Source organism: Ambystoma mexicanum, chromosome 3p (assembly GCF_040938575.1).
Source record: "Ambystoma mexicanum isolate Mex_15411 chromosome 3p, UKY_AmexF1_1, whole genome shotgun sequence".
Taxonomy (NCBI): domain Eukaryota; kingdom Metazoa; phylum Chordata; class Amphibia; order Caudata; family Ambystomatidae; genus Ambystoma; species Ambystoma mexicanum.
This window is the reverse complement of record NC_090925.1, coordinates 866,418,039-866,489,957: the sequence shown is the minus strand read 5'-3', so window position 1 is coordinate 866,489,957 and position 71,919 is coordinate 866,418,039. Positions and strand designations below refer to the sequence as shown.

Sequence of the window (71,919 nt, the reverse complement as noted above, 5' to 3'; positions counted from 1 at the left end):
CCTCTGCAGGCTGTCAATCCTGTGATGCAATGCATCATGCGCTGCCGTCATGTCCGTACTGAGTTCGGACACCAAGCGAACCAAAGCGGTCAGAGGGTCCGTTTCTTCCATGGCTTCTGATTTTGTTACTCACCGGCCGACAAGTAAACAGGGCAAGCGATCAGGATGGTTATACTGGATGGTTGCTTGAAGAGCTCGAGATGGAGTCTCCACCTGAGCCTCCTCTCTGTTGAGGGAAATAAGCTCTTTTTGATGATATGACTCTTTGCTGTGCTTAATCACAGACAAAGAGACCGATCACCCAAAAGAGCGGGGAGAACACACCGGCACGGACCCAGCTGAAAGAAAAAGACAAATGGTAAGTTCTTGGTGACAGTAAAGACCACCACAAGAAAACCCTCACAAAAGCAGGAAGTACCTGGGTCGCCCACTCCCCTTGTAATTGAAAGGAACAAGAATGGAAATTCCCCTGTAAGTATAGAAAGGATATTAGATTCTATTCCGATGGTTTCAGATAGGGTACATTAAATAAGAGTTAAGGAGGTCTTACCAGAACAGGATTTGAAATAACCTAATCAATCCAAGCTATAATACAACGGAAGTACAAAACAATAAACAGGGAGGTTCGTAGGGATGGTATACCAGGCGGCACGAGGAGCGCACTAGATACGGGTAGGTGCACTTTTCAGCAAGGTGTCTCTGTGTGCACTTTCAGCAATGAGTCCTTGTGTACAATCAGCAAAGCGTCCCTGTGTACACTTGAGGAAATAGTTCCAAAACAACTGAATGGAGTCAGAATCCGCAAAAAGGCACTTTGAAATGAAGAAGGGTACAGTTCAGAATATGCCTAAGGGGGAGGGGTTGCAGAAGGCTACACAATAAATTTCACAATGTTTTAGTAGCTCAAATGTCCAAAAGAGGCTTACGACAGCGGAGTACAGAGGACAGCAAAGGAAAGTAATCAATTAAGGACACAACGGCGTGGAAAAAATAATAAAAAGGTAGTTAGTACAGTGAACTATCCCGAACGGCACGAGGGTCGCACTAGAGCCGTGTTGGTGCATTTTAAACTGCAGAGCGTTCAACAGTGCACGGTAGGAACAATGTTCAGTCTTTGTCAGAATTGAATGAATAAAAATGTACTTGGCTGTGTTCTTGAATCTGTATGCTGGTGGGTGAAATACTTGGTGATTTGAGCAGGGATTGGTAATGGTGTTATGCACGTGAATACCCACAATGAACGGTAAGTACAGAAACCCAGGAGGATGCAGGCAGAGCAAAGAAAACACATTTCCCAGAGTACCTTACCATACACACAGGCCCAGGAGTGATGCAGAACATAATCTGCTTCACTGCCAGTGCACGCAAGGTAGAAAGCAGGGAACTGTGGGTAGGAAGATCCGTAAGCAATCCTTAAGGGTTATCCGAGTCAGCAACAGGAAGCAAACAGGATTGATGGACAAAATCCAAAAGCAGTCTGTGTAGAGTTCCAGATGAGCAGCAGGAATCAGAATGGGTTGGAGGGAGGAGCCGTAGTCAGTCTGGGTAGCGTTCTGAGTTGGTAACAGGATAATTGCACAAGACGTAAGGGAGAACGGACTGTAGAAGTAGGTCAGTTCAGGAACAGAAGTAGTAACGCTTAATCAACAACAACGTGGGAATACCCACCGGGAATTGTATGCTCACCTGCTGCTGCCATGTGTAACATATCTATTTCGTTGGTGAGTGCCTGGCAAAGGAGTATATCAGGAAATCCAATCTTGTGCAAAGAGATACTTTGTCATGTTAAACCTTTTTGGAAATGGAACATTTGCTTTGCCATCCTGAACATTAGGAAAGACTGGCTCTTGCTGAATTCCAAACTGTGTGTGAAAGGATATTTGTTTTGGTTATTCTGAAAATCATAAAAGACTTTCTTTTGGTATGTTCCAACCTGTGTCATAGAAAGGGCATTTGCTTTGCCATTTTGAAGAGAACATTATGGGAAGGGGACATTTTCCATACTTATAATAGAACTTTAGTGAAACCGAACATTCTGAGCACTTTTCCTGAAATAGTTCAGGGGAAGGGAATAATCCTTGGACACAGTAATTGTTCTATTGAAAATCTATATTTGTGTTTTTGCAAATGTTTTGTTGAATTGAAGACCAGAACATTTCTCTTGTATCTTTTAATTCTGTATGTTATTGTAGGGGTCAGATGTACTTTGGGCACAAGGTCAATTTGCTTTAGTCTTAGTATCACAGACAGGGATGTTCTCTTTTGGATAGGGAAAGATAGGCCTTTTTCCGAACATCTTTTCTTTTAATAAACATGGCTAATGTTGACAACATTACAACTTTGTGTCCGTCTCTCATTGCAGACCCCTCACAGCATCTTGTACTTTACTGCACCATGCATCATCATCTTTAGTGAAGTTGGCAGGTGGGGTTGATGGGGTTCAAGCTCACGCAGGATAGCGAAGAGCTTGCGAGAGTCCGATTTGGCGATTCTGTCATTGCAAATGGAGGCTTTGGCATTGTGAATGGCTAGTTTGTATTCTTTGGCCCTAGTGAGAAAGTGAGCCTTGTTAACTGCAGATGGGTTTTTACGCCATTTAACTTCAGCTGCATGTTTTCTAGAGCGGGAAGTTTGGAGGTCTGGGGTGAACCAGGACTTTTTGTGGACATAGGGTGTGGCCTCACGAGATTTCAATGGGGCAAATTAGTCTAGGGCTTGGATGATGGTATTTTTGTAATGGTGTATGACTAATGCAGGGCCGGTAATGTGGGGGGGACGGGCCAGAGGCAGGGTGTAACGCTCACCTGACTCCCACAGAGGCGCTGGCCTGGTTTGCGCTGCTGTGACCTCTTCTAAGGTGATGCGCAGGGTTCGGAAGACGGACTGGTCCGGGCCCCCCAAATCTTGACTGTCTGGCTCGCAGAGGTACCCTTCTGTAGGCGAAAATAGGGGATTAACTGTCTGTGAGGTAATGCAATTGGCCTCCCACTTTCCCCTCTCACCCTCCTCGAAACCCTTCTGTGATTCCCCGTAGCGTCTCACCTTAGGGTCTGGAAGGACGAGCTCTCCATCCTGCTTCTGATGCAGGGGCGCGTTGGTATCCAGTTACTTCACTGGATTTTCGGATTGGTGAGAACCAAACTTGCTTAGCTTCCAGGTAAGTTTTTTGATGAGAGGTTCCCCTTGTGTCCATGCATTAATGCGCTAATGCTAGTGTCTTTTTCCCCATAGGGGCCGGGGTACGGAATGCCGGGGAAAAGGCACCGACCCGAGATGAAAGGTGAAATCCTTGTAGAAATCAGGTAAGTCTTTAATGAGCGTTTTGGTAATGTCTTTCATTCGCTCATTAACGCTGATGTCTCTTTTTTCCCCTTAGTGGCCGGGGTCCGGAAATGCCAGGATGCGGCTCGGACCTGAAATGAAGAGGGAATGAACCAACTGGTAAGTCTTAACATGGAGATTTAGCTTTCCTTATTCCCTTCTCTCTCTCACCTTTTGTTCTTGTCTTTTTCTCCCTAGGCGCTGGGGTGTGACTGCGAATCCGGATGATCGCTGCTGTACATGGAGGCGCCCTGTAAAGGTGAGTGGAATGCGGCGCTGCAGCGATCGACGCAATGTGTTTTTAAATAAAAGTCTTCCTTTTCAGGATTGTCGGCGAGATGTCTCCGGGATGCGGATTTAGCAGGTAAGGACTTTTCCTTCTTCTGTTCTCTTCTTCTCTTCCTTTGCAGGTGATCCAGGATGCTGGCAGGCGTGGCAGAAGTCAGGATGCAGGAGCAGACACAGTGAGCGTCCAGCTGCTAGATGCAGAACAACGCGAAGCACGTGTGGCTGTTCGGGTGGGGTTTAAATAGCCTTGGAAGAAGTTCCAGGTATGTATCCTTCCTCCAATCAGGTATGTATCCTTCCCCGACCACGCCCAGATGGTAAATTAGTCCCACAGGTAAAGTAGTTCCTTTCAGGCCTCAAGGAGGCCGGGATCCTGCAGCATGGTCTGCATCAGGTAAGTGCACCCAAGCACTCTCATAATGAGCCTGGCGCCTATGGCGCCAGGACTGATGTCTTTTATGAGCCTGGCGCCATAGGCGCCAGGACACTGTTCAAAGGGCCCCTATATGGGGTTGCTGGGTCCTTCCTTGGGGACTGGATGTCCGCTTTCGGGGACGCAGGGCTTGAACCGGCTCCCCGGGAGCGGGCATCATGACAGCACTCCCCCCCAAGGCCCCTCCCAAGGTTGTTCCCTCCGGGGTTTTGGTTTGTCTGGGAAGAGTCGGTGGAATTTCCTGACTAATCGAGGTGCATGCACATGGTCGCTGGGTTCCCACGACCTCTCTTGAGGTCCGTACCCCTTCCAATCAATTAGGTAGAACAGTTTTGACCTAAACATTTTTGAGTCTAAAATGTTCTTCACTTCGAATTCGGGCTCCCCATCTATTAGAATAGGTTCTGGAGGTTTGAGTAGTCGGGTTCCGGGTACCACTGGTTTCAGAAGTGACACATGAAAAACTGGGTGAATTCGCATACTAGCTGGTAAATCAAGTTTAACAGCCACTGGGTTAATTATTGCTGTAATAGAATAAGGTCCCAGATATTTTGGGTTAAAGGTTCGAGGCCCTTTGAGTGGTAAATGTCTGGTAGCTAACCACACTTGATCCCCAATCTGATACGGAGGTGCTTCACTCCGATGTAGATTAGCATTCTCCTTGTATTTTCTCTTGGCTTGTTGTAAATGTGTAGTTGCCTCTTTGAAGGCTTGGGTAATTGTAGAATGCAGATGTTCTACTGCAGGCATTCCGAGGTTCTGAGGTGAGTCAAGGTTTAGGTTCGAGGGTGATGCCCAAACAAAGTATAAAAAGGACTGTGGCCAGTTCCGGAGTGTACCGAATTATTATATGCGTATTCGGCTATCCAAAAAAATGTCTTTCCAGTTGCTTTCAGATTGCTGTAACATACACCGTAAGTACTGCTCAAGGGTCTGATTTGTCCTCTCGGTCTGACCATCGGTCTGAGGTTGGTGACTGGTCGATAATCTTACGTCGATCTGCGCCATTTGACAACATTTGCGCCAGAAGTGAGAAATGAATTGGCTTCCCCGGTCAGAGATTAGTATAGATGGGAATCCATGTAGCCGAACAATATTTTCGAGGAATTCTTTGGCTAGGACAGAAGCTGAAGGTAAACCTTTCAAAGGAATAAAGTGGGCCATTTTGGAAAACAAATCCACAATTACCAGAATAGTATTGTACCCCGAACAAGGAGGCAGGTCTGTAATAAAATCCATTGATAGGGTGTGCCAGGGTGCTGGCGGTATGTCTAGAGGTTGAAGGAGACCGGCTGGTCTTTTCTTTTGACTTTTATTTTGGGCGCAAACACCACAGGACATCACAAAAGATTTAACATCTTTTCGCCAAGAGGGCCACCAAAATTGTCGTTTCACCTTTTCCTCTGTCTTGGCAATACCGGGGTGTCCCTCTATTAATGTATCATGATAACCGGAAATAACTAGTTTGTGTAATTCCTTATGTGGCAGGAATAAGCGTCCTTGGAAATAAGGTAAACCATAATCTATGGTAAAGTCTGATCCCTTTTGTATCCAATCCTGTAAGGTTGTAGGGTCCAGGAGTTGTTTCACTCTGGCTTGAATGTCTTCAAGCGTCTGTAACGAAGTCATGCCTAGAATCCTCTGTTCGGGAATTATTGGTACTGGTTCTGAGTTTGTATCAGATTCTCCCATTCCAATTCGGGATGAGGCGTCTGCTTTGCCATTCTTGCAGCCAGGTCGATAGGTAATCACGAAATCAAATTCAGCGGAAAACAAAGCCCATCGGAGCTGCCGTGATGACTGAGCCTTGGCGGTTTTCAAATACTGTAAATTCCGGTGATCAGTGATCACTGTGATGGTATGTCGAGCGCCAATCAGATAATGCTGCCAGGCTTTAAAAGCGGACTTAACGGCTAACAGTTCTTTGGCAGTGATTGCATAATTAACATCGGGTGCCGAGAATTTTCTGGACCAAAATGCTACGGGATGCAGTTGGTTGGTTTCGGGATCTCTTTGGGACAGGACAGCTCCCATGGCTAGGCTGGATGCGTCAGTCTCGACGACATAAGGGAGATCTGGACGCGGGTGTTTCAATATAGGTGCAGAGGTAAACTTAGCTTTTAAATCCTGAAAGGCCTGCTCGGCTTCTTCAGACCATTCAAAATGTTTATTTTTCCTCAAGAGTGCAGTAATGGGTTGTACCACGCGTGAAAATTCCGGGATAAACCTGCGATAGAAATTGGCAAAGCCGAGCATGCTTTGAACCCCTTTTACAGAGCTAGGTGATGGCCATTTGAGGATGGCATCCACTTTTCTTGAGTACATTCGGACTCCTTTGGGCGTCAGGATGAAACCTAGAAACTCGACTTCTGTGGTATGGAAAACACATTTCTCCAATTTAGCAAATAGTTTGTGTTGGCGCAGTTTTTCAAGTACTGCCCTGACGTGTTTTCTGTGATCAGATTCCGAAGAGGAGTACACCAGAATGTCATCGATATATACGACTACACAAACATCGATGAATTCCCGAAGGACATCATTCATGAAGTATTGGAAGGCAGCCGGCGCGTTACACAATCCGAAAGGCATCACCTGGTACTTGAATAATCCATATTTAGTACGGAAGGCAGTTTTCCATTCGTCGCCTTCTTTAACTCGTACCAGATGATAAGCCCCCCGGAGATCTAACCTGGTGTATATGTAAGCGTCCTTCACCTGGTCAAGAAGTTCAGGGATCAGAGGCAGAGGATAACGGTTTTTAACCGTTATCTGGTTCAATGCGCGGTAATCGATACAAGTTCTAAGGCCGCCTTCTTTTTTGGGCACGAAGAACAAAGCCGAAGATGCCGGGGACTTTGACGGGTGAATAAAACCATTAGTTAGGTATTGATCCAAATATTGTCTCAAATGCAGGTTCTCAGGTTCGGTAAGGGTATAAATCCTGCTACAAGGGGGTTGTGCACCGGGCACCAGATCGATTTGGCAATCGTACGATCTGTGAGGAGGTAACGTGTTGACCTGTTCCTTTTGGAACATGTCCTGAAAGTCTTGGTATTCCGGAGGTAGTTTCATGGAGGCAGAGGTTACAGATGCTAGATTAATCTTCAGGTTTTCTGGGTAGCAGGTTTGTGTACAATCCGGGAAGGTTATTCTCTTAGCTCGCCAATCAATTCGAGGATTATGTGTCTCTAACTGTAACGCTCACCTGACTCCCACGGAGACGCCGGCCTGGTTTGAGCTGCTGTGACCTCTTCTAAAGTGATGCGCAGGACTCGGAAGACAGACTGGACCGGACCTCCAAATCTTGCTCGTCTGGCTCGCAGAAGTATCCTTCTGTAGGTGGAAATAGGGGATTAGCCGTCTGCGGGGTAATGCGTCGGCCTACCACTTCCCCCTCTCACCCTCCTCAAAACCCTTCTGCAATCCCCCGTGGCGTCTCACCTTAGGGTCTGGAAGGACGAGCTCTCCATCCTGCTTCTGATGCAGGGGCGCGTTGATATCCAGTTACTTCACTGGATCTCGGATTGGTAAGGGTTCAAGTTCGCTTGACTTTTCCGGTAAGATGCCGTAAGTATACTGTTGTAAAGTTCAAGCCTTAATTGACCATTGTCCGTTTACTCTTTTTCAGGTGCTGAGTGAAGATGCCGAGTTGAGGAATGGAATCGCCGAAGGTAAACTCTGATGAGTCTTTGATGGGTGGTTCCCTAGTGTCCTTGCATTCACCCACTAATGCTTGTGTCTTTTTTCCCCATAGGGGTCGGGGTACGGTAGAGCTGAAGAAGCAGCGCCGACCCGAAGTGAGGAGAGATTGTTCCAACAGTAATCAGGTAAGTATTATGGTGGAAAATCAGGCCTTCCTCAATCTGTTCCCTAGCTCACCTTTGTTCTTCTCTTTTCTCCCTTAGGCGCGGAAATGCGGCGGATGGTCCTGATGGTCGCTGATGGACACGAAGGCGCCTCGTGAAGGTGAGTGGAACGAGGCGCTGCAGCGAGCAATGCGATGTGCTTTTAAAATGAATGACTTCCCTTTAGGATCGTCGGTGTGATGGATCCGGATTTCGGATAAAAGTAGGTAATGTTCTTATTTCACCTTTTCTCTTCTCTTCTTCCTTTACAGGTGTCCCAGGATGCAGACGGGCTTGGCTGGAGTCAGGATGCAGGAGCAGACACGGTGAGCGTCCAGCTGCTAGGTGCAGAACAACGCAAAGCATGTGTGGCAGTCCGGGCGTGGTTTAAATAGCCTTGGAAGAAGTTCCAGGTAAGTATTCTTCCACGGTCCCCACCCAAGTAAAATAGTTCCTTTAATAAAGTAGTCCCTCCTAAGCCTCATTTGGCTTGAGGCTTTATGCAGCATGGTCTGCATCAGGTAAGAGCACCAAACACCTTCTGTTATGAGCCTGGCGCCTTTGGCGCCAGGACTGATGTCCAATATGAGCCTGGCGCCAAAGGCGCCAGGACAAAGTCCAAAGAGCCCCTATTAGGGGCCGCTGGGTTTTTTCCCCGAGGGCATGATGCCTGCTTCCGGGGGTGCTGGGCCTGTCCTGGTGCTCTGGGGGCAGGCATCATGACAGCACTCCCCCCCCAAGGCCCCTCCCAAGGTCGTTCCTTCTGGAGGTTTTTGTTTGTTTGGGAAATTCCGATGGAACCTTTTTACCAGCCGAGGTGCATGTACGTGGTCGCTGGGTTCCCAAGACCTTTCCTGAGGCCCATACCCTTTCCAATCAATTAGATAGAAAAGTTTTGATTTTGAGATTTTAGAATCCAAAATGTCTTTTACCTCAAATTCAGGTTCCCCATCTATATGAATTGGTTCTGGAGGCTTTATTAATCTGGTTCCTGGTTGCACTGGTTTCAAAAGTGACACATGAAAAACGGGATGAATCTGCATGTTGGTTGGCAGCTCGAGCTTGACTGCCACTGGATTAATGATAGCTTTGATCGAATAAGGGCCTAAATACCTTGGATTAAAAGTTGGAGGTCCCTTGAGCGATAAATGTTTTGTAGCCAACCATACTTGATCTCCTATTTGGTATGAAGGCGCCTCCCTCCGATGCTGATCTGCATTTTTCTTGTATTTCTCTTTCGCTTGTTACAAATGGGCAGTTGCATTCTTGAAGGCTTGAGTTATAGTGGAATGCAAATGGTCCACTGCGGGCATTTCGAGGCTCAGAGGAGAGTCCAGGTCTGAAGTACGAGGGTGATGTCCATATAGGGTGTAAAAGGGGCTTTGTCCAGTTCCAGAGTGCACCGAGTTATTGTATGCATATTCGGCCACCCATAACAAATCCTTCCAATTGCCCTCCGATTGGTGCAACATACACCGTAGGTATTGTTCAAGGGTCTGGTTCGTTCTCTCCGTCTGACCATCGGTCTGTGGGTGGTGGCTGGTTGAGAGTGTTACGTCGATTTGTGCCAGTTGACAACACTTTTTCCAAAAGTGTGAAATAAACTGGCTTCCCCGGTCGGAGACTAATATGGACGGGAATCCATGCAAACGGATAATATTTTCGAGGAATTCCTTGGCAAGGACAGAAGCTGAAGGTAATCCTCTCAACGGAATAAAATGAGCCATTTTTGAAAATAAATCCACCACAACCAGAATGGTATTGTATCCATTACAAGGGGGCAGGTCCGTGATAAAATCTAGTGATAAGGTGTGCCAAGGCGCTGGTGGAATGTCTAAAGGCTGAAGAAGACCGGCGGGTCTTGTCTTTGTTTTGAGCGCAAACTCCACAGGACATCACGAAAGATTTAATATCCTTTCGCCAGGAAGGCCACCAAAATTGTCGTTTAATTTTTTCCCCAGTTTTGGCAATGCCAGGATGTCCTTCCATCAGGGCATCATGATGACGGGAAATAAGCAGTTCTTGTCATTCCTTTACTGGCAGAAATAAGCGTCCTTGGAAGTAAGGTAGGCCATCGTTGACCGAAAAGTAAGATCCTCTTTGGATCCAATCCTGCAAGGCGGTAGAGTCCAGGAGTTGTTTTACTCGTGCTTGAATGTCTTCGAAGGTTTGTAAGGAGGTTAATCCCATAATTCTTTGTTCGGGAATGATCGGCACAGGTTCTGAATTAGTGTCTATTTCTCCCATTCCTATTCGAGATAGTGCATCCGCTTTGCCATTCTTACAGCCGGGACGGTAAGTGATTACGAAATCGAACTCAGCAAAGAACAAAGCCCATCAGAGCTGACGTGACGATTGAACCTTGGCAGTCTTTAAGTATTGCCAGTTTCGGTGATCAGTGATCACGGTAATGGTGTTCCTGGCGCCAAGAAGATAATGCCGCCAAGCCTTAAAGGCGGACTTAATGGCTAATAATTCCTTATCGGTAATTGCATAATTTACCTCAGGCGGTGAGAACTTTCTGGACCAGAATGCTACAGGATGCAGTTGGTTGGTTTCAGGGTCTCTCTGAGACAGGACAGCTCCCATGGCTAAACTGGATGCGTCAGTTTCGACTATGTATGGGAGATCGGGACGCGGGTGCTTCAAAATAGGTGCAGACGTGAATTTAGCTTTCAATTCCTGAAAGGCCTGTTCAGCTTCCTTGGTCCATTCGAAACGTTTATTTTTCCGCAAGAGTGCAGTGATGGGTTGTACTACACGTGAAAATTCCGGAATGAATCTGCGATAAAAATTGGCAAAACCAAGCATGCTTTGGACCCCTTTCACCGAACTAGGAGATGGCCATTTGAGGATGGCCTCCACTTTCCGTGAGTCCATTCGGACCCCATTAGGTGTCAGGATGAATCCAAGAAACTCAACCTCAGTGGTATGGAAAACACACTTGTCCAGCTTAGCAAACAGTTTGTGCTGACGCAATTTCTCAAGGACGGCTCGGACATGCTTTCTGTGATCAGATTCCGAAGAGGAGTACTCAAGAATGTCATCGATATATACAATAACACAAACATCGATGAGTTCCCGAAGGACATCGTTCATGAAGAATTGGAAGGCAGCAGGCGCGTTGCACAACCCGAAAGGCATCACTTGGTATTCGAATAATCCGTATCTTGAACGGAAGGCGGTTTTCCATTCGTCGCCTTCCTTTACTCGCACCAAATGATAAGCCCCCCGGAGATCTAACTTGGTGTATACGCAAGCGTCCTTCACCTGGTCAAGGAGTTCAGGGATCAGAGGCAGAGGGTAACGGTTTTTAACCGTTATCTGGTTCAATGCGCGGTAGTCGATACAAGTTCTAAGGTCGCCTTCTTTTTTGGGCACGAAGAACAAAGCCGAGGATGCCGGGGACTTTGATGGGCAAATAAAACCATTGGCTAGGTATTGATCCAAATATTGTCTCAAATGCAGGTTCTCAGGTTCAGTAAGGGCATAAATCCTGCTACAAGGGGGTTGTGCACCGGGCACCAGATCGATTTGGCAATCGTACGATCTGTGGGGAGGTAACGTGTTGGCCTGTTCCTTTTGGAAGACGTCCTGAAAGTCTTGGTATTCTGGAGGTAGTTGCATGGAGGCAGAGGTTACAGATGCTAGACTAATCTTCAGATTTTCTGGGTAGCAGGTTTGTGCACAATCCGGGAAGGTTATTCTGTTAGCTCGCCAATCAATTTGAGGATTCTGTGTCTCTAACCAAGGAATTCCAAGAATAACCTGAAACTGTGGAGCCTTGATTACATCAAACACAACTGCCTCCCGATGGCCGTCCGGACCAATAAGAGTCACCTCAGTAGTGGAATGTGTTACCGGTCCAGAGGCAATTTCAGTTCCATCGACTGTGGTGATGACATCTTTGCTGGTTTTAGGACGCAGAGGGAGGTTAATCCTAGAGACCAATTCACGATCCACATAGTTTCCTATAGCCCCACTATCGATGTATGCCTTTATTGCATGCAACCGCTTAGGCTGTTCCGGATCTACGAGAACCATTGGCACAATGAAATGCGAGGTCCGAGAGTTAGTTTTCAAGCTCGGCAAGCGGACCCCTACACTTGTCGGGCGGAGTCGTTTTCCGAAACAGAGTCTTCATGGTTTTTATCAGCGGCGCCTACCAACTTCTTGGGCGGTTTTGCTGGGCAATCTCGTAGAAAGACATAATTTTAACTGCCGCCTCCTTTCACGTTCCTTTTGAGTTAAAGGTCCTTTAACCACTCCAATTTGCATAGGCTCAGAGACATCAGCACCCTGGGGTTAGCGTGGGTCTTGACCAACACCCGGGTCTCAAACTTGGACCGATCTGCTTTTCTGTTTTGAAGTCTGTGATCCAATTGGACCACTAAGTCTATATATTCTGTGCATTCTTGGGGCGGATTTACAACTTGGGCCAAGACATCTTTAAGTTCTCTGCGTAGGCCTCGATAAAACAACGTGACTCTTTTATCCTCTGGCCATCCCGTTTCCACAATTAGTCTATTAAAGTTTGCAATGTAGGATAGGAGGTCCTGATTGCCCTGTCGCAGGGATAGAAGTTCGTCATCCAGAGCCTGCCCCTGAGAGTATCGAGCAAATAACCTTTCCATGCTTGCTTGAAACCCTTGAAAATCACGGAGAATCGGGTCATCTTGAGTAACCAGTGGAACTGACCAATCGGCAGCCGCTGAGATATGACAATACAAAGGCTACCTTGGTCTGATCATTAGGGAAGGCCCCAGGTCTGCATAGGAAGTGCAAACGACACTGATTCATGAATGCGGCGAATCGTTTGGGGTCCCCAGCAAAGCGTTCGGGTGGGGCCAACGGCATGTTTCCAGGTAGATTAATCTGCACAGGGTTAGTGGAAACCACAGGAGCGGGGTTCCCTCCGGAACCGGGTAGAGGAGTTTGTCCAGCTTGACCTTGCAAAAGCTGTCTGGCCAGGTCATCAGTTCTTTCCTTTGATATTATTAATTCCCTCCTGAGGGCATTAGTCTCTTGACGAGCGGCATGTACTTCGGCCCGTAATTCCCCCAGTAATTGGCCCAACTGATCAGTCTCAGAAGTTTCCATAGTGCCTGGGTGGGAATTTGTAGGAAGGCTTCGCGTTCTGTAACGCTCACCTGACTCCCACGGAGGCGCTGGCCTGGTTTGCGCTGCTGTGACCTCTTCTAAGGTGATGCGCAGGGTTCGGAAGGCGGACTGGACCAGGCCCCCCAAATCTTGACTGTCTGGCTCGCAGAGGTACCCTTCTGTAGGCGAAAATAGGGGATTAACTGTCTGCGGGGTAATGCAATCGGCCTCCCACTTTCCTCTCTCACCCTCCTCGAAACCCTTCTGTGATTCCCCGTAGCGTCTCACCTTAGGGTCTGGAAGGACGAGCTCTCCATCCTGCTTCTGATGCAGGGGCGCGTTGGTATCCAGTTACTTCACTGGATTTTCGGATTGGTGAGAACCAAACTTGCTTAGCTTCCAGGTAAGTTTTTTGATGAGAGGTTCCCCTTGTGTCCATGCATTAATGCGCTAATGCTAGTGTCTTTTTCCCCTTAGGGGCCGGGGTCCAGAAAGGCCAGGATGCGGCGCGGACCCGAAATGAAGAGGGAATGAACCAACTGGTAAGTCTTAACATGGAGATTTAGCTTTCCTTATTCCCTTCTCTCTCTCACCTTTTGTTCTTGTCTTTTTCTCCCTACGCGCTGGGGCGTGACTGCGAATCCGGATGATCGCTGCTGAACATGGAGGCGCCCTGTAAAGGTGAGTGTAATGAGGCGCTGCAGCGATCGACGTGATGTGCTTTTAAATAAAAGTCTTCCTTTTCAGGATTGTCGGTGAGATGTCTCCGGGATGCGGATTTAGCAGGTAAGGACTTTTCCTTCTTCTGTTCTCTTCTTCTCTTCCTTTGCAGGTGATCCAGGATGCTGGCAGGCGTGGCAGAAGTCAGGATGCAGGAGCAGACCCGGTGAGCGTCCAGCTGCTAGATGCAGAACAACGCGAAGCACGTGTGGCTGTTCGGGTGGGGTTTAAATAGCCTTGGAAGAAGTTCCAGGTATGTATCCTTCCTCCAATCAGGTATGTATCCTTCCCCGACCACGCCCGGATGGTAAATTAGTCCCACAGGTAAAGTAGTTCCTTTCAGGCCTCAAGGAGGCTGGGATCCTGCAGCATGGTCTGCATCAGGTAAGTGCACCCAAGCACTCTCATAATGAGCATGGCAGCCTGGCGCCTATGGCGCCAGGACTGATGTCTTTTATGAGCCTGGCGCCATAGGCGCCAGGACACTGTCCAAAGGGCCCCTATATGGGGTTGCTGGGCCCTTTCTTGGGGACTGGATGTCCGCTTTCGGGGATGCAGTGCTTGAACCGGCTCCCCAGGAGCGGGCATCATGACACAGGGTATGTTGGATGTGATTGAGTTGTGACAATTGAGATCAGCGAACCAGTTGAGTGTGCGGCTTCGGTTGTGGGAAGGAGTTATTATGCGTTGGGTACAGCCTAGTGTGTTAATGGCATTGAAAAGGATAGTGCATCCTTGTCTGATGGGTTATTGTATCCTTGATTGAAATCGCCATGAGAGGCTTAGAGGTGGGTTTCAGGTTGGATGCAAGGATCTGCAACAGGAAAGATCTCTGATTAGGATTGATACTTTGTGGATAAGTGCTAAGCCTCGACCTTTGTTCATCAAATGGTCCCTGCTTAGAAAAGAATAGCCTGGAAGAATGGCAAAAGAAAGTGCTGGTCCAGCAGGTGTGTGGAGCCAGGTTTCTGTGATAGCAAGGATGTCAAGGTCATTCGAGGTGATGAGGTCATGTATGTCATGGGCTTGCATTGTGACAGATCAGGTGTTGATTAAGGCGCTGTTTGGATGGATAGGGGGACAAGGGGTGGTGGGGTTGGAATAAGTACATGGCCGATGGGGCACCAAGTAATTTGTACTTGGAACAGACCCTACTTGCACTCCCTCTGTATATCTGATAGTTTGTTGAACCCTGCTCCCTTTGGGCTACCCGTCTGCTGGGATAGAGAGAGAGTAAAATGTAGGAAGAAGGAGTGTGAGGAAGGCCAGGACAGAGTCTCTAATATTGGACATTTTTGCAGCTGGATCATTAGCTGTGAGATTGGAGTTGATCGTCAGACGTAGGAGTGAGTGAGTGTATGGTGCCCTGTAGCAGGCGAGGATGGCCGAATTCCCATTTGACTCTATTAAGGGTGGACTTGAGAGCGCTCCAGGCAGAGCGGTAGAGTTGCAGGTCCTCATGCGAGCGGGTATATCTCCATTGGCACAGCAGCCATCCCATGTTTGTGGAAAGGGCGTATAAATGGGGTGATCCATGGTTGAGGATGCCGAGACGTAAGGGTGAAAGTAAGCAGTGATAGGAGAATGAATCAAGGTAGGGATTGGAAACAGAGGGCAGTGTAGGTGGAAGAGGCATTGAGTGTGAAGAAGGAGAGTGAGAACTGTAGGTCAGAGAGAAAGGGGGATGCAGCAGGTTTACATTTCCTTTTAGTAATACGTGAAGCAAGTGGTGAGGAAAGATCAGAGGGTGGAAATGAAATTGTAGTGGAAACAATAGAGTGATCAGATCTGGATGATGTGACAGTAGTATTTGTGGCTGAGAGAGGTGTAGATGAATAAGATCCAAAGAAAGAGTTACCCACCCAATTACCTGTGCGTGTGGGTGGGTAGGTTATGGATAGAGCGGAGAACATGGTAACCAAGAAAAGACTGAAGTTCAGATTTCTAAGAAGTGGTTGGAGAGGCAGGGGTATTGCTAGGTCTGGAAAAGATCAGGGGCTAAGCTAATGTCGGGAGTGGTGATACTCAGGGCTAGCTACCATTTTGGTTGTAGCACCCAAGCTTCTATCCGGTGCTACAACCAATAGACCCAGGGCTATAGCCCCCGCAGCACCCCCTAACAGCGCCTCTGTGGAGAGGAAGGTTAAAATCACCTATGAGAATGAAGTGATGTTTAATGGAAAGTATCAAGGAGCTGCCCAAGATCATCAAAGAATGGCCCAGTGGGACCAGGCGGCCGATAATGTTAACCGAGCGCGACAGAGCAATAATAGAGATGGTGAATTCAAGAGGTAGGAAAGGATGTGGCATTGGAAATTTGTGAGGCATGGAGACGGAAGGAGATTAGGTGTTGATGCCTCAACCTCAGTCAGTCAGTCAAGAATGGGGAATGAAGGATAGTTTGGAGTCATATAGGACTGCCTGAGTGGCGGTGTCAGATGGAGAAATCAAAGTTTCAGAGTTAGCAAGGTTTAGGGGAGGAGAGCTGGAGTGAAAATAGTCAATGATAAAGGAATAGTCCCTGATAAAGGAAGTTGTGTTGAATGCAGACTGAGCATTACAGAATGCAATGTTCAGTTGATGAGGTAAGGAAGAGTAGAGAAGTTGAGCCTCAGAGGAAGAGAGGCGAGGTGGACAGGTGTTGGAGGAGGCCTGGTTAACTTGTCGGCTTTGTTTGTTGGATGAAGGTGGAAGGGGGATAGAGTAGTGGGGGTTACGTTTTATAATAGCGATAGGACAGGTGGAAGTTGTACCGTGATTGGAGAAAGCGTAGGGCGAGGCGAGGAGGAGCAGGAGTGAATGCATTATAGGTAAGTATCACAGGGTGGAGACAGTACAGTAATTAGGAAGCTTGGGGTACTCACAGATGCAACAGGGAGAAAGTCAAAGGCTCATAGGCAAAGAGGATAATTAACAGCTGGTCTTCACCCCTTACTGTTCCACCCTTGACTGGGACGTCCCTAGGCAGTTCAGAAGGGATGTCACGCTTTTGTCACGTGATCGCCTAGTGCATCAGTGGTTGGTCTCTGATATTTTCCCTGATGTTGCTGGGATGAGGGGATTTCTTCCCGATTCATGTTCCCAGAGGAGCCTCTTGTGGCCTTCAGCTGGAGATGGGGTTGATCCAAGATAGTAGCAGGAAGTGATGCCAACGACCCAAGATGGCTGTAGGAGCAGAGTAGACCACTCCCCCATGTTTATCTATAAATCTTCCAGCACCCTCTACCACACTTCAATATAAGGGTGCACCAGAGACTGAAAAAGGTTTATGCTTGTAGATCACCTTATCCCGTTACTTCAGGACCAAGTCCATAGCTCTACGACTCTTAATCCACTACTGCGATTAATGCCTTTGACCAATGACTTCTGGGCTGTCTTAAATCGGATCACCCTTCTAAAATATAGATGGAGGGGGAGGAGCTAAAATGGCAGACAGGAGTGCTGCCATGAGGCTCTGGAGACCCGCTACAACTTTTTTTGTTTGTTTTTTTCTTTTACAGAATGTGTGAGCCCCTCTACTGAGAACAAACATGGGACGAATACCCTCTACTGTGGAATATCTTACGCTCATGAGGGTCTACAACCACGTTTTAGCTCACTGCACCCTTCACAGAGGAGCAAGTCCAAAGTTTTACAAAGGAGTGTGGGAGACTACCGCTTTTTACCTAACAACTCTGCCAACGGCCCCAATCACCCCCTCCCTCACCCCCCCAGGCACAGAGGAGTTGGTGGGGAGATGACCAAGAGCCATCCTGTGCTCCCGGTGCTGTCTGGGCAAGTGACTGGAGCCCCGTAGCCATGGCGCTCGGTAACGGGCACCATCTTGGTTAGCGCTGTCTAGAGAGACGAGTGAGTGGGGCTCTCAGTTCCTGGGAAGGAGCAGTCCAGCTCTGGAAGGAGACCCGAAACCCCCCTGACTTCCTAGCCAGGAGATATAAATGGGATTACAGGCACAGGCGGCTCCACGGAGGAGTGACATCTCAGGGCCCGGGGATAGCCAGCGGAGAATGAGCCGACTAGTGACCTGTGAGGGAGAAATGGAAGCAACAGATGAGGGCACTCCCGGCCTTGGGTATACCCAACTCCATGACATTGTGTGAGCCGTAGGGAGGGTTATACCCCCCCCCACTGGGCTCTGCAGCGCTAGTTCCTGAAGGTGGCCAGGCTGGTTCCCTACAAGAGTTGAGGGGTTGCTGGGCCAATGAAAGGGCAGGATGTACAACAATACCACCTCACCCTCGAAGAAACAGCATAGCAATCACCTACAGGTGGCGCTCGACACATACAGGCCTAAACAAAACTAATTTTTTGTAGAAGAAAGAGGATGAGGCACGCACTCTGGTTCCCAGTCATGTTTGCCTGCAACTTAGTTTGTTTACATTTTCTGGCCTCAAACAATCATCAAGGAGGCCGGTTTCAGGTCTGAATTAGAGTTGAGGCAAATTACGAGCATCATAGACCCGGAGGGTGGGGTGCATACCAATGCGCGGGAGATTAATGAGGTATTTAAGAATTTCTATACCTATTTATACACAAATGGGGACCAAGTGTCCCTAGGCGAACTTCAGGAATACCTAGATTAATTTCCACTATCCTCACTAGATGCAGCAGACAGGGAGAAACTGGACCTCCTGTTATCCACAGAAGAAATAGAACATGCTATATCAGACTTAAAGGCAGGTAACGCCCCGGATCCGATGGCATTCCAGCAGATTTATATAAAACCTTCAAAGCTGAATTAGCCCCCAAACTACTAGCGGTCTGGGAAGAAGCCTTAGGAAAGGGGACACTACCAAACACAATGAAGGAAGCAATAATAACAGTGCTTCTGAAACTGCATAAACCCCATCAAGATCCCACATCATATCGCCCACTATCCCTGAATAATGTAGACACTAAGATATATGCTAAAGCAATATCCAATCGCCTACTGCCCCTCATGAATAAATTAGTACACCCTGACCAATCCGGTTTTGTTCCCATTGTTCCACCGCATTGAATCTCCGTAGATTTTTTGCCATCACCACAATTAAATCCAGATGCCAAGACAATCGCAGTTGCCTTAGATGCTGAAAAAGCATTTGATTCTGTATCGTGGAATTATATGTATGGCATATTGAATAAAATGGGGTTTGGTCCAGTCTTTATGTCCTATATAAGATTATTATATAATAACCTGAAAGCTACAGTTAGAACGAATAAGACACTGTCATCAAGCTTTATGCTGGGTAGGGGCACCAGGCAAGCCTGCCCTCTATCCCCTCTTATATTTGCGCTCACAATTGAGGGTATGGTGGCTAAGCTGAGCCACCAACATTCTTGGAGAGGTATCCGGACCAGGGGGCCCTCCCAGTTTATCTCTTTATACGCAGACGATACCATGCTTTACATAAGGGATCCCGAGAATAATTTATCACCAGTGATGCAAGAGATAGCGAAATTTGCAAGATACTCAGGTTATAAAATCAGACGAAATCTGAAATCATTCCCCTAACCCCTACTACGTCACAATCACAAGATACTGCACACTTTCGCTGGTCACCCAATTCTGCATGCTATTTGGGTATTATCCTGGCAACAGACAGACAAACAACTATAACCCGTACCTATCGCTCCTTGAACACAAGCTCAAAATCTGGGACAAACTCCCGATACCCTTATATGGACGAGTAGCTCTACTCAAAATGGTGGTCGTACCGAAATTATTACATCTCTTCAGCAACATTCCAATTTGACTGGGTAGCCAATTTTTCGACACACTGCAAAAACTAGCGACAAATTTTGTTTGGGGGGGGAAAGTCGGTCAGGCTCCAGTGGCCCAAAATGTGTGAGAGGTATGAAGCAGGTGGCTTGGGAGCCCCCGATTTTCTATTATACAGCCCAAGCTCATTTTGCAAAATACTGGTCGAATACAATGGAACAATACGCACATATACAAGCGGAAAAGTATGCTGCCTCCCCGATCAGCCTACGGGCTATGACATTTCCTAAAGCCAAGAACGACACTCGCAGGGTCGATCCAGTGCAATCTATAGTCCGACCCTGGGCTACACTATTCTGCAGAGTGGGGTGCGAAGACCCATATTGGCCATTCACCCCCTTATGGCATTATCCCGATTTAGAACCCACCATGGATACGACGCTGCATCGCAAATGGGACCCAAACAAGGAGATGCGCTTGGGAAACCTCTACCCAGATGGAAAATTTGCAATACTGCAATTAGTCCAGGAAAAGGTGGGGCAGGCCTTGTCACCGCTTTGCAGTATTTCCGAATGAGGGCACCTTGCCGGAAGAAATGGCCTTCCTTCCCAGACGCACCAGCCACGCATCAGTTTTTATCGATAGTTCTGTCACAGGGTGGATTCACTGGCAATATTTCTGGGCTCTACAGGGCGGTGCAATCCCACTCCCCATCAAGAAACAGAATGAAGGAGAAATGGGAGCAGGATTTAAATATAACAATAGAAGAAAACCGATGGCCAAATATTGTCTATATACTAGAAACATCTCAATAAATGCTAACTTTCGGTTGATGTAATATAAAATGTTGAATCACTTACACATTACACCAAACAAAATCGCCAAATTTGATCCCTCCAAAATAGCGATCTGCCCCAAATGTTCCTCCTAAGGGGCCGACTCAATACATATGTACTGGAACTGCCCCCCCGCCCCCCCCCCCCATTAAACGATATTCTGGGAAGAAGTGGCCACAGTGACTAGCGAGATACTAGATCTGCAGATACCTGCCACTCCACTGAAATATTTACTTGGAGACATAGGTAAGGTATCAACCAAAACACGCCGATTATTCGCTGTGGTAGGGGCAATCGCCAAAAGAAACATACTCCGAACTTGGAAAGCTAAATCTGCTAAAAAGTTATCAATAGTTTTAGGTTTGCTTCGATTTTTAGAGGACAATTTTAAGCAACATGATCAATAACTGCACTATTCAGTTATGACATTTTCTTTCTTTTTAGGAAATGTTGCTAAAACATGTGGCTTGTAATCTTCGATAGGTTAAACCAAGAAAAACATAGGGCTACTGTTTTAGCCATGGACACATTTCATTACCTCACCCTCCTACATTCCAGCTTTTAAGCGTAGAACACAATATTCCTTGCACCGGTGCAAGTACTTTAAGTACTGTTTGCTGGGAGAACTCGACGCGCTGTTGAAACCTGCTTTGGACTTGGACGTTGGAATTTAGACTTTGTCGCTTCCAGGCTTCATTACAAAACGGCAAGGAGGACGTCTTTGGAAGCTACTCTCCCCTGTGCCTGTCCTTGAAAGAAAAAAAGGTGACTGTGTTGGCACGTTGTGCCGGATCCTTGTATTCTGTGCTTGCAGTCAGTCAAACTACTTACACGCTTTGTGCTTGTAAACGCACATATTGTGCCATTTGAACTATTAGAACGTAGTGCACACGCACACGCTTTGGGCCTGCCTGACCTTATCCTCTGTGCTCCATGAAAATATCTGGGGAAAATATTCTTCTATTTCCTACTTTTGTGTTTATTCTTCTTTTCTCGTTTTACCTTTCAGGTCTATACTTGCTAACTCCTCCTCCGTGGTGTCCACGCCTCCTCATATCCTTTGTCTCTGAGCCTGCGCACCCGCGCTGCGCACCGGTGCAAGTACTTTAAGCACTGTTTGCTGTGCGTGGGGCGCGGGGCTAGCAATTGTATTTTCGTCCCTTAATGCGTTCAGAGCATTGCTGGCTTTAGAATAAGTACCATCTTGCCTGCATTCTATGATGTTGCGCCTTGGATTCTTTCATTAATTCTACTTTGTTGCTGTTGTGTGTGGGTATTCTTTGTGCATACACTGTATCTGCATCAAGGAAGTGTTCTGTTTCTTTTTTGCAAATTACCATGTGGCTTAGCTACAAAGTATCTCTGCACTTTTACGTGTGTATATTGACTACTACATTCAACATGTACACACTGAAAACTGATATGCCACTGTTTATCCAAACCTTACGTGTTCCCTCCCCGGCCGCCCAAATACAATCTAACTGTCCAACTCAGGCCGTAACTATGTGCACTCCCCATAAGCTACGGAGAACAGGCATCAGCCTGAATAATCCTTTTTCTGAGTGCCCCCCCCTTTCAAAACTCGGAAATAAAGAAGGGTCTATCTTTGACACCTTTTTTCCGAGTGGAGGAGTTGAGAACTCCAGGTGACCGGGTACCTACACATAACCTTGTGTTGGACCAAATAATATTGAATTCAGTTAAAGCTGTTCGAGTACCTACTACTAATTCTACCCCAATAGCTTCAACTCCCATTCCTTTTTGTCTAGGCTCCTGTGACGATTCGGCCATATCAATATATGCATCACAATGTGAATCACCCATTATCATTATGCAAGAAATTGAAGCCTGTAAGAGCATGATTGAATCTGTTTCTTCTTCAATATCACTCTCACGTACTGCCTCACGTTCTTTTGTTCATCCCACTCCGCGAGCTTGCCATAAACCTCCCTATGCCAAAGAACAACAGACTTCTACGGCAATTAATACTGCCATGTTAGAACTCGCATTTGCAGCAATAAATTCGTCAGTTCAGAGTCTATTTAGACTCTTTGACACAATAGATCACAAAGTTAACAAGCAAACTGCGATTTTGGAGGATCTTGCTAATGGCCTGGTTACCAATCGTAAGCTTCTTCAAGCTCTAAGCACCAAGTGCTTTAATTTAGAGCATGCTAACCACTCCTCAATCAAGTTGTCAGGAGGAAATGGAATGGCTATTGAAGGAACAGAGAGTGAGCGCGTTTTTTGCAATGAAGTCCTGGTGACATCTCTACCGCTGATTAAGGAAATTATCCGTCCAGTACAAAGTCCCACTGTTGAAGCTTCTCAACATGTTATTGAAGATTCATCATATATTGAATTATCTTCACATGTGGGAGATTCAGAGATACTTAGACCTAATATACAGGACAACCTACAAATAGGAGCCAATCAATGCTCAAAAAAGCCCCCTCGCATGAAGATTGGTAACACACAGCCTAAAATTAAAGGCTTGAGAGCTATGACAAAAAAAACGAAAAACATGCCCAACATCAAAGGGCCCAAAAAAACTCTGAATGCCTTCTTTAAGGCCATTGGTGGTACAATTCCACCACCCCAACCCCCAGCATTTGCCACAAACACCAAGTCACATAACACTGATGTATGGCCGACATCTGAGTTAATGGACTTGGTAATTAACAGTAATGCAGCTAACTCTGATAGAAGCAAATCATCAGCAATCTTGCCCCCCCTACACTCACCGCTGAATAAACTGATTGATGTTATGATATCAGTAAAAGAGCCTATTCAGCTACTTCCAAGTGTCCCGGTAGTAAACATCATACCGCTGGCTTCTGTGAATTTGAATACAATCCCACACAAACGAGAAGATACGCAGAACATTGCGGCCTCGATCAAACAAATGGTTGATGCATACTTGTTTGAACATGGGGGTTTAACTAATGCAACTGGCCAGCAAATAGAGCGGGAGAATCATGAGAGAATGGTGGAGAGAGAACATGCATGAACCCTGTTGCCCAGGGAAATGAGGGTGACTTGACTTTTGGGAACCATAATGCAGATTTAGCCCCCGTGCAATTCCCACATACACAAAATCCCACCCAATCGGATACAAGAGCGCCCATTTCAACCAGATATTCAACAAAAAGACTTACCGCACTCATTTATTATGAAGTGTAGGGATGGTAACTTTCCATCGTATGTACTTAATCGTAGAAGTGTGTTGAATATTTTTGGTGACATCAGAAACCTGCGCGATGTTTCTACTAAGGACATCGCCCAGATTGAGTTCATTTCTGAGTTCACTAACTCTACTATCAGATTATGGTTGCACCCTGGAGTGGTTGCTAATGTCATCTGGAGAGAGAAAATGAGCCTTTTTAACATGGGCTTCTTGCTGGCTATGGAACCGGAGCAAGTGGCTCCGAAAAGCTATAATGTGTCGCTCACACCGAACATCTATGTAAGTGCATGTAATCTTGCAATCAGAGATGATGCCCAGGCAGGGAAAGAGTTACATTAACCATTAACATCCTCTACCCCTCCCATTTTAAATGTAGCAAGTTGGAATACCAGAGGACACTCCATTTACATTCCTCCTTTAGAGACCTTGGTATCAATTTCCATATCATCGCACTGAAGGAAACATGGCTGACATCTATGCCAATATGGGATTGTTATGATGTTGCTCTGTTGCCAGCCATATGCACAGAGGGTCGCCCGTCATCAGGTCTCTTGGTGGCTGGGAATCTAAAGAAGGGTTGGAAATTGATGATTGGTTTATGGAAAATGCTTTTTTGCAATTGGTGAAAATTAAACTCGGGAAATGGAGTTTGGCTTTGGTCAATTTATATCGTAACCCAATGGGTCTATCTGATGCAGCATTCTATGGCACTTTAACCAAATGTTACACCTTATCAATCTTACCAACGACACAACCCATACATTTATCTTTGGCGATCTAAACCTTGATTGCTGGGCTCCCACTTGTCACTTGAAAGAAGTACGCAGATGGACAGCCTATATGGAGGAAAGGCAATTTGTGATGGTCAATGGGGCCATTTCTGGTGATATACCAGCAAATACAACCTGGTTGAGAAACAACAGCCACAGCACACTTGATTACATCTATGTTGATTCTGCACTCTCATTCGGTGATGAGTTTAACCATGTTTGTTTCACCAAATAGTGATCATAAATTGTTAACGCTAAGTATCAAGGGTGATTGTGCGCTTCACAAAAGATCTAGTAACTTGCAACCAGTGTTGGTTAATAGTGCCAAAACTCGTGTCATTTGGTCCCATAGAACAGTAACAGTTTATGGTATGTCCGTATTCGAGAATGCTAGTTTAGAATTTCCTCTCCAATATACTGAATTGCTTCTTCCCTTTACTAACACTTTTAATAAAAAACCAAATTCACGTGGAAAATGTTGGCATATCTTTGACCATGACATTCAGGCTGCACATGCTGCCTACCGCAAACAAAGAAGAGCCATCATTGCAGTGGGATCGCCGGACTGCAGGAATGATCTGAGACATACCAGGTGCCTTTACAAAAATTGGATTAAATCAAAGGAAACATCTCATATTCCAACATGATAGTGAACACATGGCTTCTGCCTTGTATAATAAAAATTCGGCCCAAATATGGTCCCTTTGGAATAATCATAACAGCTTTGCACAAACAGATGCTCAACTCTCGGCTGTTAAGGAAAATGCATGGGTTGATTACTTTTCGGCACTCTATGCCGACTCTGAATTTGCTGAATATGATCATATCCCATCAGATCCTAAAGATTGGTACTTAGATTTTTCTCAAGCATCCATCGAAGCCATGATTCACCAAGCAAGCTCCTCGCGTGCAGCTGGGCCTGATGGCATATCTAATATGACGTTGAAAACAAATCCATATGAGTGGTCTGTGATATTAGATTTAATCTTTAAACATGTACTACAATCTGGCAGGATCCCTAATTCATGGAAAACTTCCATCATTATTCTGATCTTCAAGAAAGGAGATTGTACCCTGCCAGTAAACTACAGGCCCATTGCCCTATTAGATGCTCCCAGGAAAATATTCAGCAAAATTCTGCTTCAAGAATTCAATAATTGGACCGCGAAAAACCATCTACGAGATCCCTGCCAGTCTGGGTTTGTTGTGGGAATGGGAACCAACATTAACCTGGTTTGCCTAAATGCAATTAAGGCCAAATCTCATGTCCCAAGGTGCTCTATGACCTGATCTATGCTTTACACTCAGATACATCTATTCAGGTCAGACTTCGCTGGATGGAGTGGTATCTTCAGCAATAAAAACAGCAAGAGGCCTCAAACAAGGATGCTTGTTGGCTTCGTCCATTTTTTATTATTTCATACATGATCTCCAAGATGTATTTACTGATTGTGTCCTTTACTGATATTGTGTCCGATTCTCCAAAACTGGGCCAAGATACCATCAAAGCACTCATGTATGCAGATGATTTGGTTCTGATTGCCAAAACTCAGATTGGCCTTCAGAATCTCCTAATGGCCTTCCAACAATATATCCATTTGAACCAGCTGAGAGTGAATACCAAAAAAACTCAGATTGTCATTTGTTGTCCTACAAGAATAGGGTTGAGACGTTTTAAATGAACAATTGATCAAGTGGCATTAACAATAGTCCCATACTATACATACTTGGGTATGTGCTTCGAGGGCACTATTAGGTGGAGTGGGTTAAGAGAAAACTGGGCACGGCAATAGCTCAAGCCAAATTAATCATGGCAAAATTTGGGAAGTTCTCCGTCAAGCCTGCTTGGATCTATTAAGCCCAGAAGACAATTCCAGTCCTATTATGTGGTCTAGAAACCCTACCTAGTACTACAAATTTCGAATTTGACAAATGGGAAGGCAAATTCTGGAAAAGAATCTTGAATTTACCAGGTTGTGTACCAATTGCCTGGATTAGGTATGAGCTGGGCCTAGTCTCTCTTCAAGCCATTTACAACTGGAGACTTTGTGCGCTTCTTAGGAAATGCTTCATCTCAACCTCAGCAGAATCTACCCTACAATCTTTTACCATTTATATGTTATCAAGCAAAGAGAGATTTATTATGTATTGGTTGAGGAAAGTCAATTGCATCTTGTGTCAGGCTGATATCACACTTGAACTCTTATCTATCCATTAAAAGCCAAAATGAAGTTGTACCAGGCGGATTAAATCACCACGCTTAACAAATGTTTACAGTATAAGGGAGGTGATTATGACAGATTTCCACCTAAAAAAACTAACAATTCTGCCCCCTTATTTATTAAGATCTCCGGCTCCAATGTATAGGCACGCAATCATGCGTTTACGTTTTAATCTATGGATGACCCGGGAGGTCTTAACGAAACGACATCTAATGTCTGTAGATGACAATGTCTGCCGGTTTTGTACTGTAAAAGATGTTTCTGAGACCTTGCAATATCTCATAACCCAGTGACCCGGCCTGATTTCTCAGAGACAGACACACTTTGGCAAATATTGTCGACTTTTGTCAAACCTTAGTGAAAAAACATGTTGGACAATTATTCTCAGCTGTCACAAGCCAATGATACAGTATGCTACAATACATTTCCTAATGAGTCTGAACTTAACACCAGAACCTGATAATAGTATTACTCACAAGAGGGGCAAATATTGAGTGGAGGGCCAATTATAGCCAACCGTGTATTACTGTCTGTAAATGTGTGTGAAGAAAATCGAAGGAAATAATTATCAACAAGTTATGAATTGGGAATACATAGTGGAAATGAACTGTGAATGTGTATATATTTATGTATAGTTGCGTAATTAATGAACTGAAAATATGTAGCTACTAATTCAATTCGATTTCCTTTTAGAAATTGTTTAAAAAGTGCATGATTGATTGTTATGCCATTAATGTTTTTAGAATGAATTTATTCTTTGTCTTTTTATATATAAACTTATTATTGTAAGGTTGATTAAATTCAACTAACTCAAAGTACAAAAAAAAATATTCCTTGTCCAATAATATTAATTGACCACATTTCAGGCTACACCCCATTACTAGAACAATGCATGCTCAAAATGAGATTGCCCAATCCACATTGTACTAGAACTTCTTCCCGAAGGCGGGGTCTACAATCAGGATCTATTGATAATCCCCCTTACCACCCAGCAGCCAATTGAACCATTTGCCTTAAATCAAGCTTACTGTAACGCGGTATTAGATCATTCCTTATATAGGTCGCACAGGGCATTTCAGATTAACTCTGGTGAAAAGCTTAAAAGGTGTTAAGGGTCCTGTTGAGCACTTCTCAGGTCATTCAGTCTTCCGGACAAACTCAATTCAGTACCACTGATCATTGATATGAGTCTTTTATAACGCACCTGTATACAAGTGTTGCTAGGCGCTTCAAGACAGTAGGGAAAACAGAGGGAGGACAAAACAAATGCACCTTACAAGGCCTTGTGTCATTCAGATCGTGCAAGTGGAGGGGGGGGGGGGGGGGGGGGGGAGTGCCAGGGTGAAGGTGAGGGGGGGGTGCAATCAGGGCAGTATTGCTCCTAGTAAGTGCAGCCTGGGCAGCACTGCTCTGGGTAAGTGCAAGGAGGCAGGGGACTGTAGGGTTACAGATACAGCCCCAAGTGTGCAGTGTTCTCAGAGGCAGTGCAGCGGCTTCTAGTCAGGAGCCTGGTGCCCATTGAGATGCTGAAGGTAGCCAGGCAACTAGCCCATGCAGCAGACCAGTAGATCAGAAGGAAGAGAGTGAAAGCAGAAGTGAAAAGGAAGGTCTTGAGCTGCTTCCAGAACCTCAGGTGGTCCAGCTCAAGTGTGAGATGGGCAGGGAGGCCATTCCAGAGGGAGGTACCTGCAGGAGAGCGATCTACCCCCCATGCTGTCTGGAGAAGCGCCGCACCCTCAGAGTTGGAGGTGGCTGGGCAAAGGGCTCAAGAAATAAGGCGTTTAGGAAGAGAGATGGATGTAGTGTAGTCCCTGGCCTCAGAAAGCCCTGTGGACGATGCAGAGGGTCTTGTAACTTGATCCTTGCAGCCACCAGGAGCCAGTGGAGAGATTCAGGGCTGAGAGATACGAACCCTGGGCTTGAAGCCAAGGACAAGTCTCCCAGTCCTGTTCTGGATTAGTTGCAGAGAGTAGACACAGTGAGCTTCTGGGGGAAGTGAGAAAAAGAAGAGAAAAAGAAGAATACCTCAGAGGAGGTGCAGCTGGTAGTGGGACTTCTTAGAGGTATGTGATGTGAGGAGATAAGGAGAGCGAGGAGTCGAAGATAACACCTAGGTTTTTTGCCTCACAGAAAGGTGCAGGAAGAGGGCCCAAGGAGGGCGGCAAGAGGGAAAGCGGAAGCAGGTGTCCCAATGAGAAGAATCTCAGTCTTACTGGCATTAAGGCAGAGATCGTTGGAGGCATACCCCGCCTGAATCGTGGATACACAGTCAGGAATGAGCGAGAGAGGAAGCTGAGGGGAGCTTGATGGAGAGCAGAGTGTCATCGCCTCCAACACTGAAAGTTAAAGAAGGTGGTCAAATAGACGTTGAAAAGCCAGAGTGAGAGGTTACAGCTCTGGGGAACACCACATGTGGGGAGAGAGGTGGTGGAGAGAAAGGACCAAAGTTGGACCTGGGAGGGTTGGTCCAGGAGAAAGGAGGTCAACCAAGCCAGGGCCTGATCCACGATTCCCAGGTTCTCACGGAAACGATCGATCAGGATGGCATGATGGACCATGTCGAAAGCAGAGGAGAGATCGAGGATGAGGACTTAAGGAAGGTTAGAGTCGAAATCAGTGAGCAGATCTTCACAGGTGTTCAGGAAAGCAGTTTCCGGCCCAGGAAAGGAGCGATAGAGATTTGGGTGGTAGTTTGCCAGACAGTTCGGCTCGGCAGAAGGTTTTTTTCCAGGAGGGAGTGCACAGCTGGGGAGCAGGTGAAAGTGGATCTAGGTCACCTGGCATAAGCCCCGCCCACCTGGTACCTTCCTGCTTGCTGCTCCTTTTCACCGCTTAGCAAGCCCCGCCCACCTGGTGCCTTCCTGCTTGCCGCTCCTTTTCAACACTTAGCAAGCCCCGCCCACCTGGTGCCTTCCTGCTTGCCGCTCCTTTTCCCTACTTAAGGAGCCCTCCAGCCTCTTTTCCTTTGCAGCTGGGGAGCAGGTGTAAGTGGATCTAGGTCACCTGGCCTAAGCCCCGCCCACATGGTGCCTTAGTGCTTGCCGCTCCTTTTCACCACTTAGCAAGCCCCGCCCACCTAGTGCCTTCCTGCTTGCCACTCCTTTTCAACACTTAGCAAGCCCCGCCCACCTGGTGCCTTCCTGCTTGCCGCTCTTTTCCCTACTTAAGGAGCCCTCCAGCCTCTTTCTTTGCAGCTGGGGAGCAGGTGTAAGTGGATCTAGGTCACCTGGCCTAAGCCCCGCCCACCTTCTTAGCCCTGCCTCTTCCGTCCTGCTTTTAACTCTTAGATGAAGGGCGTCTCTCGCCCGGGCGTCCAAATAGAAGGGCAGTCAAAGAAAAGGGCTATTGCTGTTTGGACCTGTTCAGACCAGGAGGATCCAGGGTCCGACCCCCTGCTAAGACAGCAGGTAAGCATGCACCAACATGTGTTTACACCCTCTGTCCCAAAAGGCCATCCCTACCCTCTCTGGTCTCCCCTCCCCCTCCCCCCCGTGTTGTTCCCTTGTGCACCCCACCCTTGCTGCACACAGGAATCTGTCCTGATACATTCCGGTTTCAGCATCACCATCTTGTAGCCAATGCTGGATTTTACTTTTATGGACTTCATTGATTCACGGTGCGTCACCCTTTCTCAACTCTCATGCTGGACTTCCTTTGCATCTTGTACTCATTGTGGCCCTGAATCATGCTGTTCCATCTTCATCTTGTATCCTGGCTTGCAACATTATGCGTTACTAATGACATCTGCAATTGTATTTGCTCTCCTCTCTTGCTTCTCCACTCTTTTTGACTGCTTACTCTCTGTTCTCTCCTCTCCTCCCCTCTCCCTTTTCCTATCTCCTCCCCTTACTTTCTTCTATGCACTTACTCTATCAGAATTGTCCCTGGACCTACTATGATAGCAACCTCGTCTGTCGCTCCTCTATCCCCTTACTGTTGGTCCCCCCTCCCTCCAGCACTATCTGAAACATTGTCAGGCCTAGTACGATAGTCGCTTGTTTTGTTCCTCTCCTCCCTTTCGGCACCCCTCTCCCTCACCTTTTGTTTTCCTCCAGCTCTACCAGAAATGTCGTCAGGCCTAGTACGGTAGTCACCTGTCTGTTTCCATTTCCTTTCCACTCTCCCCCCTCCCTTCCTTATCTATGTCTTAGCACTTGCACTATCTGAAATGTCGTCAGGCCGAGTACGATAGTTAATTTCACATCCTTACTGTTCATGGCCTGTAAGAATGTTGTTGTATTTTCCCCTTGTTCCTTTCCTTGCCTTGAAGCGCTTTGAAACACATTGTGTATAGGCGCTATATAAATAAACTATCATATCATAAGGGAGTTCTTTAGGGGAAATTCCAGTGGCAAAAGTGTTGCAGAAATCAGCCAGGGCTGGAGCGAAGGTGACGATGTGTTCCGCGATATTTCTGGAAGAGCAGGGGAGCACCTGCTTGGACGAAGCTTTCATAGATCGGACTGGTCTAGAAACATAGTCCGGCATGATTGAAGAGAAAGGAGGAGAGGCGGCCAGAGGTAGAAGGAGAGGAGAGAGGGAACAGGATGTCCTGGGTTTTAATGGTAAAGTGAGAAGGCAGATACGTGCAGAGGGCCTGGGAGGAAACAGGAGAAGTGGAGACTGCAGTAGGATTAGCCAGATCCTTGCAGATTTTTAAGAGTTTGGCCGTGGGCCTGGATGTGGGCTCTCTTCTTGGACAGGACGAGTCTGTATTGTCTTTGGAGCAGGCGGCAGGCCAGTTTGTGAGAGGATGCGCCCGATGCCATCCACCCTACACTTGCGTTTCATGTTGGTGAGGTTGGAGTCATAGGAAGAGTTACACTTGGGAGGTAGGCTTCAGGCGGATTCTCAAAACAAGGGGAAAGGACATCAAGAGTGTTGGATAGAAGGAATCAGGTTGGAGAGGGTGCGAGTCAGCCTCAGGCATAGGACGATACAAAATAGCGCCAAAGGCCTCCGCTGACACATGCTTCATGGGCTGGATGACCAAGAAGCTAGGTGGCAGTGCTTAGGTCGACTTCACCTGGGGTGACAGAATTTTGTCCAGAAATTGCCATTTGAGAGATGCCCGTCTACTCAACTGAGCTATTCCTTTTCTCACAGGCTTACCTGATAACTATAGTTAACAAAAATACATACCTGCTACACCAACCATATTCACTCTGCATCATTTCACAAGTATATTGGCCTACAAAGCCCCTTTTTTTTTGTTTAACCTAGACTGGGTTCTGGTTTAATTCTGGCAGGGGGGGTTACAATTTTTCAGACAGGAATATGTGCTAAGACCACTAGAGTAGGGCGTTGGTGCAATTAACAGGTTTCACTCCTCGTCAAGTACTCTGAAGCAGCCCATTGTGGTTTCTTGGGGCATGTACATTTATGCAGCCTGGGGTACAAACACATTACGCCACTGCATAGGTGAACCAGGACCTCCACAGAGCATATTGGTTCAATGGGCCACATCTGAAGGGAAATACGCACACACATTGATAAATATATCTGTCTTTATTACAGAGATATACTTAGAACATGGACACTACAAGAGTGAGACTCAGAGCCGGTGTGAGATGGAAATCACAAGACCACCAGAGCGAGCACTGCTAAGCAGGAAGGAAATGGAAGGGACCCAAAGCTCACACACAGGCCTACACAAAACACACACAACCGTTACAGTAACAGGCAAGTGCAAACAGTGCTTCTGCACTGGAGCAGGTCACCATGGAGACAAGGTTCACCATTGAGGGAGCAACAAGTAGCGGCTTGCCACCGGATTATTGGTGGGAGTGGTAACTATATGCAGGTGACTTGCCAACTGTTCTTAAATCATCTTAAGTTTCCAGGTGATCAGACGGCGGGACCAGTTGGGTATTTTCAGAAGCGGGCCGTGAAACATTTCTAGGATTCTAAATCCACCCACTACAACCTCCCCCAGACACAAGTCTTTGACCTCTCAGCCGCATCCACCTCAATCGAGTCCCCAGCGAGGGCAGAGTATCCAAGAAGAGAATGAGGTGCACGCGTGAAGGGGGTTGGCATTGGGGGAAACAAACGGAACAAGCGAGACACACAGATGTGTACAGCGCCAGGTGTAGCCACTCATGGAAGCTGTGTTGAGTAGAGTACTTCTTAATAGGCATGGTTGGAGACGAAGAGGGATTCTCCAGCAGCTGCTCCAGCCTGGGCACTAGGAACATACTTGCCCTGGCAAGCCAAGCTGTTGGCCTATGGACAAAAATAAAAGTGGAAACATCAGTCCCGAGTGCTTAACTAAAGTCAACACATTCCTTGCTAGTACTGACAACCCATGCATTCCGCCCTGGCCACAGCCAAAGTGGCTATCAAGTTGCATCATCCAAGTGCATTTAAAGCGATACATCTAGTTTCACCACTTTGCTATGCTCAAAAAGGGAGAATCTGGAGCGCACACACCCAGATCATTCTTTCCAAAATGTGCATTCAGACCACCCAAAGCATGCATGGTCACTAAAAGTCCTGATCCTGTTTTGCAACTGCCCAGTAAACGTCCATTAGGAAAATTGAGCAAACCTTCCCATGTGCGAGTGTCAGGGTGCAACACACCAATTCACAGCCCAGTGTTCATGCAACTCACATGTAGTGTCATGCAAATCAGCACACTCTGCACCTAGGTATCTCTGTTACATGCCTGCCTCAAGAACTAAACATAACTAACCAACAAGAACATAACTAGCCATGTGAATAGGATGGTCTCCCACATGCCACCTTAATAGATCTCCACACCATGGACACTTACCAGCGCGCGCTTGATGTACTCCTCCTGTGCATTCTTGACGTTCTCCTTCTTGCCACCCCATGCCTTTAGACAAGAAGCCTGCAGGGCGCGACCGTAAGAGAAAGTGACTGGCCAAGGTCGGTGCAGTGGGCACTTGTTGATGGCATTCAGATGAATGGTGGCTTCCTCCTCACTCTGCCCACCGGACAGGAAGGTGATGCCTGTGAACACGAGTAGGCAACATCAGCAACGAGGGACATCCTTACTCTACAAAGCATTAAGCCCAGTGCTCAAGTCATCCGAACCTCACTAAAATGCCACCCAATATTTAGGCAACCCAATAAAGACTAGGTCACCAACTGTAGGGCCCACCCATGTAGGGAAACATACCCCCCTCAATTTGTACAACAGAACCCTGTCTAGACCTCCACTATATGTACCCAACGCTATGGTGCAGGACATGGCATCAAATGACAATCCAAACACTGAACTACGAACACTACACAGCAACAGAGGGGGCTTAGGCCCAATCGTAAACAGTTGCTCCCCTAAAACACAATTTTTGAAGGATACATTCAATATACTTTCTGCTTGCATACTCACCAGCGACAGCAGGGGGAACGGTACGGCGCAGAGCAGTGACAGTTGCCATTGCTACCTCCTCAGGAGAGAACTTCTTGGTGCAGGCATGCCCTGGGGTCACCATGTTGGGCTTCAACAGAGTACCCTCGAGATACACATGGTGATCACTCAAGGCCTTGTAGACAGCAGCCAGGACCTGAAACAGTCAGGAGAAAGGAGGTGAGATCAGAGGAATACAATTCACCTTGTATGAATTGCATGAATTCTGGACATCTCCCAGAAATGCCCCTCTGACTTTACCTTCTCAGTGACGTACTGGCAGCGTTTAAGGTCATGGTCTCCATCAGGCAACACCTCAGGCTCCACAATGGGAACGATGCAATGCTGGAGGAATAGAGAAGACAAGAGGTCAATGCATGGCGTTGAAATCCAGGAGTTGGATGAGGTGCAAGAGAAAGAGCCCTCCAAATAAATTAACAATATTCCACACAGACAAGCCACAAATTGATAGTCACCCTTGACCATTACACCCAATTATGCTCTTCATAGACTAGCAGTTACTTTTGTGACAGGGAAGAATATGAGTAGGTGGGTGCGGAACAAATGTGTTGCAGTCAATGGTCTGACTTCACACATGCACTGGGGTCAGGATTCTATTAAAAAAATAATGACAAAAAGCATTTGCAAACACAAGAGGTCCCTGAAAGCCCCCAGGGCAAAGAGGGGCGCAAAGGTCAACAGTATCTTGATGTCCAAAGGACTGCATCTAATCCACCCTTCTCCCACCTATGACTCAAGTCCAGCAGATCAACCTTTAAGACACAGGTTCAATATTCTGAGGAAAAACAAAGAGGCCACCTAGTACAGAAACTTTGGGTCAGACCCTCGCCCATGTTGCTTCAAAACAGCCAACATGTATGTGGTTGGCTTCATGATGCAAAAGTTAAAACGGGATGAGCACAGTCAAGGATACAAATGATGTGGAGGCGATAGAGGGTATGGGCTCACCTGTTGGCAGATGCTGGCGTAACGGGCCAGGACGTTGGCATTCTCAATGATGGCCAGATTGGAGGGGGTATGCTCAGAGATCTTCAGAACACAACGCCACTTGGCAAAGTCGGCACCATCTTTCTTGTACTGAGCGCAGCGTTCAGCGAGCCCATCCAAACCTGTGAGGAGACGTGGACGGGGCACAAGTCTGAACAACATCACCATTTACAAAAGGGAAGGCGTGCTAAACTTGGACTTGCATTTGTTAAGGGGTGAACCTCCATTCCGGTAAGCAGTCTAGATGGTGGTGGGAGGTTTGTGCCATGGTCAGGTAGATGTATACTGTAAATGAGGACTTGCTGCAACGACTCGAGTAGGAGAGCTATATGTGCACTGTCCTCGGGGCGTGTGAGGGTTACGAAAAGGGACTGATGTCTCACCTTGAGTTGTGGTCTCTCCGTTGGTTCCAGCCAGTGGGACAACACCTTTGTCAACCTGCAGAAGAATGTAGAGGTTGAGTAATTTATGTAGAGAAAAAAAACAAAAAGAAATAAAAACCACACACACACACACACACACACACACACACTTTCCTAGCCGAATGGCTTGTGAAGCACACTTACTTCCGCTTCAACTGGTTTTTTTAAAATATTTTGTAACTGCCATATTTCCACCTCTCCATAGACTATTCTGAATCAAAAAGGGAGTTGCAGGTTTTCAGCAGAAGAATTTAGATCAAGGTTACTCGTAGTCTTCACCCCATGCCTCAATATTTCTACACTTGCCCGTTATTGAACGGGCCAAGCAAAGCCACAAGTCTGAATAGAATGCGACTTAATTGAATACCCACCAAAGCACAATGGGGAATGACTAAATGGGAACTAAAATCCAAAACAATGTAGGGTTTTGAGGGTAGTCATTTGTAGAAAGCAAGAGTAATCGCTAGAATGCAAAACATGGCTCTAAAGAAACTAAAAAAAAAAATTACAAAAATACATACATTTGAAAAACGAAATCAAATTTACTTTTATTTAGACCAGAGTGAGAGGAAGTCATGCATAGCATCTTAGTCCACGGGGTTGGCAATGCTAGGGGAGCTCTTCAAATCCAAAAGCTATAGGATTAGACAAGTGGGTTTATGAAGGAGTCTACAGATATAGGAAACTGGGAGCGGTGTTCAGAATAATAATCTGTTTTGGGTTTGAGAAATGGCACTAAAGGGGGGGGGTCGTAGTATAGAGACTGTGGCACCGATGCGATACAAAAGAACAGGAGAGTGGGGGGGGCAAACAGAGGGGCGAGGTGTGTATCTAAGCAAGGATCTCTAAACAAAAAACAAAACAAAAAAAACATATTGGCGTGTGAAACTACCGAGCAAATGAATTTGGAACAGACCAAAATATACCAAAAAAACAGGTTGCTCCTTCCAGCTATCTTCTCTGCAAGCTATGCAGACAGCTCAGCTAGCATCCAAAAATAACTGTAGCACCACCCACCCTCGACTCCCACAGCTCAAAGACCAACCACACAAGTGAAGGTCATGCTGTACAGGGCTGATGAAGGATGGCCGGAGGTCAGACTAATCTATGCGGGGGGCAAAATGTGCTCTTGCCACTAACCATTGGCTTGTTGTAATGTATTCTTGACGAGTAAGCGTATTGTGTGTATGTGTATAATTGAGGTGGCGAGCGACTTTGTAGCTGGCTAGTCATTTGCAACTTGAAATCTACCACTGCCTATCGTCAGGAGGATGAGGGTGTTTAGGGAGTCGAACGGATGCAGGGCCAACCCTTCTCTCCCGCATCACTAACCTAACTACTTCACCTTAAGTCTAAGAAGCCTTGTTGTAGAAATGAGCAGGTAGTTAGTGGTTTAATGCTTGGATGAAGGATTCTCTCTCTCTGCAACATATCAGCACCGCTTCCCAGTCCAGCGAGTGTTCCAACTCTGATCACCTTGCCACACCCCAAAATATAAATACAATGCAACACACTCCTGCTCACCTTGATTCCAACCACAGCCCCCTTGTCCTTGATGACCTGAACGAAGGTGCGCTTGTCATCGGCATGGTGGTAGAGGGTTTCATGAAAGAGGATGACGCCACCGATGCAGGGGTTGACTCGGTCATCAGCGGTGAAGAGGAGCTGGCGGTAGAAGCGGCGGTTCTCTTCTGTATTCTCCACATTGATTGAGCTCAAACGCTTAGCGATACTGCCTGCAAAGGGTGGTGGCGGTAGCCACGCAACATGGCATTTAGGATGGCCAACATATACAAGTCAACTCCAGCTGCAACATCCCCAACCAACACCATCCATTGAAACATCTAGTCAGGTGCCCACAAGTAGTTGACATTTAATATATTACTGATTTTGCCAAAATTGACAATTGCATTTGTAAAATATGACTGAAGCGCGATAAAGATAAACTTCACTTCCTCTGTGATGCATAATCTGTATTAACACAGACACACATCTGCGACTTCCAATACAATATCTTTGATTCCCAGTTTTCAATCCGTGGCCATTTGTCGGTGCCCCTCCTCCCACCAAAGTCGCATGTTGGTTTCTACTTGCAGGTGCATGCAAACACGTACCTGTGGACTCATCAGCTGCAAGGATGCCCTTGCCTTTGGCCACGATCTTCTGTGCGTTATCGGAGAGCTCCTTCTTCTGCTCCGGGGTCAGGGCGGGGAACTGGTGAGGCATCTTGAGTAATTTCTGCAGGGGGGGGGGGGGAAATAGAGAGAGAAGAACAGATGAGGAGCTTGTACTCGCTACTGATGGGGGTGGGATTCTCATGCCACCCTCAGAGCAACTACCATACACTTTAAGGTTGCCTCAAGAGCACAGAAGATAAGAGTGATCCTGAAAAGGCACTGCCAAAGAAAAACCATTCAACTATTGAGCCAAAAAATATCAAGATGCTTCATCCAAGGACTAAAAGATGTTGCCCCAATGGTATTGTTTCAACCAAAATTGATATAATCTTGGTCCAGTGCGCCAAAGAAATTCGATAAGTAGCATTGCCAACTCATGATTTTAAAGAGGCATAATGATGGCCAAGGCTACCAGGGGATCTTGTGTCACCAGGAGCCATCATAAAACCGGACCAGAGACCCACCCCCCCTCGTCTCACTGCATTTAAAAACCTTCAAGTGCTGAGCTATAATGCATTCCTATGCCAAAACGGCAAGCATACTCGGCCTTATCGCATAAGGTTGGTGTATTCCTGTGTCACGTCAACGAAATAAAATGAAGGCTAAAAAAAAAAAAACTAAAAAAAAAAAAAAAAACACACAACACTGGAATAGAGCGTAACTGCGCACTGTCTCCCTCAAAAGAAATGGCCCGTTTCCCCTTACCCTCTATTGGGTCAGGTCGGCGCAACAACGTATTTCTGCTAAAACACTAGGGCCGGATTCATAGAAGTATTTTATAATGGCACAATCCCATAGGAAAACGCTCTGTGGAGCAGGCCCCAACATGAATGGATTTCGTTTATTTGTACGGCAGCTCTGTTATGTCCATATTCCAGAATGAAAGGCGGGGAGGTCCGATGCCAGTGCCGCTGTCAATGCCCCCGCCCCCTCCGATTAACAAGTGGAGGTTTACTTTGAGGGTGATTGCATCTGCAGATCATTAATGTGGTCTTAGAGGTCTAATATGAAAGCAGGTCTCAAAATATGTGCCACGATAGAACCCCCTCACCCCATCCCCCGCCCCCCAACGTCGAGAGGTGCATTAAGACGTTCTCCTTGCACTCAGAGCACGAGCCAACGCCAGAAAACCGCGCCCGGGAAGTGACTCAGTGATGCGGCGGTGGGGCCGCGACGGGCCGCACGTACACCGCCACCCACCACCCGCCCCGCGCGAGATGGAGGCGGGCAGCTTTAGGCCCGAAGCCCCCGGCAGGACAGAGAGACCCCCCCCTCCTCCCCCGACTAGTGGTCCACCCGCTAGAGACGAGACCGGTATTATAGCACGTGAAAGTAGTCCCATCATGCTGGTGCGTTTCTTTAAATCGCTTTATATGTCGGATGACAGAACATAAACTGAACGCTAGCAGGGCAGATTACTTGGGGAGTCTGCAAATATATAGAAAGTATTTCCAGGCGGCTGCGTCACGCCGTCATGCCCTCGCCTCTTTCATGGGGTGACGAGAAGGGGGGGGGGGCAGTGGTTCGATATAATAACACGTATTGCTTTTATATGGGGAAAGGCAATCATGTTCTCCGGAATGGGATTTCGTTGACAGAACTGAAGGGGGGGGGGGGGCTTGGACATGTACCGCCGCAACCCCCCCTCAATCCCTCCCGCCCAATGGGCCATGAATTTCTCAAATGACCCTGTAGGTCATCTGGTACCGGTCACCAAATGCCTCCCCCGATTTGCAGTGGCTATCGATCGGAAAACCCTCCCCCTCTCCCACTGCTGATCTTTTAACCAAGGATGACTTCAAGGTCATCGGTATCACACCATTAACGGGTAAGCGCATTTGTAGCTTTACAGATATATTTATTTTCCGGCACAAAACAAAAAGCTACATCGCCCCTAGCCAATCGTCAGACAGGTGTTGCCAACATAAATGAACTCGTGAAATGTTACCCGTTACGGTAATCTAGTTTGCGAACCGGTTTTAAGCACCAGGTCTATATTGGGGCGCCTAGCTGGCCCATCCCATTATACTACAAGGTGTTTGCACAGTATCGATATGAAACCACGAAAAGTGAACATCCCCCTCCATCACGCACCAGGTCTATATTGGGGCGCCTAGCTGGCCCATCCCATTATACTACAAGGTGTTTGCACAGTATCAATATGAAACCACGAAAAGTGAACATCACCAGGACATTCAATATCAGGATAAAGCCGTCTCGACTAGGCATTAATCGCCCGTTAAAGCACCTTCCCCGGCCTAAATGTTTAACGCATTGACCTGGGCATACTCACTGACCTGATGCTCCGGCTGCTCCTGCTTCTCTTAGAATGTCCAGCTGATACTGAACGTTCTAAATGCGAACGAAGTGTATCACCCTCTCCTTCGGATACAGGCACGCCCCTCTGTGGGCGTGGCTAGCGGCAAGTAGGGAAGAAGGCTCGCCTCCTTTTTTCAGACAAACGTGACATATCCGCTGCCAGGCAACTGCAGTATCCGCTGCAGACCTACCTGCACCGTACTGTCCTTGCATAGGAAGAGGAGGGAGCGCGTTCCAAGGCGAGGCGAAAAGCGAGTTAGTGGGGATAAAACGGTTCCGTGTTGCACAGATATGTTCGCCATCTTTAAGTAGTAGTGTTTATATAGGAGCAACTTACTCAAGGCATCATTTATTTGTGCTTTGCTTAAAACAATTCTGTTTCGTGATGGCCACTGGTCTTGAATAACAGCGCGACGGGTGTTAGCACAAATGTCACTTCCCTACTCCATTTGTTGTCCGTTAATCGTGACAGTAATCCTATTTCAAAATGACGGCCACGCATGCGCTGAAGACATGTCGCGGATTCACAGAAGGCGAGATGAAACGAAGGCTGTGCAACTAGCGGAGGCGGTGGGAAGCAAGACAAGCGTTTAAAATTAGGAACCTGCTTTAATTTTGTGGGCCGGGTGGAATTCACTTCGTTGAATTAGGATACAATAAGTCATTGTAATACTCAAGTAGTGCTAAAGTTGGCAATACAGTATTTTTATACATTTACAGGGTAACCTCTTTATAAAGGATGTGTTCAACTTATAATATGTGTCAATTTATCAACATTTGGATTCGGGCAGTGTGAAGCAATTTTGTGTGCCCCTGCTTTTTCTGTCTTCTGTACGTGACATATCTCACATAGCCACTGCAAGGCAATTAGTCATCACCTTGAACCCCAGTATGAGTCAGCCCCTCCTTTCCCACTGACTGATTTTACGGCCGTCTTTCACCAGCAGAAATACACTCGGACTTCAAGGATACAAACAAATGCTGACGTTTGTCAAAAGTGTGAACGTGTACCCTCGACTTGAGCCATGGAGGAAAGTACATTGGTGGGACAAATCTAAAAATTGATGTCATATATGAACGTTTGTTCTGAAAAGTCGGGAGTCTCAGCGAAAATTGAGAGCGTTGGTGGGGTGGCTATACATATAACCTGTTTTGTTGGGTGATACCCAGTGAGGAAGGTCTACAAATGTTTTCTGTCTGTGCCATACCAGCGAGAAATGTCCACTTCTCGTTGTACCCCTGCTCCCCCACAAATACATTCCAGCATTTAGACTGCTGATAATTCTGCCCGAAGACTGGAGTATTAGCAGCAAAAGACAGATGCTTTTCTATGTCGTTGCCTGGTCGTCATACATGCAAACATTAAGGGAGGGGTCTGTTTGTTTGGAGACTGTATAATACAATCCACATTTTTCACAAAAAAACTATTTCCCCGCTAACTGGTTAGAGTTGGCATGTGTGATTGCTTGCTGCTCATTTATTCCACAGGAAGGATCTGGCTATCAACAGCACCTAAATGAATCTCCAGAAAGAAACACATTTGATAATCTGTCCTAATTGCAAGCCCAATGGATAAACAATTCCCATGTTTCTGAATAACAACATGTCTGCATTTCATGTTTCCAGTCTTTCAATGTTCAACACAACTCCAGGGCAACTTAACGCTCCTAGATTGCATTAACAGTTCACTCACAGTGCTCCTCCTTGGTTTGTTTCACAATGTCTTTGACTTTCACAATGGAGGGTTCACTGCTCTAGGCACAGTTGTCAGACCACACTGTCCACCCATCACAGGTGACATAACCAGGAACCCTAGGCTCTTCAGCCTCCACAGGTTCTTCTGTATTTTCCCCTGTGTACCGATTCACGTTTCTCCTTATCAGCATCTTGGCTTTGGGTGCAGTTTCACACTCTCCTGTCTTCTCCTGATTAGCCTCTTGGCTTTGCCACAATGTGTCACACATCCTATGCCAGTCTTGGGCCGTGCCCCACAGTATTTATTCACAAAGTTAATTTTGCATTGGTCTTATTTATTCATTCACTCTTTAACACTTGCACTCATATTTTATATGTTGCTTTCAAATGGGCACTTTCCCATTCAACTTTCATCAGCTCGTAGCTTTGCTTTCAAAGTTTTAATTCAGTTCGATATTCAATATTCATGCTTTAACTAAGGCACTTAATTCTTATTCAGCCCGTGGCTTGGGATTTCTTTCAATCTGAACGTGTTTCATTCGGAATTCTCTTTGGTTCATACAACACTTACACGTAGCTCCTAGGAGCGCCACGGTTTCGAGTGACATTCCCCCGCACTCACCAATCCTTGACGTTCCTCTCTGGTGGCTATGTTGCTTCACTTCTGCTTTGCGGGCTGGCTTGCCGGTCACCGCGTGCCCTGCTCGCACTTCGTGTGCTTTTCTATGATTTCTGCCACTCCGTTTCCCTTTCGCGGATGCTGGTGGCGTCCTTTCTTCTTTGTTCTTTCTCCTTGGTCCGCAGCTCCAGCTGCTCTTTCCCGACCACAGAGGCTCCCGCACCCTTGGAACTCCAGCGGCCCAACTCGCCCAGGGCTCCACAAGTCTCCTGGGTCGTCTGCCGGCGTCCTGGCTTCCTTTCAGCACCCACCATGGCTGCCTCCTCACGAGCAGGGTCCCCTACTGGTCTCTCCCACACAGGCCTCCCTGTTGGTCGTTGTCCCTCTGCTGCTCTTTTGGCCTCTCCATATACACCTGCAACCACTTGACAGGTTGCAGGTATGTGCTCTCAATTGGACTTGCCTGACTGTAGTTAAATGGACATGCCCGACCTTCACAGTACTCTCCAGGCATCTTCCTCGTCCCAGTACTGGAGTAGTGAAAGGAGTTACTGCTGTTCACTACTCCTAGTTGTCTCTTCCTCATCCCAGTACAGACATGGGAAAAATGAGGGGAGATGTTTGACAATAGCCCATAAAGGCTGGGGGAGGGTTAGGTTGGTTTTCAGGAGGGAAAGAGGGATACCATGTCTCGCTCTTGGGTACCCCACTCCCAATCCCCAAGGACCCTCCACCCAGGTGATCCTCCCTCGCTTCTCTACCCCCAGGGTCAGGATCCAAAAGCGATGGCCTTTCCCAGGCCACCTGCCAAGAGGATCCAGGGGTATTGGGAGCGAGGATAACCTCAGGTTTCTTACACCTGCAACAAAAATTTCTCTAGATATAGTAATTCCAATTTTGAACATGCAGGAGATTGTGTATAGCCAAGATTCATGGATGCTGAGCAAAACTCCCTTGTAATAAATTTAACACCATTTTTAAAAACAAGTGTATGCATTATTGGTTGTATAAATTATATTTATTTAATTCCTATTTTTTATATAGATTTTAATGACAAAGATTTTATGATCCGATATGAGATTTGTTTACTAATGGAATGTTTATATGTGTATTGTTTTTCGCGTTGTCATACGCGCTAATTGTTATTGTGAAGCTCATTGTGTTTGTGAAAGGTTTCTGCTGTTAAACCAAATCAAAATAAGTAAATACAATCTGTTGCATTTCTTGCATTATTGTGCAATGCTATAAGCTTGTCCCTGACAATACAATGTTTTACTCTGTACCAGTTGGTTAAATATAAATATCTTAACATTAGTATAAGAATGTCATGCAATGCTAACATGTTTCACGTTCAGGGTTAATAACTATGTAGATCTTAGGGGGTAAAGTGGGTCACATCTTACCTTTTTGTATGAGGATTATACTTGAGCTCATTACTCAATGTAGCTAAAAGGACTGAGTCTCAACGCTGTCTGTTCTCTTGTGTGCTGGAGTTCCATGAGCATCATCTGATAGACATTTTGAACTTGCTACCTTTTGTAGTGATAATCCTACAAATATCTATTTACTTCCAGTCTTCATATTAAATACTATTGCTTTTCTGGACATATCTGCGAGGCAGCGGACAGGTAAACCCGCAAGCCCTACAAAAACTATTAAGTGTCTTTGTTCAGGCCCTCTGAAAACTTCCTGACTCCCTTTAGGGCTCAAGCCAATCAGCTAGAACCCACACCCTAATTGACCACATCCCAGCACTTAAAGCTCCTTGCTTTCACTTCCATCTTTTAAAGGACGCTGGTTCAATGACCACCCCAGCTTCCCCCTTAATGTTAGGTAAGTTCTCCAGCAGACCTGATATTTACAATGTTATAACTGATATAACCCATGTCCTGGTGTTCATCACCGAAACCTGTTTCTCTGGTGAATGTGCACCTGTCTTTCATGAGATCATTCCAATAGGCTACACAATAACTAAATGACCATGCTAAAACGACAAGTTGCATCACACTGGCCTGCTAGCAGCATTTGTCAGTCATTCTTAAACCCCGCCCCCCTTTACAATCCCAATCCGGGTACCTCTTGTACATCCATGGTCACTCCTTCTTTGCTGTCTTAGTAAGAAATCCTGTCTTTCACTTTCCACACCTGCCCTCAGCTGACTATCCTGGGAGGTTTCAACATTTAGTATGGCAATTTCTTCAAGCCAATCTGCAGTAATCAGCAACTTGGAAGCCCTCCGTCTCTAGCAATTGGTCCACAAGTCCATGTACTTGCCAGTGTATTCCCTTAATGCCCATTTCATCTCCCCTGACACCTTGTACGCATTTCTGCCACTTCGGTTCCCTGATCTAACCTATTTCTTATCACCGTCCTCGTCCAGGATGCACACTTGCTCCCCTCTCCCTTTACTCCACCACCCAAAGGAGTTACATCAAGATAAGCCCATATTTGGAGGCCTTTCTTCAGTCTTCTAGCCACCTCCCAAAACATTCTAGTAGAGCATGTGTGCATCCCTGCCATAGACCAGTGGCCTGTGTAGGTCACTAACTCGCTACCCCCTTATCCCTCAGATGCCTGTATCTCTAACAACAAACACTCAGTTAAATGGTTAACCCACACCTACAGGGATACAAAAATCCTAAATCATGTCCTGGTGCTGAAACAGCATACCTGCAGCTTTATCATGGCTAAGTTTGCCTAAAAGCATACCACCCTGACAGGCTCAACTATGCCTGCTGGCCAACTAAGTAGCCATTCAAAGTGATCAGAGTTCTCCAACCCTTTAGTGTGCAACACTTCTGGCCAACACCCCGGTTCTTTTTTCAAATTCTTCCTCGACAAGGCCTTACACCTTTACAAATGAAGCAGAGCATCACAAGCCTACACTAACCGGCACCCTTGCATCCTGCCCACTCTGCAAATATCGCACTGTTCACCTAAACTTAATTTAAGATGCTATCACCCTCAGATCCCCAGCTATTGGTCATGTGAAGCATGAAAGAAGCCTCTCTGGTGGAGCTCTAAGGAATTCCCCTGATGCTACCTGTACTGTCCATGACTTTCCATTCTCTTCAGGTATGGTTCCTCTGTAATTGAAGATCTACAGTGACAATTCCCCACCCCAATAAGCCAACCCTTAATGTCCCCCAACACAAAATCATTACGGAGCCATTGCCAACTGCTTCTTCTCCTGAACTAGCTGATTGTGCCATCTACCTCAAACTTATCTTTTTTAAATGTATTATTGATTATGTATTTACAAAGAGAAAATGTCATCCAACATCACAATAAATGAGTGACCAAATCCCTACACAAATACATATTACAATACAAGCAAGGCAAGAAAAGATACAGATCACAGGTCTAACTCGACAAACCTATTCCACATTTTTTTCATAGCGGTAGGTTCTTTTCTGCTGTGAATAAAGCACCATTTCAATCAAAGATAAGTTGCAAAGCTCTTTAACCCAATCCCTCTTAGAAGGACTTATATCAGATTTCCAGCCTCTAAGAGTTCATTTAATTTGCCACCATAGCGGCTCTGAACAGCCACTTCTTTTTCAGACCAGAAATCTCTGAGAGCATCCTCTCCCAATATCATGGTCTCAAAATCATACGTTATGTCCTGTCTCAACACTCTATTAATCAACGTGCATATATCATCCCAGAACATTCTTATCCTGGCACAGTCCCATATCATGTGTTCTAATGTCCCCTCTATATGTTTACAACCACAGCACATACTCTAGTTACTCAGTTTCATTTCAGACATCCAACTTCTCTGATGGAGCGAATGATCTGGTGGACACAGCCCAAGCTAGCTTGAGAACTTTAAGGGGGATGTGCCCTTTTTCAGAGCCATCAGAGCACCAGGGGACCACTCCGGTGGTGATCGTGCACGGTACAAATATCCTTTAGCATTAACATTAACATGTCCATTACAAACACCTTCATCTGGGAATGACCCAAAGAGTCAGGCAGTTGCTGAAGGGTCAGCAGCAGTAGTCCTGTTTGGCGTATCAATAGATTTTGACTGAAACGACCACTGAAATATGCCTACTTGGCTCGACCAACTCAGAATTTGAGAACACTCCTCGACTTGTCCTCCTCTCTTTTGACAGATGCATCGCAAGTAGTGTAGCAACACCCCCTCACCTCCTCTACCTGTACTCTCAATCTTGTCCGGGTCCCTATGGGCTCCTCTCCCTCCCATTTTACCTTAGCCTGCACTTGATACAAATCTGATCCTTTGGTTTGATTGGGTCTGCTATAGCTATGTCGACAATGTTCAAATTGTGTTGAAGATTAGCAAACGCTCAGGCCTTGGTCCTCTTGAATTAGCAACCTGCTTTCCTGCAACTGGGTGACCCAAAACCACCACTTTCCCCACCTTGTAAAATGAAAATCCTGCTATGTGGGATTGCGTCACTAATTCCTTACTCTATAACTTGGCCCCGCCCTTGCTAGTCCTTGGTCTCCTCCCACCAAAACAGTCAAGAGCATACAGTAGTTAAATCATTTTTCTGCAGCCTGAACATTTTATGGCACGTCTTTCCCTTCCTGGCTTTTACCCAAAATGGCCATCACACTCCCCCCCAAAAGGACATCTACCTGAGCTACCTAGTCTTTCTCCTAGACAAACTGCAGTGAGTACGGAACAAAGCTGCTAGGGTCCAACTGCACCTGGTCATCCCGGCACTACAGGCCTTGCACTTGCTTACTGTCAGACGCAAATCTCCTTTAAGGTCTTCTGCATTATCCATCATGTGGTCCAGAGGGAAAGACCAACATTGCCTTGCACCAAACTAAGTTACCCTACATTCCCAAGTGCAATCTCAGGTTATCGAGTTTACAATTTCTGAAAACTCACCATCCTAGGTAGAGAAGGCTTGGCTAGGCCACATTTGCTGTCCCGGCATCAGTATTCTGGTACTCTACCATGTTGGATACTACGAGGGCTCCCCAATAGTCCTGCCCGCCCCACTTCTTGCAGATAAGGCACTCTTGAGTATGACATCGGAAGGCAAATGACACTGTTACAGCAGCCTATATTGGACTTCTAACACAACACCACTGATGCAACAGGCTTGCTTTGGACCATTCCGCTGTAGCATTTTGCCTTTATAATGGGGAGAAAACATGACCTTTGAGGATATCGAGACAAGAAAAATGAATCTGGAATTCTGCTGGGGATACAGTTTATCCCAAAGTCCTCTGCCATAGAGACAGAGACAGAAGCCTCCAAGGAGAAGGAACAGTCTTCTTCCTACCCACCGTAGGTGCACATTTAGGGCGATACTGCTGGCTGCGGACCAAGGCCTCTGCTGCCAGTGCACTGGAAGCGGGATCCTGGTCACTGGAGGTGCTGGATAATCTTCCTAAGGTGGAAGTGTGGACCAAAGGACTTGGCTTGTCTCTAGAGACACTAAATTGGGCCATCCAACAACTCAGAAGTCCAGAAGCATCTCAGAACCCTGTTTACTTCTTGACACATCTTCAAGCCAGCTCGGCCACGCTTGGCTCAATTAGAGCTGCTACAGGACCTGTGGTTCTGCTTTTGGCATTCTACAAACTTAGAACTGCTTAACTGATCTTCGAGCCATCCAGACGCAGACTCAACCCATTGAAGAGGACTGCCACATCTCCACCCAATCGCTAGCCCGACTCTGTGGAAGCAACTGACTTGAATGCTAATCCGACTTGCTGGAAGCCATCAACTCACCCATCTCGAACACTGACTGGACCCAGCAGAAACCATGTCTTGCCACTGGCTCGACCAGCGACTTGAACCGCTGAAAGACATCAACTCCACCCGTTAAGCCCCAAAGTTTTTATTAACAATCCTATTTTTCTAGATCCTTGGTTGGACATTTTGATGTTGGTACCACGGTACTATTGTTGTTTGCGCAGCGACTGTATCTGCTTACAACCTCTCCTGAAGAGTATTGGCTGTCCTCGGCCCACATTACCATATGAGGCAAAGAGGGTGTACCTGTTGGGCTGTGTCTGTTTCACCTTTATGATGGGGATCGCCGCTGGTGTAATAGTAGTGTGGGGGAGAGAAGGTGGTTTAAATTGCGGGTTGTAGGATACAGGGACTAAAGACCAACTCCTTCTTTAGTTTGGTCACATTCAGTTGGCCGAGTGCCTTTCTCCAAATGCTGGAACAGGAAATATTTAATTTTGCATCTCCTAGGATTGAAACTCCATGTTCTGTTAGAGGGGCTGGCACACACAAAAGAAAGTTACAATGATGCATGCTGTGGGAGATTTAAGAAGAAAGATTTTCCACTTGGTCTTAAACATCAAAATCATTTTTAAATGTTTTTATGAGGCATCTGAGAAGTGCTTTGCTGCCATTGGTATGGCCTCTAAGCACTGAGGCAGCGTGGATCGACAGTGCGTTGTACAATCAGGTAAAACGTTGTTTGATACAGGCCATTCTAATTGCTGAATTGACTATACAGATTAAACATTGAAATAAAGAATCATATATGTATTATTGGCGTTGTGCCACAATTTCAAGCTAACTGATTTATTGGCAAACATGTATGTTTTTATATAGCGATTCTCCCTGCTTCTATGTGCTATAATCGCAGGTGTCATTGTTTCCTAATTACATGTACATGATTTTTATATTAATGGGAGATGGGGTGCAGTTTCATTCATGAAATGAGAGATTGGGCCTTCAGTCAGAATTCTCAAGTTTCAAAATTGTATGCGTGAGAAAACCATCCAGTCCCGTTTTTTCTTGGAATTCGCGGATGTGTAGCACTATCGTTTTAAAATGATTGACACAAAAATTAAAAGCACCAAACTGTAATGGAAAAAGGGCTTGGTGGCTTTCTCGCGCATGTAACTTGAAAACTAGAGGTATCTGTTTACATGAAGCAGCAGCCGCTTATAACCGTGTTCTCCGTTCTGAACCCGCTGCTGCGACATTCACCCACCAAAGGGTCATTCAGGAAGGGAGGGCTCAGGGAAGGATGGGCTCAGGGCCGACAGTGCTAGAGGCCTTCTCGGTGTCACCCTCTCACTGTCACGTGTCATGGTTTTCGTACTAAAACAAATGTATGTCTTTTTTGGGCAGCGGAAAAGTACTGTTTTTTAAAGTGACATTTCTTGCAGTAAAGATTATACAATCAGAAAACGGAAAGGGGGCTATAAATATTGAGAAGAAATGCGAAGCTGCACCCCAAAAAACCGTCACTTTTCTTTCCTGGAAGCTGTCAGATTTCGCATCGAAATATTAATATGGCGCTCCTCCCTCATTCTGTCATCAAGGCCGTGTCCGTCTTATCTCTTGGCCTGAGGTAGCAAACAGGAACGTGGCTCTGACGTGTCCCCATGTATGAGAGTTCCCAGACCCATGGGCGTAATTTTAGGGGGGGGCGGGGGTGTTTGTCCCCCCCCCCAACTTTCATGGCACACGATTTTGTCCCCATTCATTTGAATGGGTCACCTTTTCTTCTGAGGTCATGTCCCCCCCAACATTTTCAGCAAAGTTTCTCTACTGCCCAGACCTGTTTTTTCTTAGAATCCTGCCACTTTTAGCTTTGTCTTTCACGTTTGTAATTTGGGAACACAGCCCGGAATTGCAAGAAAAAACACCGGACAGGATGACCCTCGCGCAATTTGAGAGCGCATCAGAAATGAGCCGGCTTGCTTACAAGTCTTCCTGTCGAGGTACTGTCGCCGGATATGGGCTCTTTCGAAAGATGCGAATTGGTTCTTGTTACGTAAATGTGAGGGCGTTGCACAGTTAATTTTGCAATCCTATATGTTAAACGAATCCTGGCTACTTGGGCAAGGCCAGGGGTGCGCGCCCCCTCCATTTTAGGCAGACTGCAGAAAGTCCCGCAAACTTCTGCATGGTTTCATGTACACCTCTCGCAGTGATGACGAGATCTCTCAATTCCCTGTGATTATCTCAAGTTGAAGGAGAAGGCCTATTTCGGATGCATCTCCTGCTCCCAAAAAGGCCCCCGGGACCACAGCAACATTGTCTCAGTGGGACACGGAGCGGCAGTGCAGAAAGCAAAGGGTCATCTCTAGATTGGGGAACAGTTAAGTTTGTTTCCAGTTGTAACAATTGGCTGTATAGCGCGCATTACAAATAACCAATAAATAAAACTGGTGCAAGGTCCATGGTTAGACTGCAAAGTCAAGTCAGTGGCAGCCTTAGACACGCCTGACCATTTGCATAATACATATGTTAAAAGAAACTACTTCCAGCACAGTGTACTTCCTCAATATCAGTCACCTTTGACATTAAAAAGTACCAACCATGCTTGATTTCATTTTCTTTCATCATTTTTTTGTCATTTGTAATCTATATATACCCCTTTTATTGTTTTCTTTGATTTATTTTCGTTTCTATAACTAAAGGGCAGACCTAGAGGAAGTTTTTCAGCGAACACATGTAGGCCTATCAAGAAATCCTTTAAGGAATATTTCTGGTTGGCAACTACTATTGTAAATAAATCCCCTTGATGCAATGCTCACTGACCAATCAGCTTCTGTAAAAAAATGCTTTAAAGTTAGAATTTGGCTATGCAACAATTAATGTAAATAAATAGCTTCAAAGGAATCGCCCAATAACCCATCTTTGCATTGGATGCGTGCGCTAGGACATTCTTCAAGAATTGACCATTACTTAGCATTTTAGGGTGTAGGTGCCAGTCTAGTACCAATGCTGCAGTATCTATCAACACTAGAAGTCAGTGTACCAAGCACCAGGTTAGAGCTCCAATCCTGCCTTCAACATGATATGATATGATAAGTCATTTATAACGCGCCTGTACACAAGTGTTTTGAAGCGCGGCAAGACAAGGACGGGGAAACAGAAGGAGGAAAAACAACGATCTTACTAGGTCTTGTGTCATTCAGATCACACAAGTGCGGTGGAGAGGGGAGAAGTGCCAAGGAGGTATGGGGGGGTGAGGAGAAGTGCAGGTGACTGAATAAGTGCTGCCAGACGGTGGCTCTTCAGTGCAAAGAGAAGGGACTGTAGGGTTACAGACGCAGACCCTTAAGTGCTGAGGGAGCCCAGAGGCAGTGCAAGGGCAACTGGACATGTAGGAGCCTGGGCCCGAGTCCAGGGGTGGCCAGATGACCAGTGTGCAGGGCTATCAGGGACATTAGCAGGGGAGAGGAAGAGAGAAAACGAAAGCAAAAAGGAAGGTCTTGGGTTGCTTCCGGAACACAGATTTAAGCATGTCCCGTAATATCGATCTCTGTCTGTATGCTGCTTTTACAAGAGAGACTGTCTAGAGGCCGCCTGCGAAAGACTACTGGACTCAAGGTTGCCCTCTCACCTTTTGAATTCTGCTCTGCAGGAGAACAAGGATGAGTAGGGGTGAATATGCCCACTCAGCCCTGTCACTTCTACAAACCAAGCGCCAAAGCAATCATAAAGGTAAAATGGACCTAGTTAAGAGATAAACCTGCTTTGCCTTTTGTGGTATCGTGGGCCGAGGAAAGGCTATGCTCTTAAGAGGTGTGTGAATGTGATTCGGTAGCAACCCCAAGAGCAAAGCATTAACAGTCCAAAATAAAGGAAATGTCCAATCAAGGTTCTATGAAAATAGATATACTTTTATAAAACACACCATCTGCAAAAGATATAGAAAACACTGTACAAAACCCAGCCCTGTAGAAGGAACAGAGAAGATGCAACAGACAGAAGAGTGCAGCACTCTGATTTTAAATACAGGCATGATAGGCAAATTATTATCCACAAAAAGGATGTGTCTTTGGGTGAAACAAGGTGCAAAAGTGACCTAACCAGTCTCTAGGGCCCAAATGAACAAAGGGGGCAGTTATGGTCGACAGTACCTTGTTTTTGGTGGGTCGACAGTGTCCTCTTGTCCCTCTTAAAAATAATTCTACGCCCAATGCAACCTGGTGGGGAAAATTCAGTTCTCCCACCTCCATTGACAATATCTCCCTCCCAGGTGCTCCAAAATGTTGGCATATATGGGCGGCTGGCACGCTTGAAGCATCCATCAAAATGATGTTGTAAAGTGGGACATATTAAGTTGGCACGGCCCTCCACCAGTGTCCGTGAAGAATGGCTGCAGGAGTGCGCAGCCCGGTGGCACCCACTGGCTCGGTGCAGCGTCACAGCTTGAGATGGCAGCTAAAGCTACAGTGTCACCCTTTGGGTCCTCCCAGCTACTTCACTCATGCTGCTTGTAGCACTGACAAGTAGCATTATCTTGGAAAGTATGCATTCTAGGCCAGGGGCATAGATGGAACTGGAAAGATGCAATCTTTTTTTTAACAGGGAAGAGTATCATGGAACAGCGCTAAGCATGCTGAACATTTGCTGCAGGTGTTGCATCAATTATGCAAGAACCAAGTGCCACATTATGGAATTTCCAAACTTAAGGGCATATGGAATTGGAAACTTGCAATGTGTGCCATATTAGATGGAACATTATGGAACATTACAAAAGGGGCTCATTGTAAACCAGGGACTTGGTAAACGTATAGTGTACCTGCAACAGCGCCTCAATGTCTCACGGTTGTCTATGCGCTTTATAAATGAAATGTATAAATAAATAAGGGAAATATGGGAACTGCAATGTGTGCTAATAGGGGAGCATTATGGACAATTGCAAGGTATATTGTTATTATATTGTGGGCCCTAGTTTCTGAGAAATACCCCTTTGTCTAGTTAAGGATGTTTTTCCAGTTTCACCTTGCAAAATGTATATGAATTCCAAAGTGGACAACAAGGATTTAGCACTTGAGTTCCCACCTAATGTCTGGGGATAATGCATTTTGGTGGTATACCAATGTCTCAAGTGTGTGTGTGTGTGCACCACGTTTTGCAGCAACGAGCGTCCTTACTAAAGACCTGATTTGAAATCACACTTTTCACCAGAGGCGTAGCCAGGATTGTCTGACAAGTGGGACCTGACCTGAAGCTAATGTAGTTGGTCCCACCGCAGGGAAATTAACATCTCTAAATGCCCACACAGTCCTGCTGAGTGGGCATTTACAGATTTTGGGTGGGCCTTGCCCGCTCCGGCCCTACCTACCATGTCCACGCCTCTGCCTTTTCACACTTATTCCAGAGTTGTAAGGAAAAAACCTCTGCAATCCCACATCAGCTTAATCGAGCTCGCCATGTTGTCCCTCTGCCTCCTAGCTATTCGAGGACAATTACTCGTCTGAGTCCGGGTGTTTGGTGGGTATAGTTTTAGGTATTGTGTGTAACACTGAGCCCTCGATTGGAACTGAGGTGACACTGGTTCCATAAGGGGGTGATAGAGGCGCAGCTGGCATAGTGGGTTGCCTCTTTGGCTCGCATCCACTTCTCTTGAGGGGAGGCCGGAGGCAGAGCCTGTTAGGGGCGGGCCGCGGGAAGAAACCCCTTCCAGCCCAAAGGGGCCTTTATATTGCCCGGCCGCACCGAGGTACTCCTATTTTTTTGCTTGGTGGCCTGGTCGATTTTTCTTTTTTGTTTGCATTTTTGATCCTGTGTTTGGCGGTCGTGCCCGTTTGGAGTGGTCTCGTGGCTCACCCTGCTTGAGTTCAGGAGGCATATTGTGCTGCTGGATCGATCTGCCAGCTTGTTTGGCCAGGTGTGGGAATGAAAACAGGTAACATTTAAGGATCAAGGTTGGCTTTTTAAAAGCGGGCGAGTTGAAGCCGTCCAAGAGGATGGAATGCGTGCATGTATATGTGTACGCAGATGAGTGGGGGAACTACGGGTGGGTCAATGCTTTTCTGTTGTCATTGTTTTTAGCACAAGGGGCATAGAGGTGGCGCAGACCCGTGATTTAAGGGTTCCATGTGATAATGTCGCCGTGAAGAAGTCGCCAGGTAAGAGACTTTTTTTTTTTCCTAATACCTAAAATTATTTTCCCCAAATGTTCTAGGAGGGGTATAACTATATATTATTACCTCCGATCCTAATCTTTGGGTAAAGTGTTTGATTGTCTGGAGGGTGCATGTTTAGGGAAATGTCGCCAGCTGGTGGCCATTTTCACATCGCCATTATCGTGGATCCCGATTTGAGCAGGTGAAGTTGCATTTCGAACGGGGTTGGTTTGGCTGCTCGGAATGTTTTTTTTTAGGTGGCAACGGACATGGTTCCTTAATTACTATTTTTGTATTCTAAATTACTCAGTCATAATTAAGGTACAAGGCAATTTTGCTTTTAACGAGTTCAATATTTTATCCTATTAAAACATGAGAAATGCATGCTTCCAATGTTATGCTTCTAGGCACCATACTACTTGTTTAAATATCGTCGTGGGCACAGAGTTGTTTTGGCGCAAATCTCCCAACTCAAAGTAGTTACATCTCTTACATCAGGGGTCTGCAGCCTGTGAATCTCCAGATGTTTTGGACTACAACTCCCATGACCCTTGTCCATTGACTTTGCTGGCTAACGATGATGGGAGTTGAGTTAGATAGATCAGTCGGTCATGGTTGCACTGGGGCAGGATATGTTAACGCCCAGAGGTCAAAGAACACAAGGTTAAAGCTGATTAGGTTGGCAGGTGGTCAATCGAGTGGTGGGAAATTGCAATGTTGCTTCTGAAATGCAAATAAAGTAAAAATGTTAAATAATATCTCTCACAAGAGGGAATCGAGGTCAGTAGGACGCTACGTCAGCGGTAAATTGAAAAATTGCTTCCTTGTCATTTTGATGTTTGTTCTTTTCTTGGCAAAAAAGTGTGAATAAATACTTGCTTTTCCTTTTGAAAAGATGCAATGATGATGTTTTGTTCTTTCCTTGCAAGCAACTGTTAACAAAGAAGACGTTTGCAGTGATGATGAGGTCTATCCTAATTCTCTGTGATTATCTCCAGCAGATTCAAAGGTGTGGGCCGTCGCGCGAGGAGGGCACTACAGTGGCTCTGGAGGGGTGGCAACTCTGTTTTACTGAAAACAAAACTAGTTTGACTCAGTATCTGATGGACGCGATGGGCTGCCCTGCTGCCCACAGTTAAGAAACACCTGGGGTCGGACGCGGCTGCAGAGGTTTTAGTGATCCACCTTGGGGGGGGGGGTAATGATATGACGTTGCTGGCGAGGCTGTTAATCCTGTGTCAGATGCACGGCACCACACAAGGTATTGGTGCAGTTGTTGGTAGGAACGGAAATAGCATGGTCTGAGATAACCCCCAGGGAGGAATGGCAAGGTGCCTGGTCGGGCAAAGCAGTGGAAAAGTGTAGGCAACAGAATAAACGGGGCAATACAAAAAGTTCATGCAGCGGGAAGGGCTAGGTTTCATCAGACATAGGATGCTTGGGAGAAGGACCCGGCCAATTTTGCAGCCGATGGGGAGCTGCTATCAGCAGAGGTGCAAGACATATTGCTCTTACAGAGGGTGAGGGGGGCACCGCCAAAGCATGGTGGATTACTGGGCGATCTTATCTGAGGAAGAAACATGCTGCGAATGGTAGCCGCAAGCCTTACCCAATGGCTGCACGAGACAGGCACTACACCCTTCATGACAGTGGGACTCCTCAACAACTGCAACGTTTCGTCTTGGGAGCATAGCTTAGCTGCAACGTGCTTGCCTTGGAAGCAAGACGACACGGAGCAACACTTGTTTGATCCCCGGGTCCGCGCTTAGAAACAAACCTCTGGGTATTAAGCGCGTTATAAATAACCTATCGTACTATCATACTGCAGAGTGGCCTGGGCTTCAAACTGTACAGGTGTATAAGAGTTAACAGACTGTTCCTAACTAGCCGGTAAAATGGCTCAGCGGGTAAAATGCTCATTGCTGTGATCTGTGTTTGATCTGCAGGTTGCAGCTTCAAATCCCGCCAAGGCCAACTCAGTCTTTCATCCTTCCGAGGTCGATAAATGAGTACCGGTTTCGATTGGGTAATAATAGTAATGTACGTAAATATGTCCTATGTCCTTTAGATTAAAGCGCTATATAAAAAACGTATTTTTAGTAGTAGTAGAAAGGCTACCAAAGACATGTTCTTAACCCGAAGGACTGAACCAGAAGTGACGGTGACGTGTTCACCGGAAGCAATGTATGACCAAATTGATGGGTTCGCTGGTTGGAAAGCCCGGGAATGGTAGAAGGTCACCCCTGGGTTATGCTTAGGGACAGGTTCACTAGGGGCCTTGCACTGCTGGGATTGCCCGTAAGTTAACTCTTACTAAAGTGGCATGTTTTTGTTCCAAAATAAAGAACTGTGTGCAAGTTATTTAAGGTACACTACTCAGGGGGTCTTAGTAGGGGCTTGCCTCGCTGTGGTTTACTGTGCACTTTCTTGTCCATGAATGTGGCCTGATGGCCCACGTCTATCTTGCCAAGTTAGTAGTCAAGCCCACCTGCAGTTGGATATAAAATAAGACATGTACATTTTCATCTCAATTTAGTATCAGGGAACTTGGAACAGTATCCTATTCATGCAAGTTTGAAGACTTTTCTTCACCGTCCATACCCTTCATTTGGGGGCGGGGCGGGCGGTGAAAGGGAGTCCGGGTATCTCAACCATGTAACCCGCCCACACCCCCCCCCCCCCCACTGGCCCCGCCTCAATAACATCCCCCCCACACCATTCTTCCGCTATTGCCCCATCTCTGTGTTCACATAATTCGAACGGGCAGGTTGTTTGTATGATTTAATTCCTGGCATACAATACGCACGTAGGCACTGGCACAACTTTGCTCTCCCTAAAAAGAGTTTGTGTTTTGGAAGTGCGTCACCGCGCTACTCGCCTCCCCACCCTGCTCTCTTCTCGAGACTCTTCCAGCAAGTTCCAGTGGCCCTAGCCCTCTCCGTCGCCTGTCTCCTTCTGCGCCGTCTGGTGACAGGCCGCGCTCCGTGCCCCCCTTACTTGGTCCTTTTCCCCCCTTCCTCTTCTCACGGGGCAGCTGTCGTTGCCCGTCCTCTCCCCTCCCTCCCCGACCGCGCGCCTCCGGTTTCCAAAGTGACCTTTAAGAAGGAGCGCAGAACATTGAGAGATGGGCAGGTCTGGACCTGCCCAACCCCCTCCCTGCCCTTCACACGCCCTGACTGCAGAGCCAGCCTGCGGGCTGCCTCTTCTGCACCGCCCCTCCCACACAGCCCAGCCCCACTGCTGCAGGCAAGCACGGTGCATCCAGTCCCGGCCTGGCCCCCCTGCGTCTGTCATAGTTCACTTGGCAGGCTGTTTGAGCTTCTGTATGTATGTATGCATGTGTGTCTGTGTGATTATAATATATGCATGCCGGAAGGGTGGGTATGTTTGATGATCTGCCTTCAAGTGACAGGTGATGTGGTTTCACTTTTCTCCCCGGGGTTTGGTAACATGGTTTGGAGGGCATGCTAGCTGGGCCCCCTTGGGCAGATATGTGGGGGACAGACTAGCCGAGCTCTGTGCCTTTAGGTACTCCAAGTAGACCCCCATGTCATGTGCGAGTAGCTCAGCCAGACCACCCTTTTTCTTTGCATTTTGGGACTTGCATTTCTAAAAATATATTTCAAACGCAAAAGTCACAAATATCAGAATGATACGAAGACTTTAAGAGCTATTCGCGCATAGCATCCATGGGACTGCCTGGGGGCTCTCTGCGTGAACAGTGACCCTCCCAGGAATCTACAAGTGCCAGCCCCTCCACCGCACCATCCGCCAGGCGCCAGTCTCTTTGTGGTTCACGTGGGCCCGTTTTTTTTTTGGCCAAAGTGGGCAAATTTGAAGAGTTTGTCCTCTCTGCAGAAAGTACTTTGACCAGTCTTACTGAACAAACCGCCTTTAAAATGCACAAAAAACTCCCGCTTGTGTATTTCGCAAACCGTCTGTCACAAAAGGAATACATTATCATAAGCCAGGATGGGCCACTTTTTCATTGGTGCCCCAGCCAAATGTGTTCCTTCGTCCGACCCTGCCCTCAGCTCATGTCCTAGCGTAACACCACGGAGGACTGGATGCCCCTGGCCTTAACTGAAAAGGTCACCTCCTGTCTTCGCTGAAGGTCAAGACTATTCCTGGCCCTGGGAAAGAGGCGAGCCTCCAGCCCTCGCTGCAAGAGCTGCCAGCGGCTATTCTGACATGTCAAGAGAAAGAGCTCCCCTCCCCTGTCCCTCCAGCATGGCAGGGACATCTGGGGCCAGTTGGCCAATGTCCTCTGCTTTTTGGGGTCAGAGCTTGTCCCTTCAAATGGCCAGAGGCTGGTGACCCAGAAGCTAGTGGGGTCACCCTTACACGACCCCACTCCAATATTCTGTCACTGTATTATGATTATCATTCTTCACTTGTAACTATGCCTGTAATTGTGTATCCATAAGACCTCTCGTCTCATGCATATCTGCTGAATTAAGAATCCAACACCTACTTGTAACAGCGCCTCGATGTCCATGGGCTGCAAGTGCGCTATACAAATGTGAATAAATAAATAAATAAATAAATTCAACAAAAACCAGTGTCCCTGTGGAGACTGCTAAAGAAGCCCCACATTTGACTAAAGTCCCCGTTGCAAGGGGGGGGGGGGATGTGTGTGTGTGTGTCAGTGTCTGTCCTAGGAAATATTTGGAAAGTAGGGTGTGTTCTCTGCAGATCAAAGTTTCCAAACCAAATAAGATAGCTCAGATAGTAAACGTTGCTGCCACCTTGTTCTGTCTTGGTATCCTCTAGGTCACAGAGAGTTGGGTCTGATCCTGGCAAAGAGGCCATGGTATTGGGGCACACCCGGCAGGGAGCTCTTATTTGCCAACAGCTCAAAGGCTCCAATTCCCCCAAGATAACGCAGAGCACGTCCAATGGTAGTGTGCTAGCTCGGATTGTTATAGGCCTGCTACACGCATCTGTATGCAGTCCTCAAGTTCCAGGTTACCTTCGTTGTAAAACAACTCAAATGTTAGTTACTACAGATTCTGCAGAGAAATATGTGTGCAATTTAATCCCATCAGTACCGCACCGTGGGGTCATGTGCCTTCTTCAAAGATCTGTGTCATGGAACGTGCAGGTCCCAGTTTACAATCCATGTAAGATAGCACAGTTGGTTGGCGTACTTGTTGTAGAAATATATCTGAAGGACGCATGTTTATCTCCCAGTAAGAATGTAGCCCGTTGTTGAATGCACCCACTGCAGCAATCTCTTGGCAATGGCATGTAAATATATCCTAAATCCCATTAAAACAGCACAGTGCTATTGAGAACAAACTTCGTATTTGTAGTGTGTATTCCCAAGGAGAGGGGAGAGGGGAAGAGAGGGAGGGAGAGAGAGAGAGAGAGAGAGGGAGGGAGAGAGAGAGAGAGAGAGAGACAGAGACCGAGACCCACCCCCCCCTGTAGTCGACAGATATAGCTAGGATAGGACTGGATGACTTCCACACATCTTAGGTGGGATGATGAGACATCAACCTGTGTGTCTTTGGTTCCAATACCAGCAAGATCAATCAGTGCTCTCCAGTTAGAAGAGTTCTACATCAAATATTAAAGCAGGTGTATTTGAAAAGTGCACATTCGCCCCCCCTCCCCGTATCTTAGCATTATATAGACTGATAAGATGTTTATTGTTACCCAACTCAACTGTGCTTATTGTATCCACCTGGCAAGGATGATGGGCTGAGTAGGCCTGCCAGGATTGAACTTGTGCCCCTGAAATCAAACACAGAGCACTGCGATGGGTGTTATGTTATGTTATTTTGCATTTATATAGCGCCTTATATACTATTGGTATGGTCTGAAGGCGCTGGTAGGTTGAACGCCCTTGGGAACCGAAGTTCAGATCAGTAGAGGGAGTAGGGAGAGTCAAAGGTGCGTGTGAGCACCAGGTATGTGTGCAGCTTGAGCTTGCAATAGCTGATTCTTAGCGGTTGGTGTGGTGGTTGCGGGGTCAGGAATATTTGTTCGTTCTGGCAAGGTTTATCCAGACCGGATGTGGCTGTGTTAGGCCTGAGGAGTACGCCTGGCTGGGGGTGTGAAACCAGCAGTCTTTACATAGAGTGATGTGGAGTATGTGGCGGTTGTGGGTATGAGAACAGTTATACCGAATGGTGTCATAGTATCTCTGTGTTCTAGTTGAGTGGTGGTGTAAAGGAGAGAGTAAGCATATGGTGGGTTATGTGGTCATTCAAACATTTTCAGCATTCCAAACTATCTTATGTACTTCACAACATCCGGTTCATGCACCCTATCCATTCTATGCACCCAGTCTGTTCCCTACATTCTGGTCCGCCCCACGCCCTCATGCATTCCAGTTCGCTCTGCGCAATGCATTAGTCCACTGAGCTACAGGCCTAGCTTTCTTGCTTATGTATTTATTTATCTGAGTTTTGAACGAGACCAGCCTCAGGCTCTGCCACTCCAGAGCACCTCCAAAGCAAACATGGGAGATGGAAGAGGTGGGAGCTGACACGCCATTGGCTGTGGAAACGTTCAGGTCAGTTAAGTGCCCAATCAATTGAACAACTAAGATTGTAAAAACATTTTCCGAAATGTTCTATTTGTCTATACATCTGCATTTAGTACATGTGGGCAGCCTGTGCTTTTTGTGTTTAGGGAGAAACCGATTTCTAAAATAACTATAACGTAACCTGCCGACAATTGTACATTGTGTAGCACAGAACCCTGGTCCCTTTCGCTATGGAAATACGCAAGTTCTTGGACAGGCAGATAGTGAGGGTAGACATTAGGGGGGTGGGTAGTTATAGTTAACCCCTGTTTGGGTGTTACCAGCAGTTACAGATGCTATGTCATGTTACTGGGATTCATCAGTGAAATCAAACCAACTTTATTCGGCAGTAAAACATACAAACGTAAAATATACAGATGGACATAAAACAGGAATACAAATAGCAAACAAACTCATACAACCACGCGAGACAGCGCACAATGCCAAAAGAAACGACCAGAGAGAGTAAACTCGCAGCCCTGATGCACTTCCTACTGGTACTGGGATTGATACTGCATGGACTCCATGCGCTCTGGTGGATCTGAAAGAGAGGGAGTGCATTAGGTTCGTGGGGAGAGGGGGGACAATAGAGGACAGCTTTGCCGCTGTGTTTTTGCATGCAGTTGTGATGTACCACGGTACTGTGTACCAGGTTGTTTGGGAATGGTCTCTCTCGAGGGCATAAACATCTGTGTCTAGGTGAGGCCCTTCTCTGCCTGCTGTGCTTAAGGTGCATTGGCAAGGGGCAGAGGAGTTGAGTTCTGTCGTTTGATGTCTGTAGGGAGGGGTTTCAAATTGGTGTTTGTGCGCGACATAGTTGGTCCGAGTCTGGTTTGGGTAAGAAGAAGAGCGGATGTGTTGGTACAAACCAATCGTACTGTGGGCAGACCGCTTACATGCTAAAGAGCACAATTTAATTGGGCAACAATTAAACAATGTCAAACAATTCAACTATAGCAAACTTTTCATTCAAATAATAAAGGTTGCTGCTGGCATTTTTCATTATTTAAAGCAGACATACAGAATGCTGTGTTGCATGAAGTGTAAAAGGGTGCAATTTCTGAAAAAGGGTTCGTCCTTGTCCACCAAGCAGACAGGTGTGCACATTAAGTGCAGAGTTAAGTTGCATTTTCCCCTCCCCTCGCTCACCTATCCCACCACCCCACCCCTCTCTATGCATTGAGTCGGAGCACCTGGGGCCTGTGCCAATGGCAATGCTGCAAGGAATAAATGCCAATAGATGAGACACATCAATTCAACCCCCTCAGCCAGGGTCTCCATATTCCTGTCAACTGCCGCTCTTCTGAATCCCTCACCCTCCAAATCCCACCTACCAAAGCCCTCTCCCAAACTCCCCCCCGGCCGAGTCCTGTTTCCTCAAATCTTGCCCCGCCCCATCTCTGTTCTCTAATTGGGGGTGGGGCGGGTTCTTCCCTCCAGGAACCTCTCCCCACCGACCCCCACTCTCACCCCACTTCACTCTAATCTGTTCACTGCTTCCAACTCCAGGTGATACACATATCAGACAATCAAACATCCTGGTTACTGGACCAGGGCATCCTACAGCATCCGTCAGATGGACATCGATTTGAAGTGGCAGCTAGGTGACCTATTTTGCGCCATAAAGATCCACACGAAATAGTCAGCGAGGCTGGCTCAGGGTCGAATGTGCGTATGGAGGGCACGGGGGTCTGCATATGTACTAGGCTTCCGAGTTCCATGTGTCACCGTTGGATCCAGTCCTGGCTTTTCACATTGCATGCTGGAACTTGTAGGCCCATACTTATAATGGGGAAAACGTTTAAACTCAAAGTCCTAGCATTTAGCAGGAAATCGGCACTGGCCCATGAGGGCGGGACATTTGGCAGCTGCGAGTCTGGCACTTAGCAAGGTGGATATTACACCATAGGGTCTGGCACAGTGTGCGCAGTGACTTGTACATTTTGCGGAAGCCATCAGACAAGGCTAGAGAGCCTGTTCGACAGGGAATTCCAGTTGGGCAATATTCCTGGCATGTGGAGTAGAAGATGGTTGCGCATTATCCCTTGCCCTTAAATAAGTCACATACTCTATGCGTGGTGGGCTGGTAGTGTAATCAGGTCCAGCCTAGTTACAGCTGTGCAGCTTGCAGAACCTGGTGGCCGTTGGCACTTGTATGTGCAGGATAAATCGGAAACATGTTGTTTTGGCTATATTTAAATGTACTATATTCATCTATCCAAAATTGACTGTTATTGATATCGTGCATTAATATTTAGAGTACAGGCACATTAGTCGGATATTGAGGGTATTATGAATGATAAAAAGATGACTATATATGTTCGATGTATGTTTGTAAGACTTGTATATGATGCAACCATAGGTTTGGCAAATTAGTTTATGAAAGTAATATCTTCTACATCGTTAAAAAGAAATGTTTATATTTCTGTATGTAGTTTTAAAAAATCATGTCCCTTTTGCTAAATTACCCGCTTGCCTGATATACATGGATTGTACATCTTGTCTAAGAGTCGGGGCATGCATTGAACTCAGCCATCTTCCAAAGATATGTCTAACTGTTTAGTTTTAGGATGACTGTTTTTTTAGACAGGCTACGGTCATAGAAGATGGGCCTCAATTCCTTAGAGCCATTCAACAGACATTGAAGAAAGACCGCAATTCGATAAAGCCATTCAACAGACATAGAAGACATACCTCTATTTATTCGATAGAGCCATTCAAAAGGCACAGAAGAAAGACCACAGCAGAGCCCTACACTGTCGCATGAGGGTACGGTTGGCCTAGACCATGTTCGAGTTTAAAGAATTGACCCCAGGTCAGCCAGCGGACGTCGGGAAGAAGTCACTCTCATTGTTCACAGGTCATGCATTGCTAAAAGCTATAGTGGGGATTGGCAACCGTATTATGCAGCACCAGGCTTCAATGTTGGTCGCTTGTAGGTGCTACAGCGACATCTATGGGCTGGAGTGAAATCTGCTGAATTGGCCAAATAAGCGTTGAAGCTTCAAAGGGTGTTTTGTTCTGGGAAGAGAAGGGGCAGGTGGGTTTGGCGTCTCGCCATTCATTGGAAAGCATCGACGTGGCAAACAGTAGGCTCAAACCAATCTTTTAAAAACCAAATTCCACTGGCTAGAATAACGTGTTTATTTACATTTACAGGGCATTGTAAAGGGGCTGGTAAACGGGAGTTCAGGTGGCTTGGCAAGATCATGTTCCAGACGGACAAAAGGAGTTTGCTGAAAGTGTGGGGCCCAGGCCTTGTGTAAACCTGGCCTGGCCTGGCGATGGGCCCTCCTGCCTATGCGCCCTCACGCTCCACAAGATCCGAGGCATTCCCGCGGCAGACAGACGAGCTTTCATAAACTCACAAAGAGATGACCAGTTGGACGACTGGTACTGCCGCACGTATCTGCTTTGTCAGCAGCAATGGGAAGCCGTAGTAGGCAGCCTGACCTAAATGTAAGTCGTGAGATCTCACGACAGGCAAATCCGCCTTTACAGGAAAGGAACACGTGTACCCAGACCGCGCAGTGCGCCAATCCACTAATACAAACAAAACACCACGGATTACTAGTTTTAAAAAAAAGGAATTTCGTTTTTTGAAATTGCGTTCCTTACGAAAATGAATGTCGTTTTTCCGTTTACCCCTAAAAAAGAAGGGTACAGTGTTAGCGAGCTCAGCGTGGGGTTTCTGTGAAGTAGCAGGCAAAGGTAGGATATTGGGGGACATAGACGTTAACAGAAAGGGAAAATGTTTCGTAAAAAATGCACAGATCCAAAAACAGAGTATGATATGTTAGGTTATTTATAACGCAGAGGTTTCTAAACGCGGACCCGGGGATCGAGCCTGTGTTGCTCCATGTCATGTTGCTTCTAAGGCGAGCACGTGGCTCCTGAGCGATCTTCTTGAGTAGGGTCCGACTGACCAGGTCCCAATGTTGGGCTTTACCCCTGGATACCATCATCCGCACCAGGCCCTGGTTGCATCTCCTGCTTCAACCTTCCCTTGTAGCTCCTGGGAGATCATACAAAATACAGCAGCACCCCTCACCCCCGACCCCCCGATTCCACAGCGTACCAGTTTGCCCCCCCCCCCATCTCTGTGGAAACCCCTTTCTTAATATATCAGATTTGAAATACTTTGATGGCGTGAAATTGCACTGATAGTTAATATATCCGACCCACTGGGTAGACAAGACTGGGATGTTCACCATTCAATGCAGTGGTGGAGGAGACGGCTATACATGGTTGTGATGCTTCCATTACATTAAGGGGTACAACACGTGTGCCTTTATTTATTCCGTGATCCAGTGAGAGGCGAGGCTAGAAGCAGTACCCAGTGTGCTTGTAATACACAGGAAGTCTGTGGCTGTTCTATGCAGGGTCGTTTTGGGATACATGGAAACGGCATTTATTTGGTGTAGTGAAACAGTGAGATAAACGCAATCGAACTTTCCGGAAGGCCCTGTGTCCTGGGCAGTGAAACGGAAAAATGGGAACGTCTCGTTTCCTGCCACACTCCGCAGGGCTCTTCCAGTTTTGAAGCATCAGACGGTTGTTTGGTATTGCGCACCCGCCCTGCTTGCTCCACGGACCATATATTGGCGTCCCCAGTTCCCTGGCAACGCCCAAGGTCTAACACCGTTTCCTTGTCTATGACTTCTCTTACCAAATTCCCTGGTACTGCTTCTGGGCCTCAGTTGGTTCTGTGGTACTGTCCTAAGCTGCGCATTATCGTCCTCACAGGTTCCTCTGGGCCTTTACTAGTTCTCTGTGAACGTTGAGTTTTCCCGAGTTTTTTGCACAGCCCAGGGCCTCTACTTCCACCCTGCCAGACCCGATTTACAGGCCTCACCTTCGTCCTTGGCACTGTGTCCACTGGCCTCACCCAGTTTCATGGCAATGCAATGCCCAGGCACTGTTCACTCTGACTGTTCTATGCAACTTTTCATATTACCCTCTGATTTACTGGCAGTGCCCCCCGAGCCACACAACTAGTATGACCACCCGGCCTCCTGACCCCTGCTTGCCTGGCTCTTACCTGTGTGTGGCCGGAGCTGCTGGAAGACTCTGGTGCTCGTATGGTGGCTTCAGCCCTGAGTGACCGCTCAGAGCCACAGGGGTGGGTATAAAAAGGCGCGGGGACGTGGGCTATCGGTGTCTGACCTTCTGCCGTCACCCCTGCCCTTTACCCAGAGACGGTATATTTAGCCCTGAGTGCTTAACATGTAACCAGAGCAGGTGGCACGCGGGCGCTCCCAGAGGGCTCCCTTCTGAACTTGCAGAGGACATCTGAAGGTTACGGGGTCCTGGGGTCAGGACCAGGGCGGCTGGAGATGCCTGGCGACCCATGTGCCTTCAGTTGCCTCCCCCTCCATGTTCCAACGGCCATAATGCATTGAGGTGGAGTAGTTTAAGTTTTACAAAAGCAGAGCCAGTGTTAAAAGCTAAATACATTTTTGGGACTGGGGGGGGGGGCTTTTATTTGGTGCACATTTGTATCCTTGGAGCACTTATCTGACCCCTACAACCAATAAGGAATTATAAGAAATCCTGGAAAACTATCCGTTTTAGTTTCTCATACTTTACAACACTTTAGACATCCTGTGCAGGTCTTCTCCATCGAGAGGATGCTGAGAATGGGGCTTATTTAATGAATGTGCGCGTGCACAAAGCGTGTTTTTGATTGTGATGATACATCCGAGATAAAGAAGCCATGCAGGGGGGTGGGTAGTGCCCTAAAGATTATCAAGGGGAATAGCAAAGAAAAGCTGACACTGTTAGCAAAGCCAGTAGGCAGAGTGTCCGGGACACCAGGGTGCAGGGGTTCCATGAAGGTTATGGGGTCTGTCGAGACTCGGCATGCTGTGCAGGGCAACAGGGGTATAACTCAGCCTGAACCCTAAAAACCCTGCGGTGCAGAGGCGCCCCCGCTTTTCAGCGTGTGTCTCTTCTTAGTGAAATGTCAGCCTGGGACCCTCACCTCAGCTGCAGGGGCTCAGTGGCAATCCGCTATGCCCATGCCAGCCTGCTTCACCCCTCCCGTCTTCTTTTTTCTTTGCAGGCTGGAACTTGTAGTCCTGCATTTATATTTGAAAAAGCAAGACTACAACTACTCGAATGCAAAGGAAAAAAGTTGGCCAAAAGCCTCCTCAGATGATGCGATGCCTGGGAGAAACTACAGTCTCCTTTAGCACTGGCTAACTCCAAGGCTCTACATCACTAGCGGCAAACTGAAAAAAAAGCAGGTATCCCACAAACCCCACACCTGAGGGAAAAGGGAGGTATAAATCAAATAACAATACATATAAATTATTAGAGTCATACAAAAGCTTAATTTAATAGACAAGACATTATAAAAGGCATATTCATTAGGAAATAGACAGCTCTTGAAATAACAACACATGGGCATGTTCCAATTCATATTTACTAAACTCATGAAACACCGTCAACAAATCCTGAATAAGTGACCGCAACTGTGAGAGCGTGCAAAGTTCCCTACCTAAAAGCAACTCAACAAACCGCTCCACCTAGACCCATTGAAATGTAGCATAATACGTTGCACAAACGTCAACAAAACCATATAACTTAATATGACTAGAAAACGGTGGAAGTAAACTAGCAGTTGATTAATGCTTCCATCTGCTGGCCTCGACTAGTGACCGACCGGTTTCGACTTAAGGACCTTAATTCGAGTACGTCTTCTTCAGGGCTACAAAGTAAACTGGGTTAAAAATGCCAGCTGATCTCCTCTTCTTTCCGCTCTAGGGCAGCATGACCAAAAGGAGAATTAAAATGAATATCCATGAAATGAGCTATTGAATTGGTTCCAGAGAGTTTTACCGGTATGGCAGTATTTTAAGCTTATGATGTCCTGCCCTAACTTGGTTTTCAAAGCATTTGAGTTCTTGTCCTCTGTCACCTGTCTGATGTTGGCCCTCCTGCCACCATTCACAATATCGTTAACAAAAATAGAGAAGATGATGGGAGCCAGGACAGAGCCATTCCTCACCCCCTTTTCGACCGGAAATTTCTTGTGAACCTCATATAAGGAAGGCATATTATCAATCAGTGAAGACAGACACAAGTGATCACAGTTCAAGGGTGTTTATTGAAATTCAGTGGGTTGGATGAACGCCTATCTAACCCTAAATCTAAGGATGGGAGCAAGCTACAACCATCAAAGTAAAAATAACACAGTCCTAGTGGAGTCTTGTTGAAATAAAAAGGGCCTATACTAATAAACCTATTGCCAATCCTTACTTCTAAATACAAATGGTGTGGGAAAATTATGTATGCAAAAGATAGTGTTCAAGAAACAATATGTCAGGGCAGATGAGTGCTAAGCTCCCTTTCCCCATGTTTTAGCACAGGACAATGCGTCACACTTGAGATTGGAACACACTCTAACTTCTTTGAGCACCAGGATGCAGTTCAAAAATCAAATACGACCTTCTGCGATAAAGTCTCTCGTTCTCCACAAGTCTCTCGCTCGCAGAAGGTCATGGTTACCAAAACAACACTTAAAGTTCTCTCTCCTCAAAAGTTCAATGTCCTTCTTGTTCAGGTATAACATTCACTTTGGGTCTCCCTCAGCCGGGCTCGGACACTCTTCTTCCACAATGTCTAAATGGGTCTCTCAATAAGGCTCGGACCCCTTTTTAACAACTGAAAGGCACAATAGGTCTCCTTCAGCTGGACTGAGACCCACTTGTGACTTGAAACGCCACTAGGCCTCCCTCAGCCGGGCTCAGGCCTTGGTAGGGTTCACTTTAATGAGTAGTTCACATATATCGAAGACTTTCAATTGTGAAAAGGATCTTTCTCAGACCCTCACATGACCACTTCGATTTTTTCATATCGGATTTTCATTTGTAATGTTGCTATCAAATATCAAAGTTTTGCTGCTTTGTTTTTTTGTAAGACACCTTTCGGCAGAGACCTTCGATTGAGCAACCACACGGTGCATGGACCACTCTGCAAACTTGTATCTTTTGTTTCTCTCATAAAACGTTCAACACTCTGAAGAGAGGGTTCCAAGAAGGCCCCTCTCATCCCCATGAATATGACGGCCCAAAGAGTCAAAATGTACAAAGTCATTCAATATTCGGACAACCCCCAGGAGCACCAGTGACTGACACGTATGCATAGAGATATTCTCTCAGACAGCCATTCCAACCTTATCCAGTGAATATCTTTATAGATACAAGTGCCTCAACAATGGTCATGGATCCAAATGCCATGATGAATGACGTTGACTGAACGCTAAGCAACCACGGTGCCAACGTCATTAGTGACACCATGACATATTTGTATTTTGTATTTGTTTTATTTGTAACGTGCACCATCAGGCCCAGAGGCATCAGGGCACAATTTAGACATGGTTACATAAGTATACAATTAGATATATTCAAAACATTAAACAGTACATAGTATACAAGGCATACAGCAATATACATATTTACAGAGGGTAGATTAGAGCAGGCGTTTCCCAGGGCTGGTCCGGACATCATGGCTGGTTGGAGAGCCAGGATTTGGTTTTAGATTTGAAGGCACTAAAGCGTTCTTCGGATGGTGAGAGGGAGGGCATTCCAGAGCTTAGAGGCTAGGACGGGGAAGCTAGATCCACCTGCCTTTTCTAGTTTGAACCTAGGGATGGTTAGGCAGTGGGTCTGAGCCGTTCTTTGCAGCCGGGTGGGCGCTTGTCGGGATAGCCGGCTACAGAGGTATGGTGGGGCTTGGTTAGCTAGGCATTTGTGGGTGAGGCCTAAGACTTTCAGTGAAATTCTCTGTTTGACCAGTAGCCAGTGTAGGTTAGATCTAGATTCCGAGATGTGGTGGTTTCGTGGGATGTTTAGGGCTGCTCTGATAGGGTTATTCTGGGTAATTTGCAGTTTGTTCAGATTCTCTTGGCTCGTTCCAAGGCAGAGGGCGCTCCCATAGTCAATTTTGGCCATGATAAGAGTTCTGGCCAGAGTGACCGTGTTGGGGCTGGTCAGGAATGGCCTGCAAGCTGCAATGAGTTTGCAGGTGTATGCTGAAGAGGATCTGACTGCATTTGTTTGTCTGGATATGGATAGGGTGGCGTCAAGATAGACACCTAGGGTTTTGGTGTCTTTCGAGTCTTGGATGGTGTTGCCATCGATGACAAATGATTGGTAGGAGGGCTCAAGTTTACTAAGGCGTTGCGTAGTAACCAAGATGAGGAGCTCAGTCTTGCCATCGTTGAGGCATAACTGGTGTTGTGCCATCCAAGCTTGGATAACCAGGTAGACCTCGTTCAGGGCCTTAGTGTCAGCCAGGTAGTCACCAGTGATGGGAATGAGTATCTGGGTGTCGTCAGCGTAGTTCGTATAGGAGACACCCAGATAGTCAAGTACGTCAAAAAGTGGTTTTGTAAAAACGTTATAGAGCGTTGGCGACACACAAGAGCCCTGGGGGACGCCGCAATGAATCGGGGAAGGATCTGCAGCTGTAGATTGAGAGCAGACCTGCATAGATCTATTACTCGGGAATGATTTGATCCAGGCCGTGGCTGATGGTGAGAAATGGGCGGCCGAGTGAAGATGTTTGTATAGGATTTGGTGACTGACCAAATCGATGGCCGCAGAGAGGTCGAGTAAGAGTAATAAGGCAAGTTTGCCGTTGTCCTTTAACACTTCGATTTTTGTTTTTAAGTCTAGTAGAGTTGTCTCTGTTCCGTGTCTGGGTCGGAAACCAGATTTTCTAAGGCATAGAAGATTGTTGGCTTCCAGGTGCTCTTGGATTTGCAGATATGCTGCATGGTCTAGGATTTTTAGCAGGAACGGGACAGTGGTGATGGGTCGGTAGTTGGTGGGTATGCTAGGGTCGAGGGAAGGTTTTATGAGCAAGGGGATCACCCAAGCATCCTTAAGGTTGTCGGGGACAGTTCCTGTTTTGAAGGATGCGTTGATGAAGGATGTAATAAATGGGGCCAGGTCGTGGGCGGATTCCTTAATAATTGGGGAAGGGCAGGGGTCGCCCTGGCAGTTGGACGGTTTGATCCTCAGGATAAGGTTTTCTACCTCTGCAATGGTGAGCGGTGAGAAGGCAAATCGTTTGCAGTTGGGGACGTCAGGAGGGAGGGCCCCTGCTGGGATGGGAGGGCGATTGTCCAGTTTCAGGCTATCATGTTTGGCTGTGATTTTAGATTGAAACATGGTGATTTTATTCAGTAACGCTGCCTGAATGTTGGCACACCATTTGCTGTCTTTAATGCAGGTGTCAGGGGGAGTAACAGGTTTCAAGCTCTTTTAAAATCTTAAATAGTTCCTTGGAGTTGGAATCGGCATGCAGAATGCGATTATTAAGGGATTCTTTTTTTGCCTCTATAATGGCTGCTTTGTAAGTGAGCGAGGCCAGGAGGAAGCCGTCTTTATGCGCGTCAGAAGGGTGGCTTTTCCATCGGTTTTCGGCGCAGCGTTTGGTTTTACGGAGTATTCTTAGCTGTGGGGTGAACCAAGAGTTCAGGTGAGCACGTGGTTTGGCCTTCCTCAGTTTGATGGAGGCCAAAGAATCTATAGCTGTCGGCATGCTGCAGTTATAGATGTCAGCTAAGGCAGTCGGGTCGTTACAGGAATCAGTAGCTGCTTTAAGTGAGGGGAGTAGTAGAGGGAGGAGTTTCTCTTTGGTTATGTCCTTTTTGTTTCTGGTCGGGAGAGCAGGCGCTATCGCGGTCGGGATGCGGCGGGCGGCTTCAATATTAAAGGTGATAACGTGGTGGTCTGACCAGAGGCAGTGGGTAATGGCCAGGACATTGATATTACAATTAGAGCTGGCTAGCCAGTCAAGGGTCCTGCTTTTAGAATGTGTAGGCTCTTGGATGTGCGAGGTGAAGCCGGAGTTTTCCAAATCAAGTGCAAAAGGATCTTTAGGGTCACCTAGTCCCAAGTTGAGGTCGCCCAGGATGATGATTTGTGAATTGGTTTTAGCGTTGTCAAGGAGGAGGGTGGATATGTCGCCGACAAAGGAGGGTGCAGGGACTGGGGGCCGGTAAATTAGGTGGAGGGTGGCTGTTTGGTTGGGTGTTAACGTGAGTTTGACTGATAATAGCTCAGCTGACTCAAGTTTGGTATTGGTCATTACTCTTAGGTCCAGTGATTTTATGGATGATGGCAAGGCCCCCACCTCTAGAGTGGGAGGCAGAGGTACGGTCACATCTCAATATGCTAAAGCCAGGTGGCATAGCAAGGGACAGTGAAGGACCGGAGGCAACATGTAGCCAGGTTTCAGCTATGGCAAGGAAATCAAGATCTGACAATGTTATAAGGTCTGCTATGTCTGAAGCGTGAGCTGGGAGGGATCTAGCGTTGATAAGGGCGCCTTTGATGACAGGCAGTTTCGCCTCTGTAGAGGGGGGTTTGCTGTTGTTGAGGGCTGAAGGTGGGCCCGGGAGTGTGTGTCGTGTTTGTTTGGAGAGGTTGCAGTGGGTAGGGCGTATGCGGAATCTGGTGCCTAATCTTTTATTTCTAAGAGATGAAGGGCACGGTTGGT

General features: G+C 46.6%; 1 protein-coding gene across 3 annotated transcripts; it reads right to left on the bottom strand.

The window, feature by feature from the left end:
• Positions 1-31,916: 31,916 nt before the first annotated feature.
• Positions 31,917-65,532, bottom strand: ALDOA (aldolase, fructose-bisphosphate A). Of its 3 annotated transcripts, none has more exons than XM_069652036.1 (9): positions 65,447-65,532; positions 37,343-37,466; positions 36,753-36,964; positions 35,190-35,244; positions 34,768-34,928; positions 34,060-34,143; positions 33,781-33,955; positions 33,199-33,398; positions 31,917-32,648 (listed from the first exon to the last, which is right to left on the bottom strand). In XM_069652036.1, the coding sequence occupies exons 2-9, from the start codon at positions 37,452-37,454 to the stop codon at positions 32,553-32,555; spliced, it is 1,095 nt and encodes a 364-aa protein (XP_069508137.1). In that variant the 5' UTR covers positions 37,455-37,466; positions 65,447-65,532; the 3' UTR covers positions 31,917-32,552. The 3 variants fall into 3 exon arrangements, with proteins under 3 accessions (XP_069508137.1, XP_069508138.1, XP_069508139.1); XM_069652037.1 differs by lacking the exon at positions 65,447-65,532 and adding an exon at positions 39,703-40,212; XM_069652038.1 differs by lacking the exon at positions 65,447-65,532 and adding an exon at positions 38,111-38,496.
• Between the last annotated feature and the right edge of the window lie 6,387 nt (positions 65,533-71,919).

Excerpts from the sequence above, each read along its gene's own strand:
- ALDOA (XM_069652036.1), bottom strand. The coding sequence starts at position 37,454 with ATGCCTCACCAGTTCCCCGCCCTGACCCCGGAGCAGAAGAAGGAGCTC. Across the intron at positions 34,144-34,767 it reads ACGCCAGCATCTGCCAACAG|CATTGCATCGTTCCCATTGT; the intron begins GTGAGCCCATAC and ends CTATTCCTCCAG. Across the intron at positions 33,956-34,059 it reads GCCAGTACGTCACTGAGAAG|GTCCTGGCTGCTGTCTACAA; the intron begins GTAAAGTCAGAG and ends TGACTGTTTCAG.